The 72,089-nt window shown below is 36.5% G+C and overlaps 1 protein-coding gene across 3 annotated transcripts; it reads right to left on the bottom strand.

Annotated features, from left to right (window-relative positions):
- Positions 1 to 25,277: 25,277 nt before the first annotated feature.
- On the bottom strand, positions 25,278 to 61,064 carry dipk2ab (divergent protein kinase domain 2Ab). Of its 3 annotated transcripts, none has more exons than XM_051098483.1 (4): positions 60,620 to 61,064; positions 52,716 to 53,600; positions 36,628 to 36,931; positions 25,278 to 27,240 (listed from the first exon to the last, which is right to left on the bottom strand). In XM_051098483.1, the coding sequence occupies exons 2-4, from the start codon at positions 53,367 to 53,369 to the stop codon at positions 26,909 to 26,911; spliced, it is 1,290 nt and encodes a 429-aa protein (XP_050954440.1). In that variant the 5' UTR covers positions 53,370 to 53,600; positions 60,620 to 61,064; the 3' UTR covers positions 25,278 to 26,908. The 3 variants fall into 3 exon arrangements, with proteins under 3 accessions (XP_050954440.1, XP_050954441.1, XP_050954442.1); XM_051098484.1 differs by having other exon boundaries at positions 60,788 to 61,064; XM_051098485.1 differs by lacking the exon at positions 52,716 to 53,600.
- Between the last annotated feature and the right edge of the window lie 11,025 nt (positions 61,065 to 72,089).

Below are 72,089 nucleotides of genomic sequence, written 5' to 3'. Positions count from 1 at the left end.
CAAACAGTCCAAACAGATGAAAATGAATTTTATTACACTGGTTGTTAAACATGTCGAGACAGTTCAGAAATGAAATGTCTGGTGAGTGGAAATAAAAGGTTAATGTACTACTGGGTTTAAAATAAATAAATAAATAAATAAATAACAGCATGAGATAAAAACAAATTTGCTGAAGTGAAGTAACAACGGCATTTTAGCTTGCTTCTACAAGTCTTTGTACTCTTGTGTTTCACGGTACTCATGCCCGACTGCTCCGCATTACAACCTGTACCGGATGCGCTAATGAGCAAGTTTACTATAGCCAAGTTTCCAGTTTTCCATGTTTGTTTATGGACAAAGAGAATATGCGTAAAAAAAAATAAAAATAGCTGTCTCTGGCCTGATTCCATCCAACTTGCTTTTGCTTTTGGTGTGTGTGATGACGCCATTCCAAGACTGAGTTGTCACATAAGTTTTGGCGTAAAAAAAAATAATAATAAAAAAAAAAAAATAATAATAATAATAGTAATAACAATAATAATAATAATAATAAAAATAATAATTTCCTTTGAGCTGTTCCATACATCATTTCACATCTATTGCACAAATTACATAGGCTAGTATCCTGTTCTTCATCTTTATGAAACAAAACTTTATTATATAGGTTATTATTTAATTGTATAGACCTACATAAAATATTTTTTTTTCTTACAAGTATCATGAGGTTTATTTATTTATTCATTTCTGTACTTAGGCCTACACTGTAAAAAATAAAAAAAGACAATTTGTTGAGTCAGCTTAAAATAAATTGTTACTCTGCTGCCTTAAAATTTTAAGTTCAGTCAACTAAAATAAGTTTAGTCAACTTGAAATGTTAAGTTGTACTAAGTAACAACATAGATATTTGTGCTTGCTAAACTGAACAGATGGGTAACCCAGCTGCCTTAAAATGTTAAGTTGATTCAACTCAAATATCTAAGCTGTCACTTAGTATAATTTAACATTTCAAGTTGAATAAACTTTTTTTGAGTTGACTGAACTTAAAATTTTAAGGCAGCCAGGTTACAAATTATTTTAAGTTGAACAAATTGTTTTTTACAGTGTACAGACTACTATACACGAGAGCATCAAGCAATATTCATAATACAGTTTTATTATTTTTTCCGATTTTATTAGACCTTTATTAGACTGCACTGGAAATAGGAATGCTCATTACAGTTATTTTATTTCTCCTAACCGAAATTTGTTCGACAACTGGCAAGATTGTTAAATTACAATTAAATTATGTGACTGTGGCCCATTAAAAATACCTAAATCTGTTTTCCAGGGATTCATTTTATACAGGCAAAAAGCATGGGATAAGAGTGTGTGTGTGTGTGTGTGTGTGTGTGTGTGTGTGGTGGGGGGAGGGGGTTGACGGTAGAAAATATAAGCTAATAAGCCAAGACAAATAATGTAAAATTTTGTACTTTTTGTACAAAATGAATCAATTTTAACTTGCAATGTACTAAGGAAACATCAAATTAATATATGTATGTTTTTGAAAGGTAACTCATCTTTTTCTTACCATATAAAAAGTAATTTTAGATACAATTAAATATGATTTAAAGGAGAAATCCACTTCCAAAACAAAGATTCACATATAATGTACTCACCCCCTTGCCATCCAAGTTGTTCATGTCTTTCTTTCTTCAGTCGTAAAGAAATTATGTTTTTTGAGGGAAACATTTCAGCATTTCTGTCCACATAGTGGACTTCTATGGTACCCCGATTTTGAACTTCCAAAATGCAGTTTAAATGCAGCTTCAAACAATCCCAAATGCGTTTGTAAGCCGCAATCCCAGCAGAGAATAAAACGACCTTACCTAGCGTAACAATTGGTTATTTTCATAAAAATAGTTGATATACTTTTTGAATGTCAAGCACTCGTCTTGTCTTACTCTGCCTGGACTGTATTTGCCTGGTTCATGACAGAGAGGGTATGTCGAAAAACTCCCATCTGATGTTCTCCCTCAACTTCAAAAACGTTTTATATCGCTGTTTTACCTTTTTTGTTAAGGGTGTTGGATCTTCTTTGCATGTTCACAAAGACTGTGTCGGTACTTCTGTCACGATGTAGGATAATATTAAAATGATTTCTGAAGTTGAGGGAGAAAATACAATTGAAGTTTTCCGACATACCCTAACTGTCTTGAACCACAATACACAGAGCTCAGTGAGAGATGAAAATAACCAATCATTTCGCTAGATAAGACCCTTCTTCCTCGGCTGGAATCGTTTACAACCACATTTGGGATTGTTCAAACCCGCATTTAAACTGCATTTTGGAAGTTCAAAATCGGGGCACCATAGCAGTCCATTATATGGACAAAAATGCTGAAAAGTTTTCCTCAAAAAACAATTTCTTTAACACTGAAGAAAGAAAAACATGAACATCTTGGATGACAAGGGGGTGAGTACATTATATGTGAATCTTTTGGACGTGGACTTCTCCTTTAATGCGCTTTTGAACTACAAAGAAACGGTGCTTTAATGTGAGCCTATAGGCTAATTCTGTAATGCAACGCCACATTTATTTGCGTTAAAGCCCCTTTTCTCGACAAAAAATGTGTTTCCAAACAAATTTTTGGGACATTTGAACTATCGATATAGAATTGTTGCACTAAAGTTAAACGGAAAAAAAGATTTTGTCTACACATGAGAAAGTTTATCAATAAATGGCATTTCCATCAGCTATATTGGCAAATATTTTGAAGTGCTAAATATTTTTTTGTAAAAAAATCCTGGATGGAAACCTGGCTAGTAATTGAAAAGTCATACATGTGATTATGCAAAGGGTCTAAAAATTATCACTCAACAAGTTACACAAACTGTGAGTAAAAACAGTTGTCCAGTAATTGTCCAGTAACTGTTTTTTTATATTAATTCCAACAATAGCTGATAATACATAATCTGATAGACATAAAGGGACAGTTCACCCAAAAATGAAAATGTTGTCATCAATTATACACCCTCACGTCTTCCTGCAAGCAAAGGTATTCTCATAGCCTCATAACATTAAAGTTAAACCACTAATGTGAAAAGATCAAATCTGATTGAAAGATGGATACATTTCAGCAAATACTGATGTGATTACTTTAAATAAATTTGATTTAATAATCTGCAAATAATAATAGTAATAATAGACATAAACATAAAAAAAAAAAAAAATCTTTTTTTTTCTTCTTCTTTAGTAAGAATCTATGGTACTATATGTACTACAAGATTTAGGTTTTCAGTTCGGTAAAGTTTAAGCTTATTTTCTGTCTAGGACCACTGTTCCAGGCAGATGTGGAGCTGACAGCTGTTGGACAGATGATTGTGAAAAGTAATCCTTTCAAGCAGAAGGAACCTCTCAGGACGATATACTAGCTATAGCTCTGAAGTGTAAAGTTCACACTCTCTTACCACGTTCCTGAACTCCTGAACAGCCAGATGGAGAAAGTGTGATGGTGTTGATCTGAAGTGCAACTCTAAATACAGGTGTAAACAGGATCCAAAGTATCAATCACTCAAACTATCAAGTTTATAATTACATTGCATTTGCAATGTAAATAATTAATAATGTATCTCAAAGCCTCCTGGACATTATTGTTCCAGACCAATATGCAAGCTTAGTCTTGCAGATCTGTAACCTTTAATGGCAACTTACTAAAAACACCTACCTGTTTAATTGGCATACTATTTTACATACTTTGACCCTCTGGGCATCACTTACAATAGTAAGCATACTGATCTTATTTTGATCAGAGAATAATAATAATCTTCTCACACTCCTGCGCTTTTGATTCTTTTCTTTTGTACCATCCATTAGTGCTGTTAGGGGTAATTATCATGACTATATAAAAGGTTGAACTGATACCAGGACCTTTCTGAATGGCACTTCATCAAAGCCCGACCACACTGTAATAGAGCTCTCTTTTACAGACTTCACACACACCGCAGCTCTTTCTTTGACCCACCATGTAAGAGGATGCTTGTCTGAAGAATGTGGGTCAAGTGAGCACCACCCAGATGATACCATCAGGCTAAGTGGAGGTTAAGGTCTATTTCCTGTCCGGTCTTTAACTCAGATAGTAGATATCAGCTGTTAGAACAACAGAACTTGCATTTTCTTTGTGGTGTAAATATGTGAAAATTGCTGGGTAGAGGCATTGTAATCAGAGAAGAAAATGCACCTCAGGGACACGCCATGTTTGAAATAGCATACTACTGTAACACACACATCAGTTTTGCAGAATGCAGTATAAGTCAGTGGCACACCACAAATCTTGAGGCACTGTCACAAACCATGAGACAAGGTCCCACCCATATGTTATCACGTCACATGCAATTTGAATCTTGGTGCCTCAAAGAAAAAATAAAAATAAAAATTGTAAACATACTATATTTATTTCAGTTTGATACAGCATGTTCAGTATAAAAACTCTTTTAAATAAGCCAATATAACCACTATAAAATAGGCCCAGTTTTATAAATGATCATTGACAGTATGCAAATTTTCAGTAGTCCAAAGACACCCTGCTACATTTGACAAATGGAATGTTTTGAACATGGAATTCCACTCAGTTTGACCTCCTATTTCCAGTGTGGCATGGTTGTTACATATGATGTAGTTTCATTTATATATAATAAAACAAATTAAGTTGCATGCAGTAAATAATAAAAGAGTCAGTAAGTCCAAACAAAGCTAATGATGTGCATGTTTAATTCTGTTTTCATCCCATACAAAGACAAACCAAAATACCTAAGACCCAGACCTACAGACAAAGGAGAATATAAAATTGACAAGACTCAATCCCTCTAAGCTGTGATCCAGACCAAGACCTTTTAATGTAAAAACTAAAATGGAGAAATGCAGTTTTAATTACGACATTAAAATACCCAACAATCAAGTTACCTTATTTTCAGGTCTTTCTCCCTTAAAACAAAACAAACCAAAACTTAAATCCAAATCAAGATCCTAAAGCATTAGTTCACTTCCAGAATAAAAAATTCCTGATAATCACCTCACTTTCGTGTTATCTAAAATGTCTTACTTTCTTCAGTCAAAAAGAAGGAAAACATTCCCGGATTTTTCTCCATATAGTGGATTTCGATGGGAGCCAATGGGTTGAAGGTCCAAACTGCAGTTTCACTGCAGCTTCAAAGGGCTCTATACCAGTGGTTCTCAACCACATTCCTGGAGGTCCCCCAACACTGCAGGTTTTCCATGTCTCCTTAATCAAACACACCTGATTCAGATCGTTAGCTTATTAGTAGAGCCTCCAAGACCTGAAATAGGTGTGTCAGACAAAGGAGAAATGCAAAATGTGCAGTGTTGGGAGGCCTCCAGGAACATGGTTGGGAACCACTGCTCTACACAATTCCACAATTCCAGCTGAGGAAAAAAAAAAAAAAAACACTTTTTAACCACAAATGCTTATCTTGCACTAGCGCTGCGATGCACGTCTGCATCTTCATGCATTGTGTAAACGCATTGGAAAGGTCACACATGGCTAGTTCTTCGTCTGTGTACTCCGGTTCAAAAAGGTAGAGTAGGACGAAAAATTCCATCTCAGCTTCAGAATCGTCCAACATCACTGTTTTACTTTTATAAAGGGCGTTTGCTTCTTTGCACATTCACTTTGTAAACACTAGGTCATTACTTTTGGTTTTGTCATGCCTGACCTTTCCAACATGATTACATAATGCAGTGATTCTCAATCCAGGTCCTGGGGGTCCACTGCTCTGCACATTTTGCATGTCTCCCTCATTAGAAGAGAGATCCATGATCTGAACTAATGAACTGATGATCTCTATCAGGTGTGTTAAATAAGGGAGACATGACAGAAATGACATGAAAATGACTGATCGTTTCAATACATAAGACCCTTATTCTTCATCTGGGATTGTGTAGAGTCTTTTGAAGCTGCACTGAAACTGCAATTTGGACCTTCAACCCATTGGCTCCCATTGAAGTCCACTATATGGAGAAAAGTCCTAGAATGTTTTCCTCAAAAACATTAATTTCACTTCGACAGAGGAAAGAAAGACATGTTGGAGGACATGGAGGTGAGTAAATTAAGAATTTAAGGAATTACCTAAGGAAGTAATAACGTGAAAACCGTTAAAATATTAGTTCCAGACTAGAACATGGAAGGAAGAAAGAAACGGTCAAATTATACAGAGGATTTCTGGAGACCCAAACACAAAGACAAAAAGTAATGAGACCCAGACCATCTGTATCTATACATTATTTGTATTCCCTCAAGGGGTCTCAAGACCAAGATTGAAATTTTCCCCATAGTCAGTATGTCCTTCTCTCACCTTTGCAATGAGAGTCAAAAGACACATAACTGTGTAAGACAGCCCTTCAAAAACACAGGGCTACAATCAGTAAAAAACCTGCCCTGAGGGTAACATTCGGCTGCATGCTCTGGTGCTTAAAGTTGCCTCTCTGTGTTGCATTCCTGAACAAGCAGATGGGCTGCCGAAACCCTGTCCAACCCTTGTACTGACCCCTGTTCGCACTGACCTTCAGTGGAGGATTTAGGTAATCCAGCGAGTGGTTGGTTTCACTCATGACAGTGTGTGACCCACATTCACTGCCTGTAATCCTTTTGTTCCTAAGATCCTGATCTAATCCTTTGTGTCCATTTCTAGCGGGCATCATGTACACTTACACGTGTAACAAAGAATTGCAGGTTTAACTACTGTTAGCTAAAGACTTTTCAGCATATTTTGAATCATCAAAATCCCATTGTAGCGAGAACCCAGAGAGATGAGAGATTATCTCCATAAGCTTAAAGCATGACATTACAATGCAGCTCTACTTGAAGCTAAAAATATTTTTGTAAATGGACTCAAAAGGAACAGGAAGATCTGCAAGGCTTGGCAGCACTACACACAAAACAGTCTCAACAAATTTATGTCCCCCTTGCAACGTAGAAGCCACTCAGACAACAGTTTCATCTTAATATGTGTTGAGGAATTCAAACTCTGCTTTGTTGGCAACCAGGAGTGGTATAGCAGTTTCACATTTCCATCCGTCTTTCTGCTGCCAGAGAATCCCTTTGTGGCGTTAGTGTGGCACTGAACCTTTTAAATCATCCTTGTGATGGAAGGTGACAAAAGTTGAGAGAATGTGAGACGCTTCCTACCGTCTGCCTATCAGACATCCAGGCTACAATAGCAGGGGATGAAGTGGAAAGACACAGGAAGCTCAATCCCTGCAGAGTCAAGCAAGATGCATTTATGGAGCAATTTCAGACTTCACATCGTCATCACAACTCTTGATCTCAAGAGTAAGAATACAGTTTCTGTTCTCTCCGAGAGGTCTGTCGGCTAAACCTTGGACACGCACAATGTTTTGTTCAACTCTCAAAAAGCATCACACGTCCGAGCCGACAGCAGAGAAACAAGTCTCCTCTTGTGGTCAAACTCCAGGGCTCTTAATCGAACACTTTTGGAGGTGCTGAAGACATTTTAGCAGCGACCTCAAGTGCATATCTTCACTATGCACCACTAATGTACACTGGTGCAAGACTCCTAGGAGGACACCAAAGAGGGTGCTAGGCAGATGTGAAAAGCATCTAGCGTCCCTCTGGCAGGCATACCATTTGGGGTCATATCAGTGTAAATATAGCTCAGGAGGGGTGTGAGGATAGAAACTGTGTGGAGTTCAAGTGTGAAAAGGGGCCTTGGATGGGGTGCACATGGTGAATGCTGCACAAGGGCAAGTAAAGTGATGCATATGGGGCCAGGGGCCTCTGCTACATCTCTCCCCCGCTCCATGTCAGCACTTCATCGTCTGCACATGCTGTGCATACTCTCATTGTCAGTTCAGACCACTCTAGACTATAAGTAAGCCCTGCAGCAGTTAAAAAGAGAGAGAGAGAAACATATTGATCGTTACGATAATGGAGAATTGTCACACCATACCAGAAATCTGTCTTTTAAAGAAAGAGTCCAAATCAATTGATGTCAATGGATTTTCCCAAATGAAAGGACATGGTTTCTTGAAGAAACTGTGAAGGACACTATATAAAGATGATTTGATTTTGCTTTCCACCCAAGAACACCTCTTCTTTTTAACAGACAAGAGAAGGTGGCCCTTTCTCAAATGACACACTTAGGCCTTGTCCACACTAATGTGTTTTCATTTGAAAACACATATTTTTCCCTCCGTTTTGGTCTTCCGTCAACACTGAGACAGCGTTTTTTGTTTTTTGTTTTTTCAAGGAAAACAGAGCTTTTTGGACTTGAAAGCGGCCTTTGAAAACAATGACACATTTAGTCATGTGACACATATTTTACCAATAGAGAGGCTTGCTATGTTTAGACCAGTATTGGACCTGTTATGTGCTATTCACTTTCAAATTATTGCCACGGATGTGTTACTTTGCACACTCTTCATATCACAGTCCTGCAAAGAAGGCAGAAAATTTACTCACGATTGCTGTCTGCAGCAAAACATGAGGACAGTTGCGTTACAGATAAGGGCCCGTATTCACAAAACATCTTAAGGCTAAAAGTAGCCCATAACTTGCAGATTTAGGAGAAAATCTTTAAAATAATAGGCGTGTCAGTCCTAAATTTAGAAAGTGTTTGCTCTAAGAGTATTTCACAAAGCGTTTTAGCACTAAAACTAGCTCCTAAAGCTGTGAAACATTAGGAGTAGTGAAGAGGACTCCTAAGTCACTAAGACCAAATCCCAAACTATCCTAAAGTGGCTGTTGACGGCAATCTGCCTCTGAATGTGAACCTTTTAGAAACAATCTGCATTTATTTGCATACATGTTTTCCCACACAACTTTTTTTTGGTTTTGGAGGTTATCCCAACTCCAAATTTCCCTTTGATTATATCCTTGTTTTCATTAACAAGTTGGGCAAGAAGTAACAGCTGTTCTTGCACCCAGTTTGGTTTTCTTTTATGTTTGCATGTCTTACAATTAGCTATGATTATTATACGAGAAGCACACAAGCTAAACATATACTTATTTAATTCTATGAATAAATCTCTGACAGAGACCCGTCCCCTATCAGCCAATCACTGTGTGCATAGCAATGAGGTCAACTCCGCCCTTACTCTTAACTTAAGAGTTCTCTCTATTCTTTAGTAAAAGTTTGTCCCAGCAGCTTTGTGAAAAGGTTTTAACAGAAAACTCTTAGCTAAAAACTTTTACTGCTATTTAGAAGAACTCTTAGTGGTAAGATAAACTATTTTGTGAATACGGGCCCAGACATACAATCTGGAGTGAGTGCGCCCTGGGCGCATCAGTGAATGGTGAGATATTTCCTAAATAAAATGATCCTGCCAGAAGAATTGCATTAAAACTTATGTTTGTATCGTCTCAGTGATCTTTTTTGGGGCTGTACACCTGCACAGTAAAGCAAATTGAACTTTTTCGTAGTTGAAACATTTGAAAATGCTTGAAAATGCTAGTGTGGGCGTAGAGTGTTTTAAAACGAAAACGGTGTTTTCAAATGTATCCGGATCAATGTAGACATAGCCTAATGTGGACTTGTGGACTCATGGGTTGCATCCGAAACCGCATACATCTCAACTATATAGTTGGCTGAAAACAGTGTGTGATAAAAGAAATACAGTACTCATATACTGTGAATTGGAAATACTTCTTTTGTCATATAAGAGTAAGTAAAATGTACCTGTTTGATCTAGTAATTCTGGTGAAATCCTGAAGTGTGCATACAATGGACACTTTATTATCCCATGAGGCCCTGGGGGAAGATTTGTGAATGACATTGAACCGACACAACTGCTGCTGGTACTGTACGTCACATGATAATGACAACATGGGCAAATGTAGTATGTCCAATACTACACAAATTCATAGTATATAGAACATTTTTTTTTTTTTTTTTTTTTAGCAGTCGCTAAGTAATTACTTATTCACAATAAGTACTTACTCAAGACTGTATGCAATTTTGGTAGCAGACATCTTCACTAGTCCATGTCCAGGAACCTCATTTCAGTGACGTGGACTTCACAGCAGCCTAGTAGCCAACAGTCTCTGCAGTGTTACATCATCAAAGAAAAGATGATGCCAACCCTTCAGAGGACTTCAGATGATGCCAACCCTGAAAACATACAGCACTACCAAATTCTGCTACAAATTTATAGTGTTCTTTGTCTGTTTGATTACGTCATTAATTGATCTTTACCACACATCTCTACCATATGTACATCAAGCTACTACTACATATATAGTAAAAATGTCAATTTGGTGTAAAGCTGCTTTGCAACGATATGTATCGTGAAAAGCGCTATACAAATAAATTTGAATTGAATTGAATTGAATCAAAGTGAGAACTCCAAGGCGAAACGCAAGGGCTGAGGGTGGCATTTGGGATATTTGGAATTTGGGCCTGTTATCTTTAATGAATGCCTTATAAATCTTATCTTATAAATTGAATCACTCTAAAACATCATTAGGTGTAACCATCAAGTAAAAATCTATATGTTTTTCCTGCTCTCTGTCGTTCTTATTCCTAACAGTGTTCTTTCCGCTATACTTTTCCACAACCTGTAAACACAACACGGCTCACTGACTGGACAGTGCAGGTAATGAACCCCTTTGTGAACATATCTACCATAGATTAGCTCTGACACAGGATTTGGTTACCTGGATTTCCTTCATTGTTATTCTTCACATAAGTGTGCATTTCCTTCAGTGTGAGCACTGGATCATGCATTGTTTTTGGCTGGGAGTAAATACTCGGATAAGAGCACATGCTGAATAAACACTGTTTATTATAATGAAGCAGGGTGTCTGGTAATGTGCCTGGGGAGATAAGCGAGGGAACAAGAGATGGGGGAAGGGGGCAAGGGGGGCTCAAATCATCTGTCTATCCAAACCCCTCCGGTGTGGATGATAATGTGGGTTTAAGCTGCAGTGCGGGTGAGTAATGGAATTGCACTAGGGCCTGTGAACCCCTGCTGGGTAAGCTCCAGACCTCTCCCTGACAGCTAGCCGCAGCCGGAAATCCAGGATACGAGATGGACAAAATCATCTCAGAGGTGGGGAAAGTGAGGGGTAGCTAGGGTAACAAGCGCAATAGGAAATAATTAGCATGATGAAGCACCCAGTGTAAATGATAGAAAGTTCTTCTTTACAATGGGTTCTTTATTCACACTAATAGTGGATTTAAATTTGAATAGACTTGAGCATACTGAACTGCCCATCTGTCTACATTTACCACTTAATGCAGCACCTTAGAAATTGAACCTGACCGGCAGTGTTGACCTGGTTCTTCATTGGTGGCAAAAGCAGTCTTTCACATATGTTTGTTGTGCTTCTCATATGAAGGGCACTCAAGATACAACAGGGAGTCTGATGTTACATGAAGGCCTAGTCCACACATACATGGGTATTTTTATAAACAGTTTTCCCTCCTTCGTTTAAAAAAAAAATGTTGAAGCGCTGTCAAGAGCCAAACCTACAGGTGGCGATATAACCCTAGCCATAAAGCCATGTTGGCCAATCAGAAGCCTGAAGAAAGCACACACTCTGACATCACAAGCCAAAATCTCCAACAACACTGCAACCGGAGTTTCTTAAAAAAAAATCTTCACCCAAAAATTGCCAAACCGTACAGAAAACGCTGCAGTTTTGAAAATACCTGTGTTGTGTGGACAGGGCCTAAAATAGTGTCTGATGTTAGCATTTTGCTAAGATAATGAGCATTTATTCTCATACAAGGGTCATCAACATCTGTGACAAGACCATGAAGTGTTCGGCAATTTTTGTTTCATACCAAAGATAAAGTTTCATTGTCCCTGCCACATAAAAATTTAGGAAGTGTTAATGTATGAGTGTATGACTATGTACATCCATCTATTCATTCATCCAAACCACTTGTGCTATGTAGGGTTGCAGGGATGCTGGAGCCTATCCCAACATCTCAGGCCAAAGACAGGAAAACACCTTGGATAAATGGTAACCCTGCAAACAAGTCCCTGTGGGGCCTATGCTGGCTTTTTGCGGAAACAGTGGGCTAGGGCCAGCCCACACCAAAACTAAACAGGCCCAGTGTGGGCTTGCCCAGACTGAGCCCACAGCTTTGGGCTCACCGCAGGCTCTCTGTGAACAGCCCACACTAGCGGACTGCCCACATAAATCCCATGATGGCCCAGTGTGCGCCAGCCCGTTCGGGGCCCAGAGCAACTTTTATACCTGTGGGCCCAAGCAGGTTTGGTAGCCCTGTTATGCAACTAGGAGAATACTAACAACATTGACTGGCCATTCTTTAGCCACTCAATTGAACTGGAATGGCTCAAACCAAAAGAGACCTTTTCAGAACCTGGGATCCTTAAATTTGGTTCACAAGATCCACTTTCCTGCTGAGTTCAGCTCTAATCCTAATCAAACACATCTGCACATGCTAATCAATGTCTTCAGGATCATTAGAAAATCACAGGTGGGCGAGTTTGATCAAAGTTGGAGCTAAACTCTGCAGGAAAGTGCATCTCACAAGCCCGATTTGAGGACCCCTGATATGGGCCTATTTGCTTTTCAGAGGCTGATTGAAAATTCCCCTTTCAGCCAAGTCCTGATTCTGAAGTTGAAAGTGAGATAAAGGTGTTTTTGCGGAATTCAAGAGACAGAGTGGGTGGATGAAAGGATAATATAACATTTTTTGTCTCTTAGAAATACACAATTTAATAGTAGCTTGAATTAGGACGCAGATGTAGATTTATGTTCATTATCAAAATCAGTAATATCTGTAAAAATTGTAGCAACCTCATTTTTATATGATTTTTTTTTTTTTAAATTAGCCATTGCTCTTCCATAGTATCATCCATAGATCATAACAGTTAAAACCACAAATATAGCACCAAAATGTAATATGGTTCCTATAGGTATTTATATGAAAAACACCAGTCTAAATACATTCCCTATAAATGCAGACATGCTATAGCTCAATCACAAAAGAATAGTGTAATTATATTCCATTACTCCTTCAATACATTTAATACGTTTACATTAATAATATAATACAATTTGACACAAATATACCCACATGTGACACAATACCACTGTGCAGTTAGTGGTACTACAGTAATTCTATGGTAAATGATGGCGATTTGTATATTAAAAAGCCTTTTTACTGTATTGCTGTTTGTCAGCGCTGTTTCATCTGGCTATAAACCGAGTCAGTTGTGTTCTTCACTGAATTCATGGGCTTTACACTGGAGCTGACTGAGAATCATGAGCAAGTGAACGCATCTATTCTAGTAAGGCGCCGTGCCGCTGTTTGAACTTTGATCCGAGCGGATAAACTTTGACTAGCGCTCTTTTGTTCCGCCTTTGTTGCATAAATATTATATTGAACAGTTATCGAACGTTTGTTATCGTTTATCAAGGAAATTCATATTGTGCGATAATTATCATAATTGATTTATTGCCCAGCCCTACCTAGAAAAATATATAAAAAAAAATATGCTGTTTAAGTGTCTGTATGGAGTGTGGAAGCTGAATAGTAGTGCACTTACTGCATGAAGGATGGACACGCTGATGTGGTCACTTAAAATACTCCATCATTTTTGGTCATACAGATAAGAATAATACATCTTTTGAATCTGTAACTCTATGTTTATTTGTGTGCACTCTCAATAACAATAAAACATTGCGCTTTTGTAAAATAAAGCAAACAGGATGTGCTTTCTATCGTCTCAGTCTTTGTAAACTACGGCTGCATGATTATGACAAAAATCATAATTGTCAATTATTCCTTTGAAATTGCAATTGCGATTATTAATTATGATTATCACAGTTTAGACTGAATGATTTTTTGAATATCGTTATACCATTGTTTGAAGCAACTGCATACCACATTTTTATATATAGTTTCTTCTTTAAATATAAAAAGTAAAGATTTTAAAATTAAAACAATGAAGGAAAAAAAAAAAAAAAAAAAAAAAAAACTTAAGATAACCTGTAGTAAAAATGCACACACTCTCTCACACTCACACACTCACATATCTTAAGAAAGCAGAATAATGTAAGTGGATTTTTTATTTATTTATTTATTTACTTATTTTTTATAATTGTGTCTTTAAACGATTACATAATTGTGGCATCTGTAACTGTAATCACAATTAGAAATTTGATTCATTGTGCAGCCCGACTGTGAACTTGAGCATGAAACTAGCTCTAGAAACTATCTATAGAGAGTGAAATGTCTACTTTCAGTTGAACCAATTCAAACAGACAACAAATATTCTCAGATTATGTCATCTGTATGATACGTGCATACAGGCGCATCATTACTGCGTCTTCATCTCTTAAGCCAAAACGAAATAAAGCATTAGTTTATCAATAAATTATTAAAACGTCAATGCAGTCTTTTTGCTGTTTTTTCAAGACACATGTATAATTATTATATCTGTCAGTGCGCTGTGGCAAGCTTTTTTTGCGTTTGCTTGGACGCTTATTAGGCTATGTAGACTATTAAAGGCTCATTATTATGATTTATATGGTTTATTAATAAATGTGCGACTAATAGTCAACTAATGCCTAAAATGCATGACTACTAGTCGACCAGAAAAATCAATGTTTTGCCAATGAGCAAAGTCTCAGTGGCCCTGTGCTGGCAGCTTGCTGGGGGCCCTTAGGCTAGTCCTTACTGGGCCCCGTAAAGGGCCAGTGCAGGCTTGTTTGCAGGAAAGGATTAACCCACACTTCACATTCACACTTAAGGACAATTTAGTGCATCTAATGGAGGAAACTGAAGAAACCTACCCCAATATGAGGAGAACTCCACAAAAAATTGTTCCTGCCAGTACTCAAACCAGGGGATGTTTGCAATGCATTATGGGATTGCCTTATTAGAGAATTGTGTTGTGTGTGATTTTTTTATTATTTTTATTTAGTTTCTTTCTTCTTGTTTTTCCCTTTTCTTTTCTAAACTATAATAAAAACCCTATAGACCTACTTTCAAAGAGAAAGCCAAGCTAGAATATCCTAAAGCTCATTTGACTCATTTTGCCATTTGCCATTGACAAACACTTCTCAAATTTCCTTCGCAACAGGCAAATATAGTTTTGCCGCCTACCGTTTGGAAGTGTTTGAAAGCCAAAAAAAAAGGTTGCTTAGGTGAGCAGCTCGCTAGGTACAGTACTTTTATGTTCTGCTTTTAGAATTTGTATTCAGTCAGTGGTTTTAGTCTGAATTGAAGACCTCCATGTATCAAATACTTGGGATGCCATCATTAGCTTCACTTTGAAGATCGACATTAAATACATCTTTCATGCTTTGTTTGACCCTAACCTTTCAACAGGAAAGATTATTTACACAAGCAACCATTTTACCACCTGCTAGGAATGTCACCCCATCAACTACCGCATACCCTCTGCCAGAAAAGGAGACCCTATGCACTGCCAAACCACATACTCCGGAGATGGATTTAGACTAGAACCTCAGAGTAAATTCTTCCGACCAGCCCTGACAAACAGCACAACCTTTCCTGAATACACTGGCCAAAGTTATTTCCCAACAAATACACCCAGACTTCTCTAAAAACGCTTCCTCTCTAGCGCACACGCGCTCGCTCTCTTTCTCTGGCTCAGCCTGACAAGCACTAAATAGACTTTTTATCAAGTTAGCGGAGCAACGGTGAGCTGGGAACATTTCCTTTTGTCGCTGTTCATTTTTCTTTCCGTTCTGGCTCCATAATGGAAGCCAGGGAGGTTTCTCACTTTCTGGTCTAAATGAGATATCTGGGCCTTAACACAAGCCCTGCTTTCTGACAGGCAAAGCTGGAGTTATGTTCAGATTAAGATAACATATCCCAGAACCGTCCCAGCATGCTTCTTATTTAAAGTGCTTCTACCGATAAGCGAGAAAGACATGATTCAGAGGTGGTAGATTTGAGGTGCCCTGCCGTTATTCCTGGGGCGGGATCAAATGACAGGCGGAACATTTACAGGGGTGCAAATCATGTGGCCGTCAACACAGAACCAGACTTTTGACTGTAGCCAGAAAACCTGGTCCACTTTGGAGATTATTTTGGCCAAGAACCACCCACTTTGATGTGTGGTTTGGGGTGCTTCATTTCAAACAGTTGATCACATCATAATATGCCAGTATGGAAACAACAGATTCAAATAACACAGCACAGCAGTGTCAGGCAACACTAAAGACAATTGTAAAATGGACAGTCGTGCTAATGGCTATCTTGTTTGCTTTTCAATAGCTTCACTTCTCAAAGATCTTTGGCAAATCAACATTCTACATCAACTGCATTATAAATAGAATAAATTACATATACAAAGGACACTTTGAAGGGAGAACAATCATGACAGCTATGTTGTAGGATTATACTAAATCAAAGTCAAAAATAAATACTTCAAAGAGGCCTTTGGAATGAATAATTTCGTATGGTTCAACTCATGGACACTTCACTCCCAAGATTCCTTGCACTGCATTAGAACCTTTCAGTCTGGGCCATTTGACATAAATCTGCTCAAGGTTTGCCAAGTGTAACATAAATTAAACTTGCTGCACCTGCAAGCACACTCTGCTTCCATAAACAAAAAAAGTCCCTTGATCTTTGTGGTCTTACAAACTTTGTTTCTTCATCTTCTTATTCAGTTTAAACCTTTTAAGCAACTTTTTGTTTGTTTTTGTAATTGGCTGTGGCTGCATTTGTATACTGTAAATTAGTTTGAGCTGTTTGTCTAATAAAGAAGTTGAAAAATTCATTAAGTATTTTAATAATAATTTCTAGGTGAAAACACTGGTAGTGAGAATTTAATAAAAATATTATTTATAATTATTATTATTAAATATACACAGCATAACGTGACTTTTCATTTATTTATGACTAACTGAACATACACATTTGTTTATACACTTAAATATATATAGAAAATATATATATAAAAAAAAAAAAAAATAATTAATTAATAATATTCATTAAAAGAATAGCTCACCCATAAATGTGACCCTGGACCACAAATCCAGTCATAAGTAGCAAGGGTATATTTGTAGCAATAGCCAACAGTACATTGTATGGGTGAAAATTATAGATTTTTTGTTTATGACAAAATCATTAGGATATTAAATAAAGATCATGTTCCATGAAGATATTTTGTAAATTCCCTTCTGTAAATATATCAAAACTTCATTTTTGATTAGTAATATGCATTGCTAAGTACTTCATTTGGACAACTTTAAAGGTAAGTTTTAGTATTTTTATTTTTTATTTATTTATTTTCCCACCCTCAGATTCCAGAGTGTCAAATAGTTGTATCTCGGCCAAATATCCTCCTATCCTAACAAACCATTTAGCAAAGGAAATTTATTCATGATGTATAAATCTCAATGTCAAAAACTTAACTGCAGTGAATGGGTGCCATCAGAATAAATCCTATCAGTCCAAACAGGTGATAACAACATTGCAATCACACAAGTAATCTGCATGACTTAATAATGGATTTGCTTGTAAGAAGCAAAGTCAAATCCATAATAACGCTTATGGTTTGAAGTTAAAAACATCTTGAAAGATTGTCCATTACAAACACGCAGGTTTCCATTTCAAAACAAATTAATTAATGGCCTTGATTGGTGTGGATTACTTGTTGATTATTGTTGTTTTAATCAGCTATTTGGACTTCAAACGGGACCCATTCACATTTTTAGCACATTTTCATTAGATGAACTATTCCTTTGATTAAAATAATACAGTAACTTTGAATGCTTCATTTTTAAAATCTCAAAATGAAGATGTCAGGTTAAGTACAACCAATATTCATTGCCATCAACCATATCTCCTTTGACTTGTAAAAATAGACACTCTAAAAGATAGATATTTTCAACCGCAACACAATTTGTTGCACCAAAGCTTTCATTGTGGAACTGAACACTCCACTTGTAAACACGATTTCTAAAGCCTGTGAACCCCGACTACCAGAGGTTGCATAAAGCCAGCCAATCAGATATGAGCTTCCATATCAGAGACTATCCAGAAGCCGGGCTTTATTGTTGAAAAGCTTCCTACACAAGCTATGCAGTATTTCAATTCAACACAGCATCCGCAACGCTCTGCAATGTTAAAAACTGCCTGAATCAGACAATTTAGTGTGAGATCAGAGTTTTAAAAAAGTGATCAAGTATCACAGATCATATTCAAGGAATATAATTAGACACAAGAAGCTGTCTGAATGATTTTCTGAAATACCGTATTCATTCGCCTCATGGGAGACAGCAGGAGTTTTTAAGCTTCCTCTCCTCCTGTGCTCTATCGATAAAAGCACTCGGGCTCGAGTCGGTTCAGGCTCGTGTTTATTTCAACAAATGAGGATGGTACGGGCCCCTGGAGTCAGATTCATTTCCTGCAGTGCTCCCCTGTATGCTCACACTATTGGAATTATTCTGCTCCATAAAGCACTTTAAGAAGACAATGCGTGTTTGAGTGTCTGTTTTATGATGAATACCGCCAACAATGTGTTTGTCAAAACAGAGAGGCATAATTATAGACTGGCAGACGTGGAGACGGTTACAGTACATCCACATCGCTCCTTTTTTTTCCTCGCTCACACACAAACACATAATTTAGTCACTTAGCAGCTCCTCCCAGCACCTCCTATATGCATTGACTCAGAGATGTGTTTTGGCTCAAGGGATCAAGTAATTCTTTTAGCCAGTGAAACATCTTTGAACATACACACAACTTCTAAAATGGTGATTGCTATCAGAGGAGCTGCTGCCGTAGTAATGAAGCTGATCCTAATAGCTGTCAGACTCTCTTAGCTGCAGCACAGGGACTCATTTCAGTCCATATATGCTTCACATTAGCTAGAGTTTTTCATCCCCAACACAGCTGTCTGGATAGAAAAAGAGCATAACATTTGGATGTAAAACTGGGAAAGAAATATTTTAACTGAGAAAAGAAAAAAGAAATGGATGGAGTGTTGTTTACATGATTTGAGCTCATGTACATACTTATGGTTGAAAGTCAACCATCACTGCAGCCCTCCACCAGTCGGGGCTTTACGGCAGAGTGGCCCGACGGAAGCCTCTTCTCAGTGCAAGACACATGAAAGCCCGCATGGAGTTTGCTAAAAAACACCTGAAGGACTCCAAGATGGTGAGAAATAAGATTCTCTGATAGATAGAACTTTTTGGCCTTAATTCTAAGCGGTATGTGTGGAGAAAACCAGGCACTGCTCATCACCTGTCCAATACAGTCCCAACAGTGAAGCATGGTGGTGGCAGCATCATGCTGTGGGGGTGTTTTTCAGCTGCAGGGACAGGACGACTGGTTGCAATCGAGGGAAAGATGAATGCGGCCAAGTACAGGGATATCCTGGACGAAAACCTTCTCCAGAGTGCTCAGGACCTCAGACTGGGCTGAAGGTTTACCTTCCAACAAGACAATGACCCTAAGCACACAGCTAAAATAACGAAGGAGTGGCTTCACAACAACTCCGTGGCTGTTCTTGAATGGCCCAGCCAGAGCCCTGACTTAAACCCAATTGAGCATCTCTGGAGAGACCTAAAAATTGCTGTCCACCAACGTTTACCATCCAACCTGACAGAACTGGAGAGGATCTGCAAGGAGGAATGGCAGAGGATCCCCAAATCCAGGTGTGAAAAACTTGTTGCATCTTTCCCAAAAAGACTCATGGCTGTATTAGATCAAAAGGGTGCTTCTACTAAATACTGAGCAAAGGTTCTGAATACTTAGGACCATGTGATATTCAGTTTTTCTTTTTTAATAAATCTGCAAAAATGTCAACAATTCTGTGTTTTTCTGTCAATATGGGGTGCTGTGTGTACATTAATGAGGAAAAAAAAAATAACAAATGATTTTAGCAAATGGCTGCAATATAACAAAGAGTGAAAAATTGAAGGGGGTCTGAATACTTTCCGTACCCACTGTGTATATATATCTATATCTATATCTATATCTATATATATATATATAGATAGATAGATAGATAGATAGGTGTGGTTTATATTCTAATGTTAATACTGACAGCTCAATGAATATCTCAATGATTATTTTGTTTTTAGAATAATATTAAAACAGATATAATAGAAACAAATAGAATAGATTAATTGGAGTCTGAATATAATCTTTGGTATTTTACTCAATGAAATCGGCAATGGATAATTTACATCAGGTCTTAAAATTAACCTAAGGAAACTAGAACGCTGTGAACTATGAACAAATGTCCTAACTACACGTGACGCCATGCCGCGACACGCAATAAAAGGTATTCCATCTTAATCTGAAGCCGTTTCTCAATATGCGTTCTTGTCTGTACTTGTGTTCTTGTGGATATGTGAAACGTCATCAGTCGTCGCCCAAGTACTGATCCAATTCAAATTTCACATCTAGCCAAGTATAGTTAAAATCCCCAGATGTGGTCTGGCTCTGCCCCTTTTATCAAGGATGCATCAAGAGCAGACTTGTGTGAACTTGAGGCAGCCATGTATCCCAGAATGCATTTCGCACCAATCAGCGAGCGTTAATGGCGGAAGCGAAAACTGCATAATTTTCAAATATTACTGTTATTGTGTCATGAAATGTAGTTTTAAGAGTATTTCAGGTGAGAACGACATTGTTTAAAACTCAAATATGCGGTTTATTTCCAATGGCTGCATCTATTTGAAAATTTGTTTCGCCGATTTCGGAGATGTGAGTTCCAGACGAACAGAGAGAGCCTCACCACGGCTAGTCCTTCTGACGTTTGCCGCTGGTCCTGATGTCTCTGTAGTGGTTAATCAAGAGGTATAATTCATTTTGGGTAAATCTAACAGCTAATTTTTGGTCTCGTGAATCTATTATTTATTCCAGGGCATATCGTTTTGCCTGAGGACAAAGTTATGTTTCATAAATTATTTATTTATCAATCGTAATTCAACGCTGACTTTTTAGCATGCATTTGACTGAATTGTTTGCTTTTGTCTTCATTTCCGATTACATACGTCTCGTATACTTTATACTTATACTTTTATAATGGCTAATATTGTTTATTAAAACATTTAACAAAAAAAGGCAGAGTTGTGCTTGTCATGTTAAATTTTATTATACACAGAGTAAAGATGTATTATAGTGCACATATTGCCTAAATCACATATTAATATATACGTTTTTTTTTGTTTGTTTTTTTTTTTTTTTTTTTTTTTAATGAGTACGAAAAGAGGGATGTGGTTTATATTTTGAGAAAAACAAAAAGAGGCAGTGGTGTTTGATATCATTTTGTTTTATTGTAAAGCGTGTACGCGTTGCATGAACCACATTTTTGTTGCTATTAAATGCAATGTTTAAATATGAAATGTTATGTTTAAATGAAACAGAAAATAGGCAATGCTGTTTGATTTAATATTTCGTTTCACTGTAATGTTATGTACATTCCCTGAACTACATTTTTGCAGCTATTAATGTTTAAATGAAAACAAAAAGAGGCAGTGGTGGTTGATATCACTTTACTGTAAATACATACAGTAAAGATGACCGGAATATAAAAGGTGAGCTGACAGACGTTATCAAGTACGCTGCTGTTCCATTTGCAGAATTACAGGACTTGCGTCCTCCCGTCCTCAGGAGATCATACTCCCTAGTTAAACTTGCGAAGTCCAAACTACCAAGGGTCGCAAGTCTGAACTTTGCGTACTTGGTATTGAGAAACGGCCAGGGTTTGCACTTATATCACGATTTGGTCAGTTACCCAGATGTGCAGCCATATACTTGGATGTAAACAACAGCATGGATTGCAAAGTGAATGCACTACTGAATACGTTGCTCTGTTAATTTATGTTTTCTAAACCACAGGAAAAAAAAATGTGTGGAAGCTGCTAAATCATATAGAGAAGGACTTAGTAAGCAGAAAAAGGGCGCAATATTTTGACAAACTTAAGCTGATAGGTGGTTAAGACACATACGAACAGTATTAATTAAGATATAAGTCTAATATTTCACCTACCTGACCAGAAATTATAGGAACGGACACAAATGTTGTCAAGATTCTTGCCCTGGAAATCCCGGTTCATTTTGGCCAACCACAAACGTCTTTTGTTCCTCTGACAGTTTTTTGCACTCTTCCCCTTGATTTGTTATAACCTTTGGCAGTTTATAGTACTCCAAATGTTTTTCTGACCTATCAGTACAACCTAAAACATGACACTAATCGACCACTTTCAACAGAAATAATCAGCAAAATATGCGATTTTCATTCGTTTCAGTGGCATTGTTTACATTCCATGCCGCCAATATGGCGGATTGATGATGATTGATGATCATGGTAGAGGTGAAGACCTTGGCATCTCCCAAAAAAAAACAAGACCATCTTGTCCATTTCAAAATCTCTTCAGGGACTTTTTGTCAACTCTTTTATGAGTACTGTGAATTAGGACACACTACCCTTAACACAAACTGTTCTTTGCTACTATATAATAAGGAAGTTTGAGATTTTGGATGTAGCCAAGCTCTAATTGCATCACATTTAGGCAGTACACAGTGTAACATCAGCAGATGGTACCCTTAGAGAGGACCGTGCACACTTTCCATTTCAAATCTTAAAACATGCATTAAACAAGAAGTCCATGCATAAAATGAAGTTCCAAACATAGGTTCGGGAGGAGCCTAATCATTCAGTCCTGTCAATCATCATTACGAGCCTATATAAGCAGCTCTCATGGCACCGTCCCAGCGTCAGTTCTTCCGGCATCCTTCCACCTCCCCTTCTCCTCCTCTGTTTCTGTTATTCTCCCTCTAGGTAATATCACAATGGGGGGTTGAACTCTGCGCTCGACGCCTCGGGTTCGAGCCTCCATTAAGGACAGCAAGCCAAGTTTGTTTACCGTTGCCCATCAGGACTGGATGGGCAGGCGAACTTGTGAAGCAAAAAACTAGTGAGCCACCTACCTGGACAACATTTGAAGGCATCACAGAAGTGTTCCCAAAGTGCAGTGGCAATCCAAACAATAGGCAGAAACATTATCCTGCCTTAAACAATGACTTTGCTGCATTCAAAATGATATAGTTCAAGGCTATATAGTGTATTTAGTGAAGCACTCACTTACTACTGCGTTCTCTCCAGAGATGGGAAGTAACGAAGTGCACATACTTTGTTACTGTACTTAAGTAGATGTTTCTGGTATCAGTACTTTACTTCCATATTTATTTTTCTCACTACTTTTTACTTTTACTCTGTACTTTCTACTTCTTACATTTTCAAACCAGGATCATTACTTTAGTTTTAACCAGCATTTGGTGGACCACCATTCGATAACAAATCTCTTATAAATCATGGATCAGTTCTTGACTGGCAACGCGATTCGGCTGGCGCGCTCCTCGTCTCCACCAAATGGTTTTATCAGAGTAATAATTGCAAGTGACTCGAGAATGGAGTGGAAGCACCCGGGTGGATCATAGAGGCAAAACTACTGACCTGTTCAGGAATTCAAGTGCAGGTCAGGTTTCATCTGTAACAGGCTGCTAAGAGTTGCTAGCAGTTTAATGCTTAACTAAGACAAAACTACAGCAGTAGTACTCTAAACAAAACTAAACTTAAAATTACTATCATCACTCAAAATACTCTATGCTGATGGACATCATTATTATCTGCTGTAAAGGTACAGTAGTAATTTAGCAAACAAATGTTATAAAACATTGTTTTATAACACGTTCAGAGGGAGCTAGGGCAGATAATACAAACCTTACGAAAATTACAACCATGGTTACTTAAACCATGGTAACCACAAAGGAACCATGGTTTTGTTACACTAACCAAAGTCTAACCATGAGATGTGTAGTAAAACTATGGTTGTAGTTAAACTAAAACAGATTGTAATCAATCCGACAAAAGACAAACAAAAAAAAAAAAAAAACATGGTAACCTTACTTTTACTGTAATAAACCATGGTTAATTCTGGTAACAGAAAAATATGACTCTTAATAATGCATTAACATGATCAGTATTAGGATTTTTCTGTAAAAATATTGTCATGATGTAATCATTATTGTACTAATTTTGACATTTAGGTAATTTAGAAAATAATATTTTGTCAAATCTATAGTATTCAAGCCATTTTAAGAAAAAAAAAAAAAAAAAAACCTGGTCATAATATGATACTTTAAATTGAACTTAAATAAAACTGTCACTGTAAATAGAATGTAATGAGGTAGTTGTTTTGCAACAAGCTGGAGACAGTTCTGCTTATAACAGTAAATGGTGACAGTGACAGGTACAAGAAAATTAGTAAAAAAAAAAAAAAAAAAAAAAAATATAAAAAAAAAATTTTCCAAAAGGAAACGTGAGATGCAGAGAGATATCATGGAAAATGAAGAGACTGAAAAGGAAATGGGGAAATGAAGGTGCAGTTCAAGAGAGATGCCTTTTTCTTATTCTGCACAGCCCCAGCCTAAGGTTTTAAACATTTATTTGAAATGGCCATACAAAAAAAAAAAAAAGGGTTGTTCATGGTTTCAGAATTTTTTTTATATTGTATTAATGTGTCAATATAATGTGTGGTCCAGTTACCAGCATGACACTAAAACAGGTAGTAGTAATGGGTACTTTTTACTTAAGTACATGTCTGAGCCCATACTTCTTTGCTTTAACTTAAGTAAAAAAGTGTGGTCAGTTCTTCTACTTTTACCAGAGTATTTTTAAACATGAGTATCTGTACTTCTACTTGAGTGAAGGATGTGTACTTTTGCCCTCTCTGTTTCTTTCAGTATGCACGTGTATAGAAACAAAAACCAAGCCAGCTCACTATTGAACAGAGCTTAAATGTCCCTCATTTGACCCTCACATGAATGTGTCAGTAAAGACACTCACATCTGTTCCTAGATACATTAATCTCATATCAGTTTTCCTTATGTATTGTTACAGCTCATATTAGTGGCGATATTTAGTAACTACACTAGCGAGTAGATTGAGTTACCTTAATAAGTGCAGAAAAATGCCAGAATGATTGTGAGCAATAGTGCTTGTGTACAAACTATAAAATAAATGACTTTTAATGCAGTGACATGAAAAATAATTGAGACAACAGACACTGGAAGTATATATATATAGTCATTTATATATATTCATTTATTCATTGATATTTAAACAGACTAAAAAGTTGTAAATACAACTTCTGAATGAAAGGCACAGTAAAATCAGACACAGCTGATATAATACTCAACTGAAATAGAAGTACAGTACAAAAGCGGACAGTTGTTTATGCACGCAAAAAATCTCTCACGTGCCAACACCTAAAGAGAGGCCATCCGGTCACCGGTTTAGATTTGACAAGAGCAGAGGGATCTTCACGGATAATGGCTGATGGACACTTATTGCTTTGACTTTGACTGGCCAGAACCCAAACATGGAAATAAAAAGATTAAAATCTTAATTCATTTCATTCATTTGCACTGGCAGAAACATCAAGTAGAAAAGTGATTAGCTAGCTTTCAAAATCCAGGCTCAATGGAGTGATGCTGTCAGTCAAGCGCTAGCGTACTTCATTATCTAACGCATACTCATTAGCATACTGATCTAATTCATTGGTCCACCAAGTGCAAAATCAAACCAGGGAAGGGGAGGGGGGGGGGGGAACAGCAGGCTGATGGCTCAAAGTTAAATGATCTTAAGTGTTAGAGACGTTTAATTAAATTTTGATTAATTCAATTGCAGAGCTGTGAAATTGAAATGTTAAGATGGATTTTAAAGATAGAAAGTTCCATTTCAACCTGTGCGGATGCACGTTTGCACGTCGAGGAGCTTGATAGTGCCGCATCATGCCATGTGCCGGTACATTATTTATAGTTAACGGCCAATTAGAGACCTGGACCCCGCTCTGATTTAATAGCGCTACGTAATTTGGATTCATTGTGGCCGTCTCTCTGGACTTTGCTTGATTAATACAAACACAAATCTTCGTAACAAGTCTAACCACATTCATGAATCTGCTCCGGGGTGGTTTGACTATGCTCGTTTTTAGGCTCTGCCCTTTTCATTCAGAGGTTTGAGTTACACAGAACCAGACTCTTTGGTATATGCAAAGCAATTCCAACTCATTTCCCCTCTCCAATCTGCTCTAATTATGTACAGACTTCCACATCCTCTCTACCATCTCAAAATTATGCTTTACGCCAAACTCATTCTTCCTGGAATGTAAGTGAATCAATTAAGCACAAGACGTTCGCTGAAAAGTTTTGGACAGAGTTAAAGGGATAGTTTCCCAAAAAATGAAAATTCTGTCATTAATTACTCACCCAAACCCGTGAGACCTTTGCTCATTTTCAGAGCACAAATAAAGACATTTTTGATGAAGTTCGAAAGCTTTCCGACCCTGCATAGACAGCAACTACCACATTCAAGGCCCAGAAAGGTAGTAAGGACATTGTTAAAATAGTCCATGACATCGGTGGTGCAACCAAAGACTGACACGGAATAGTCATTATTTTGTTTGAGTGCTTGAATGTGGTAATGCGTTGCTGTTCATGCAGGGTCAAAATATCTTAATTTGTGTTCTGAAGGTCAAAGGTCTTACTGGTTTGGAACAACATAAGGGTGAGTAATTATTTTTTCTGTAAACTATCCCTTTAATGCTTGTGTACTACCACTCCCAGCTGCCTTTCGTAGCGTCGCAATTTTGCAGGTAAACCTCCAGCGGAAAACCAGAGGACGCTGACAATGGTGACGCAACCACTGCCTTTATCGCAAAACAAATCATTTAATAAAAGCAATGAACTCAAGACATTTCAATAATTTAAAAATCAACGCAAGCGAAACAAAATGTACACATAACGGATTGTAGTGAAGGACGATTGGTCTGAGATAAAGTCACAAAACGTTGTCAGACCTTCTAACGGGGATCCCCAAACCCTGAAGATGTCGTCGGACGTTGATGGGTGAACGTTGAGCGTATGTGGGCGGTCATTACCTAGCGGTACCACTTAGCTGGGTTAAGTACTCGCGCAGTTCTTTAGCTGCCTGGAAGCGGCCGTACCGCTTTTTAGGGTTGGCGCATTCGTCCAACAGGGCTTCAAGCTGGCCGTCTTTGGCTATGTGTGGCGGGGGGTCGTGAAGAAGTCCGCCGGAGCTGCCCCGCCACATAGCATATCGTGAAAGCAGATTCTGACAGATGGCGTAATAGTTGTGGTCCACTGTGACCCGTGAGCATAACATGTCTTTAGAGAAGGAGAGACAGGCCTCCTTGTCGCACTCCTCAAACTTGCTCTCGTACCAGATGTCGTAGTTCTCTGGCTTATCTGCAGGAAGATGACAGAAACAAGAGTAAATATGCAGTAGTTGATGAAAATGTACCATAGACAAACAGAATTTGCTCTTTCATGATTTGACTATGACAAGATTCAAAATGCATTTGAGTGAATGGCGTGATGCGTTTTTATTGTAAAACGAATACAAAAAATGCAATTAAAAAATGACTTGACACACCTCTTCTTGGACCAACGTTTGTAATCTCTAAATTAAATCATGTCATTTTGACATTTAAAAAACAGAACAGTCCTAATATCACAATGGAGGTTAAAAAAAATTAAATTAAATAAATTTTTTTTACTTTTTTTAAATTTTTCTTTTGGACTAGCTAATAGCAGCTAGTCTGCTATTAATTTGCTGCAGCATGACAAAAAAACAATATACACAATGTGGCAACATTCTGTCTTGCGTTGTTTTGTTTTTTTCACAATATATATATAATTAACTGTGTTTTAGGTTTGAAATTTCTTAAAACAAAAATTGGCCAGTATTTTTCATTTTTAAATGGAAAACATCATCTTTTTATAAATCATGTTTGGACACACTCATTCAGTCTGAGCACAGTGAAAATATCAGTCGATGGACCAAGAGAGCAATTTGTGACTTAGAAATAGCACAGAAGCAATCAGGTGGACATTTCTGAAGTACAGCATGTTCCTTCCTTAATAAAGGGACACAAATTGGCCTGTTTCTCTACCCAGAACACCGATCCATACAACCTTCATCTTCACACTTTTTTTTCCAGGACCTGGCAACCGCTGCAAATAAATAACAATCTCTATGATGGGGAACTCTTTGGAGTTGCATTAATGATCAAATTGATTAGAGTGAAACAACCCAGGAGATGCCAACCCCTAATCATGTCTGAGAAACTCGCTGCACTCCGGCCCCTGTCCTTCCTCAACTCCAATGACTCAATCTGTGTTTCCGGCGTCAGGCTCTGCCTCAGGCCCCCAGACCATCGCACAAACTCAATCATCGCTCAACGCAGATCTGCAGATGCTGAGAGCCAAGGTGAAGGAGATGTCATTTACTCTGGTAGATGTCTGTGTGACTGATGTGTGATCAGGCTCTGTCTTAGCTCTAATGCACAGATCTGTTACATACGTCTTTGCTGCAACATCAAGACATATGAGAGAAAGAAATGTGCAGATGCAGGTCTGTGTCTTTGCGCAAGTGCATACAGGTTTAATAACCATGAAAGACCAAGTTCTTAACGGCTTATTGTCATACATATAAAACTCAGTATTTGTTCAATATCTGTAGCATGCAGATAATTAGCTCAGATTTTTTTTCTGTTGATTTTTTTTTTTTCTCTTTGCATGAACACTCCTACATTTGAAGCCTAGCAAGCAGGCATGCGGCACCAAATTTATATTATACACAGATGTAGCCACAAGCAGCAATACTTAAAAGTTAAAGCATACAAAAAATGGACAATAATTATTACAATGTTCGCATATATTCTGCGGATGCTGAGGATGCAGTGCCTCGGGTTAATTTTATAGTGCTCCCTAGTACTGGAAGTTAATTAAATTTGCAATGCCCAGATGTGTCCAAGATTTTTTTTTTTCTTTCGGTCAGAGGCAAGTCTAGACGACACATTTTATGCAAACTGGACAAACTGTTATTCCCTCATTTTCATGCTGAGGACTAATGCGACAGCATAAAGTTTAAGTTTTACGTTTAATTTATTTTAATTTAATCATTTTATGTTTAACACAAACCACATTGAAAACTCAATTATATAGTCAGAATTGCAAAATATAACCTCACAAATCTAAGAAATTAAGTCAAGAATTGCAAAATATAAACTTGCAATTAAAAAGGGTAATTGCAACATTTCTTTCTTGCAATTGCAAGTTTAGAATTCTGGGGGGAAAAGTCAGAATTGCAAGATATAAACTAAATTCTGAGAAATAAAGTCAGAAATATATATATTTTTTTTTATTATTAACACAAACCACATTGAAATGGTCCATTCTCATTTGTTAATATTTATTAAAAATGTTTTATTAAGCTGTATTTTTTTAAGCTGTGTAAATTTTAAGATGTATAAGTTCCTTTTTTGTCATTTTTCTACATAAATGTCATTTTTCTACATTTTTTCTATATTGCAAAATATAGATATAAACTCACAACTACTAATTTTAAAGTCAGAATTGCAAAATTTAATTTTGCAATAATAATTTATTTTGTAAATTATATATATATTTTTTTTCTAAAAAAAAAATAAGTCAGGTATATTTATTTTATTTTATTGTAACACAAACCGCATTGAAACCGCATTTTTCTACATCAATGTTTACTTAATTGAAACATATATGAAACCTATATGCTAATATTTAATTGCATTATTTACTTAATTATTGATTATTGTAAAATTGAAAATTCAACAGATCACAAAGAAGACCATGTCAAAGATGTTGTCTACAGACACTGAGTTTTATTTAACCTCAATCATTTTTCAAAAAAAAAAAAAAAAAAAAAAAAAAAAAGCAAATTTTAGTCTATTGTGTCCCACATGTCAAAATATACTGTAAAGCTTAATCTATAGAAAATTTTACACTACTCTATTATATATTCAAGTGAATTCAGGTCCTCATCCTCTGAATGTCCTCCCTCTTTTCCCTTCTCTTTTGTGTCTTGTCTTTACAAACACATCATCCTAATCTGTGCTGTATTACATCTGGACAAGACATCCGCCCATTGCAAGGGTGGAAGGAAGCTACTTGATCATCTTTAGCAGGACGGAGAGACAAATGTGATTGTGAGCGTCAGTGGAGCGGAGCCGTGCTCCAGATCGAAATTCATTTTAGGTTGTGGCTTTCCCTGCGTCGTTGGTCTAGACAAACATTCTGTATCCAAGGCTTGTGCTGGGCTCTCTCCAAAGCACTGCAGATAATTTCATTACGGAGCTGCAGATCAATGTTGCTTTGTTCTCTTTAAATACTGCACTGGTGAACTTGCAGCCTAATTGACTGGCCTTTTGTACCATCAGTTGTTCATAACAAAGGGTCTTTTTGGTCCTAATCTATTTGCACAGTTGTCGAAATGTGTTTCTACGTCAAAATCTTGATGTAATGCAAAACTTCCTGTCAAGTCCGATTACAATGGCTGCTATTCATTAACCAACTGTACATACACACATGCATAAAATCAAGATTCATCAGTCAGCTTGCAATCAAACTGATTCAAAATTTGTATAAAACACAAGAACCAACAATAACCATACAAATATAAAGAACCAAATGTAAATAAATACATCAACAAATAATAAAACTACAGAAGGACGGACGAACGGGCGGATAAATATAAACTGGATGGATGGATGAATGGTTGAATAAATATAAATAAGAGATACATATAAATTCATATAAATGATGGATGGATGGATGGGTTAATAAATTCATATAAATTATGGATGCATTGATAATTATAAATGATGAATATATGGATAAAGAAATATAAATATTGGATGTATAGTGGGAATTAAATTAAATACACCAAACTATGGAAGCCCATTTTAGCTACCGAATAAAAAATAAAAAAGGGTAATTGCAACTTTTTGTTACAATTCTGACTTTTTTTCCCCTCACAATTGTCAGTTTACATCTTGCAATTCTGACGTTTTTCCTCAGAATTGTAATATATAAATTTGCATTAAAAAAGGGTAATTGCGACATCACAATTGCGAGTATATATCACAATCCTGAAAAAAAAAAAAAAAAAGTCAGAATAAATTTGCAATTGTGAACTATAAAGTCAGAATTGTGAGATAAAAAGTCAAAACTACCTTTTTTATTGCAAGTTTGTATATCAGAGTTCTGATTTCTTTTTTCTTTTTTTTTTTCTCAGAATTGTGAGATATAAACTCAGAATTGCAAGTTATAACATCCAGTCAGTTTTCTCTCGCAACTGCAAGTTTACATCACACAATTCTTAGAAAGAAAGTCAGAATTACGAGATATAAACTTGCAACTGTGAATTTTAAAGTCAGAATCGTGTGATATAAAAGTTAAAATTGCGGAATATAAACTCACAATTCTGAAAAATTAAGTTAGGATTGTATGATGAAAAAGTTTTTTTTTGGTTTTTCTCAGAATTGTGAGATATAAACTCTGAATAGCAAGTTATAATGTCCAATTCAGAGGGGGTATTTTCTGTCTTATATTTTCTCAGAATTGCAAGTTTATACATCTCACAATTCTGACTTAAAGGAGAAGTCCACTTTCAGAACAAAAATTTACAGGTAATGTACTCACTCCCTTGTTATTCAAGATGTTCATGTCTTTCTATCTTCTGTCGTAAAGAAATTGTTTTTGAGGAAAACATTTCAGGATTTGTCTCCATATAGCGGACTTCAATGGTGCCCCCAATCATATAACTTCAAATGCTTGTCTTATCTAGCTCTGTGTATTCCGGTTCAAGAAAGTTAGGGTATGTAAAACTCCCATCTCATTTTCTCCAACTTCAGAATCATCCTACATCACTGCAGAAGTACTGACTGAGAGAAAGACATGAACATCTTGGATAGCAAGTGAGTAAATTATCTGTAAATTTTTGTTCTGGAAGTGAACTTCTCCTGTAATAATTCGTAATTGCAAGTTTAAATCTCCCAACTCCGACTTTTTTCTTGCAATTGCAAGTTTATATCACAATTCTGAAAAAGTCAGAATTGTGAGACAAACTTGCAGTTGCGAATTTTAAAGTCAGAATTGTGTGATATAAACTCGCAACTGCAAATTATAAAGTCAGATCTGCGACATATAAACAAAATTCTGAGAAATGAAGTCTTGCAAGATATAAACGTAATAAAAAAAAGTGAAATTACAATTTTTTTATTTTCTCGCAATTGCGAGTTTATATCATACAATTCTAACTAACACTACCGTTCAAAAGTTTGGGGTCAGTACATTTTTATTGTTTCTTTTTTTTTTTTTTTAAGAAATTAATACTATTCACCAAGGATGTATTAAGTTAATAATTAAAAGTTTATTAAAAGTTAATAATAAATAATTTACATTGTTATAAAATATTTATATTTTGAATAAACACTGTACTTTTTAAACTTGTTATTCATGAAAGAAAAAAAAAAAAAAAAAAAAAAATCACAGGTTCCAAAAAATATTTGATATTATCCAACATTAATCATTCTTATAATAAATCTGCATATTAGAATGATTTCTGAAGGATTATGTGACACTTAAGACTGAAGTAACAGCTGATAAAAATTCAGCTTTTCAACACAGGAATAAATTATATTTTAAAGTATGTTAAAATAAAAAACATTATTTTATATTGTAAAAACATTTTGCAATATTACTGTTTTTTTTTCTATATTTTTAATCTAATAAATGCAGCCTTGATGAGCATAAAAGACTTCTTTAAAGACTATTACAAGTCTTATTGACCCCAAACTTTTGAACGGTAGTGTAATTCATAACTGCAAATTAATATCATGCAATTCTGAGGGAAAAAAGAAGTCAGAATTGTTTGATATAAACTTGCAATTGTGAGAAAAAAGAATTTTGAGATAAAGTCGCAACTAGCCTTTTTTATTGCAAGTTTGTATATCAGAATTCTGACTTTTTTCTCACAATTGCGAGTTCATATATCTCACAATTCTGGTGTAATAATTTGTAATTGCAAGTTTAAATCTCTCAACTCTACGTTTTCTCACAATTCAAAGTTTATGTCACACAATTTTAGGAAAGTCTGTTAAAATTGCGAGACAAAAAGTCGCAATTACATTTTTTTTATTTGTTTTATCAAGTGGCGGAAATGAAATTCCATACCAAAGTGCTAAACAAAATCAACAAACAAAACCATTTAAATGTACAAATAAATAAACAAAAATGAACATAACATTTGAACAAAGAAATAATTAAAACAAACCATACCATGGAACTTTAATAAAACTATGAATTAATTGGATTAATTAATTTTTTTTAAATTATGAAAATCATTATATCTTGACCTGGGATAGATTCTCCTTAAAAATTCAACAGATCTGTTGTTTGGAGTTTGTTTTTCGACTTCTTTTGAGAATAGCACTAGTGTCTGTAAAGATCTTTGATGATGAATGGCTGTACAGAAGATGGTGTGCAACAAGCCCTTACATGGAGATCATCTGGGTGTGTATTATGCTCCTCGCCCATAGTCCAGAATAATCCAAATTCATTAACAACTAGGTGTCTAACCAGTCTAAGAAATTAACATGCATACACACCTGTTGTGAATCCAGTGGACATTTAGCATGAGAATGCTTTTGACTCACATAATTATGAAACTTAAAGGTAATTATTTGTGAATGAAACCCAACATCCTTAAGCTTGCTTGTAAAAACAGTGTCTAGCTTTAGTATTCCTTCAAAGCTGAGCTAAAACAATTTAAATTCATCCTAGCGGAGCTGTTTGACTGGTAAAAGGGGACACCCTCCCCTCGAGGGCTCGCTCCCACTTCAATGACAGAGCTTCTTCTGTGAGGCTTTTGGCACTGTGACAAGTCGCCATTGAAGAAAGACCCGACTGGCGTCACTCTGTCCTCACGTGTAAGTCTCTCGCGCAACCGCCCGCACATAGACACATATTCTATCTGAGGCTTTCAGGAACAAACCTTGTTCTCTGAATAGTGTTCTATCTGATGTTGGGTATCTCCCCTGAGATTCTGGGCACAAAACACAAAGGTACAACACACAATGTCTCAGTACGCTGGTGACGCACTCGATTCTGATGTGCTGGGTGTGTATATAAAAAAAAAAACAAAAACAAAAAAAAACTCTCTGCAGCATTCAGAGTTCTGAAGTTGTTTATCAGGATATGTATGTATATATATATATATATATATATACACACTTTACTTTTATATAGTTTTACTTTTAATGTATTCATTCATGGGGTTTTACGACTTTAATGGATTGGACAGTGAATAAAATGGAAAGTAAATGGAGAAAGAGAGACAGAGGAGAGATGAGGTCAGGAAATGACACCGGAGTTCACACAAACACACCTGCTCCAGCACACATACTACTGCTGCATTAAAGCTTCTCTGAACATCATACCCTTATATTTATGCAGATGTACGTGGTTTGATCTTATAGAATATTAAGCCTTCAAAATTGTGATATGATGAAATTTTGCCAGAAGGAAGATACAATTTATTACATTGCTTTTATTTATTTATTTTATTTTTTAATATATATATATATATATATATATATATATATATATATATATATTATTTTTTTCATTTTTAAATTTAGTCAAAGTTTTACTAATTGCCTTTGTCATTTTCCTTTATTTATATTTAGATTTTTTAAAAACATTTTATTTTAGTTAATTTCCAAGACAACATCTCTCGTTTCTCATTTATTTTATTTTATTTTTCAATATTTTTTTTTTTTTTATTTTTCATTTTTAAATTTAGTCCAAGTTTTACTGGTAGTTTTAAGTTTTATTTAACAATAACACCAATGTTCCAAACCTGTATGTATGTATGTATGTATGTATGTATGTACGTATATTTTATTTTATAATGTGGAACACAAAAGGTGATATTTTGAAAATTGTCTGCTGTAGTTATTTTGGAATTGGAACCTACTGACTTCCTTTGTTAGCGCAAAAACTATTAAAGGAGTCCACTTCCAGAACAAAAATTTACAGATAATGTACTCACCCCCTTGTCATCCAAGATGTTCATGTCTTTCTTTCTTCAGTCGTAAACAAATTACATTTTACAAATAAAAATGTTTTTTTTGAGGAAAACATTTTTCTCCATATAATGGACTGTTATGGTGCCCTGAGTTTGAACTTCCAAAATGCAGTTTAAATGTGGCTACAAACGATCCTACATGCAGTTGTAAATGATCTCAGCTGAAGAAGAACGATCTTATCTAGCGAAACGATAGGTTATTTTATTAAAAAATTAAATTAAATTATTTTAAATCTCAAACACTCGTCTTGTCTTGCTCTGCCTGAGCTCTGTATATTCTGGTTCAAGACAGTTAGGGTATGCTGAAAAACTCCAATCATATTTTCTCCCTCAACTTCAGAAAACATTTCAAAAACATCCTACATCGCTGCAGAAGTACCAACCCAGTCTTTGCAAAGTGAACAAAAAAGGTAAAACAGCGATGTCGGACGATTTTGAAGTTGAGGGAGAACACGAGATGGGAATTTTTCGACATACTCTAACTGTCATGAACCGGGAAGAAAAAAAACAAAAAAAAACAAAAAAACAAAAAAACATAGTTCAGGCAGAGCAAGACAAGACGAGCGTTTGACATTAAAAAATATGTAAATTGTATTATTTTTATGAAAATATCCAATCGCTAGATAAGACCCTTCTTCCTCAGCTGGGATCGTTTACAACCACATTCGGGATCGTTTGAAGCCGCATTTAAACAACATTTTGGAAGTTCAAACTCGGGGAACCATAGCCAGTCCATTATATGGAGATAATTCCTGAAATGTTTTCCTTAAAAAACATTATATACGACTGAAGAAAGAAAAACAAGAACATCTTGGATGACAAGGGGGTGAGTACATTATCTGTAAATTGTTCTGGAAGTGGACTTCTCCTTTAACCCTTTGTGTGTGTGTGTTTGTGTGTGTGCGCGTGTTCTACAGAATAAAGCGAATCATACAGGTGAGTAAATGACATTTAATGATTTATTATTAATTTCTAATTTAATAATAGTTATCCATGTGCATGTGCCAAACATGTCTTAGTAGTAGGATTTAGTCTTCTGAAGTCATATGACTATATAAGGTTTATGAGAGAAGCACTACTACCTGGTTCATAAAAGCTAAAAAAAAAAAAAAAAAAAAAAAAAAAAAAAAAGAAAAAAGAAAAAAAGAAAAGGTTGTTTTGAGTCTCTTTTCAATCGGTTTCAAAGAATCGCTCAGAGGGTGCATTCCCCTAAACTTTTTTAGCCAACTATAGTCACACGTTCCTTCATTACCAACCAGAGGCTGTGCTAGACTTCAACACTGTCTGTCATTTTCATTTTTAATCATGATCATATGATCACATATTATTCATGCAATGGCAGTAAATTCACAATTTGATTCACCCTAATTCTTCTTTTTCTTTCTCTAAAATTAAACTGCTTTTATACATCTAGAAATTCTTCCAGCTCTTCATCAACTCACAAATTAACCTATGTAGTTAATTTGTGAACTCCATATTATGAAACTGTATTAATTCATATAACTACCATATTATGAATTAAATTTTTGGGTGAATGGTTGGTTTAACATCAGTTCAAATGAGCAAATTTGTGTGTATGCCGTTGTCACTATGGTAAATCAAACACTGTGAGTACAGACTGAGATTTACTGTACATGCAGGAAACAAGCAATCTATTTACTTACTCTGTTTGATCAACCTCTTGTCGGCCACCACAACATTCTCCGCATCCACCACAATGACCTTCCCGTCCCGCGGGCCCACGGCGAAGTTATCGAAGCTGACGTCCAGCAGATAGAGAGCAAAGTCGAAGTCATTGTTAGTAAGCTGCTCCGCGATGTCCATTAATTGCTTGGCCAGGTCTACTCTCTTTTCCCAGGGAGCATTGAAGAAACTCCACAGCTCCTCGCCCACGTAGTTCACCGCCACCATTCGCCCGCAAGCACCCAGGTACTTCGCAAATGGCCAGCCTTCGTCGGACGGGAAACTCTGCGAAGAGCACACAAGGGAACGATTTGGAGTTTATGTTCAATAAAAGTTAAAAGACCCTACTGAGCGAGTTTTGAAATTCCCATCGTACTCCTCCCCCAAACATCCAGTTGAAATGAAAACGTTTCTTCGGCCAAACTAAGTTGGCTACTCCATGTGAACTTCAAATACCTTCGTAGAATAACAGTAAATTGGACTACGGGGAATTGTGATTGGTTTCAACGCTGACGGTGGTGCTTCTGGTGTCCAGACGTCGAATTGAAATGTTTTGAGATGAAAGCTAACAGCTCTGGTAGGAGGGCTACTTCAAGAGGGGGAAAAGCACAACATCAATTGCATGCAAAACAGCAGGTTATTATTTTAATATGATGCTTGTTTTGTCTGACTCACATAGAGGCAGGAAATTTGTGGATGCTGGGGAGGCATCTGTCAGTTGTGACTTTACTTTGCTAGCCTCTTCAGATACACACAAATGAGGCAAGTAAAGCAGCTGCACCCCAGCAACTGGGTTGGTCTCTCAGGGCCTTGAGTGGGCACGTCTCATTACAGCTTCTCTGTCTATTCCATCTACCGCAGCGCGAAAGTGCGGAGTCAATTAGATATGAAAGAGCACAAATTAGAGCAAAATAAAAGGAAAAACCAAATACATTCACTGTCCTGGCCACACAATCTGGTTTATTCAATCAGAGTGCCACTCTATTTTAATGAGTCATTTTTGAAATGCACAAAACCTTCGTCTTGTTTTGCTCCGGGACCTTCCGGCTGATACTCAGCAATAATTTCACCTGCTTCATTTTTCCAAGCTACTCAAATGACTCACACGAGCTTCATTGATATTGACAGACAGCGCTGCGCAAGGGAAAAAGGCGTACTACTGCAATCGGATTCGCTTTTATTTCACAGTCAGAGAAATTTAATAGTCTAGTTTAATCTGCCTCAGAATCTGGTTAAAGTTTAATGCAGTCTCATTAATATTTCACCATACACATATTATTTAAAAACATACAATCAGTAAAAGGACACAGAATAAAACAGCTTCAGTTCAGAGCTTTTTGTTACACACTCTTAAACTGGTAATGTAGAAAGGGAGAACACAAGATGTACATTTAGAGTAGCATGGGGCTAAACTATTTATGCTATTAGTTTTACTGTATTGTTTTACTTTGTAGTAGACATTCCTGCAGTCAGCATGCCAATTGCACGCTCCCTCAAAAGTTGCGACATCTGTGGCATTGTGCTGTGTGATAAATCTGCACATTTTAGAGTGGCCTTTTATTGTGGCCAGCCTAAGGCACACCTGTGCAATAATCATGCTGTCTAATCAGCATCTTGATATGCCACACCTGTGAGATGGATGGATTATCTCGGCAAAGGAGAATTGCTCACTAACACAGATTTCGACAGATTTGTGAACAATATTTGAGAGAAATAGGCCTTTTGTGTACATAGAAAAAGTCTTAGATCTTTGAGTTCAGCTCATGAAAAATGGGGGCAAAAACAAAAGTTTTGCGTTTAGAATTTTGGTCAGTGTAAATTCAAATACTTGAAACAGAAAAAAATAAGCCTCATGTTATTCAACTCAATCAAAAATTCTGCAAAATCACAGCCAATCAGACCACCTTCAATACTGCTCGTTGTGTAGAGGTTTTTCTTCACAAAATGGCAAAAGTGCTAAACATTCATAATTATTTGTCACTTGAATATACTCAACATAATGCAGTCATGACAACACTGTAGCTCAATACTGTACGACCAGTCTTCTGACCCACAAACACATTATAGTGCACTCACACTGTGTTCACAATAACAATGTGACTGTCCCTCATCACCTCTTTGGTGAAAACCCCCGTCCTCATCTTCCTCTCCATCTGTCTTTCTATCAATGGTGTACATGCAGAAGCTAGACGGCTTTGATGTTGCACTAAGCCTTTGACTTTTTAGCCGCAGCCTCTAAGAAGGGACAGATGAGATAAGACTCCAACTATGAGGCCACGCTCCAGTTAGGCCAACAAAATCCAGGCGGTAAACAAAACACACACTCCGTCTAATCAGCGCTAAACCGTGCCAACAATTTCTCCAAATCCAATTTGTTCCAAAGCACTATAAAATGGAGTGTGCAATAACAACAATATTAGCCCACTCTGATATTAGTAATTAGCGTGAGGCAAAGCGGAAGCGGGAATGAAGTCTGTGAGTAAGGCGGTCAATACTCTATAAGAGGACTGGGTCAATCAGCAGCCTCACAGTGCTGCTCACTCCCAGCACACTTCCTGTGTGGGTTTGATCAGAGGCTCTCCAGAAAGAAGGGGGAGAAATCCATGGAGAGGGGAGGAATACACCTCGCAAACCTCAAAGAGAGGGATTTGAATGGAGAAACAGCAGGCCAATCGCTTTTGTGTTGGGCTTTGTTGAAGTCTTTCTCTATTAATGAGGGTTAAGGGTGGCCTTTAGCTAAGAACGGAGGCCCGGAGGCTGTTCGGCATCACTTTTACAGCCACTTTTAAGTAGTTCATACAGAAGCAGCTGTCAGTCTGGGACTCAAAGATGGCAGACTAGGGCTAGTTGACAGAATTGTCAAAATAGTTAATAGTGAATAAGTGTTATATATATATATATATATATATATATATATATATATATATATATATATATATATATATATATATATATATATATACACACACATATATATACACACACATATATATACACATATATATACACATATATATATATATATATATATACACATATATATATATATATATACACACTACCGTTCAAAAGTTTGGGGTTTATTGTTTATTGTTTCTTTTTTTTTTTAGAAATTAATACTTTTATTCACCAATGATGTATTAAGTTAATAATTAAAAGTTTATTAAAAGTTAATAATAAATAATTTACATTGTTATAAAATATTTATATTCTGAATAAACACTGTACTTTTTAAACTTGTTATTAATGAAAGAATCCTGAAAAAAAAAAAAAAAAAAAAAAAAAATCACAGGTTCCAAAAAATATTTGGCAGCACAACTGTTGATATTATCCAACATTGATCATTCTAATAATAAAAACTTTTGAATGGTAGTGTATGTATATATATATATATATATATATATATATATATATAGAAAGTAGGACCATGTAATTAATTTAGTGCTTTAAATTAACCTTCATTAATTGCAGTAATATTATCTAATAGTTTGCAAATCATGGGTAAGTACTTTATTAGTTTATACTTTTAAGTTGTTTAAACTAATTTACTGTTTATCCTGAAAAAAAAAAATATCTGTTAGAATTATGTTATAAATAAAATCAAATTTTAACTAATTTTAAACTTTGCCACTGTTATAATATATAGTATTCAAGAGAGAACAAATATGTGCATCTAAAAAACATGCATTCACAAAATATTCATCATGAGTAAATTCTGAATCCACCCACTACTGGGTGATTTTATAGTCTCCTTAAATGTCTACACAACAAACATTTCAATAATTGGCAAATAATTTAGTAAAAAAAAAAGTATTTAAGCATGTTTTAGTCCATGGAGATCTGACAAATGCTCTGCTTATTTGAAGTTCCCCCAGTGCACTTAAAACTCTAATCCAGTATCCAGGAGTTATTAACGTTACCGATGAGGCGTTGAAGTGGCAAAATAAATTGGAAACTAGGGTCTCATTTAACGTTGACTAAATTCTAATATTAATAAATAGAAGTGCTTGGGTGGAAATCTTTCCCTTTATCTTTTTTTATGAGAGAGAGAGAGAGAGAGAGAGGGGGGGGGGGGGTTAATTGGTGGCATTAAGAACTGCTGAGGGAGCACAACTCCACCTGATTCAGTGCCCACTCAAAATGATCAGTGGAAAATTTCCATTCTTATCCACACAATAACATGCAGCTTTCTTCCTCAGCAGTAATTTGTTTAAAGGAGCCAAATTCTGCATTCGTCTTTTTTTTCCCTGAAATTCACTTAAATGTTTAGCCAAGGTTTCTCATCAAAATACACTGTAAATGACTTTTTCCATTACCCTTACCTGATATGTATCCTTGAAAATAGTCAGGTTATTTTTGCTACTTTTACTATAACATATCAATACGCAAATGATCTCTGTTGTGACTGCTAAATCACACTCACAGAGATACAGATTTAATGAAGAAATAAGTGCAATAGCTTGGCGTGCACTACAGCAGCTCACATTGATGTTTCTGACCTGGAGTAAATTAGACCATCTATTGGCCTATTCAGATTAAACTCATTTCCTCCGAGGAGACTTTGTATGTGAATCTCCTTATTAGTAGCAGCTAATAATTCCTTTTATGTCCAAAATGTTATACATACTACTGAATTGATCCCAACAGTATTGTTTTATTTAAATGGGTTTTGAAATGTGCAACTCAAGAGAACAATTACTAAATATTGTAAAACCAACAGAATTCTCAATCCCATCTGACTCTGCTTTTGAAATTACAGAACTGTAACCACAATGACATTTGGAATATAGCTACATATAACTAATAATAACATAATAAGGTATTAAGTATTTGTGACTTATGTGAATAATTTATTTTGGGTAAATGTCATACCTACGTAATGAATCATGTAAATGGTAAACCATGAGGATGAACATAAGGAAGAGAAAATGGGGCAGAAACCGAGTGCCCAGCAGATCTCTAGAGAATCTCACCCTGCTGAAAATGAAACAGCCTCAGACAAATGGCTTTCCTCCAGAGGAGAGGATGAAAAGAGTAAACCTGCAGTTTTTACAATGTCATGCCCTTCCAAACAGCATCTTACACGAGAGCAGCTCTGTTGTGTGCTTGTGTTTGTAGGAGAGGATCTTTGGGTCAGATAACAATTTGGTGAGACTACTGTTCATCAAAACGATTTCTGCAATCTGATCCCACACATGTAAAGATGAAAAAGAAAATGTGTGTGAATTTGGTTTCGTTGAAAAGTTTTGTCAGAGAACTCCAATGTGTGCTAACACAGAGATGGTTCACCTGAATATAATTTTTTGTTTGTTTGTTTATTTGTTTGTTTTTTAGCTGTAACATAATTTGTGGCATTTAATGTGCTACAGAATTGTATTTCCACACACTATAAAAAAAAAAAAAAAAAAAAAAAAAAAAAAGTTGAGTCAACTTAAAATAATTTGTTAGTCTGCTGCCTTAAAATTTTAAGTTCAGTCAACTCAAATGAGTTCAGTCAACTTGAAATGTTAAGTTGTACATATCTAAAGGACAATTTAGATATTTGAGCTGCCTAAACTTAAAGGCTGTGTTTGTTACCCGGCTGCCTGAAATTGTAAGTTGAATCAACTCAAACATCTAAGTTGTCACTAGATACAAAACATTTCAAGTTGACTAAACCTTTTTTGAGTTGACTGAACTTAAAATTTTAAGGCAGCGGGGTAACAAATTATTTTAAGTTGACTCAACACATCGTGTAGTGTGTAGTGCGTAACATTTGTTTTCATTTTGCAAAAAGGTTTGTCCTGGCATTATTTTAATTAAATATTTGTTGAAGTTTAAATATATTTACTATATTTTATTGAAATCCTACATGTAGCAAACATTGTACCATTTACATTATAATTATTTTGTGACTATGTTTTACTTAATTATAGACTTTTTGATATTTAAATCTTTATCAAATATATCATAGTCTATATTAGAGGAGAACACTGGACAGCATGTAAAAGAACTTTTCTTGTTTCCGAATAAAATACAGAAAATAATTGAATTACCCAAATTGTATTTTTTATATTATTAGCACATTAGTAAACATGTTGCTAAAAAATGAACCGATTTCCAGTGGGGTTAGTAAAAAATAACCTTATTTTTGAGCCTAGTTTTTCTTCTTAAAGGATAAATGACATGACAAACTAGTATTTTTAAATGCAAGTACATTTTCTAAATATATATAAATAATCATTATGTTGGAATTTGATTTTGTCAATAATATATTTTCATTAATACTTTATGAAAGACAGTATTAGCAGAACACATGATTATTTTTAATATAGTTTAATTAAGAATCGTGACTCAATCCACCATTTCTTATGGAACTCTAATTATGATATTCTATGTGTAATAAACTTTGTTTAACAAGGGGAATTGCTGGGCCGCTAGGTGTAGAATCCTACAAAATATTATTGGCTTTCATGAGAGATGCTGGTATCTTTAAATTAGTCATATGGTTAGAGAGTGTGTACTGAAGATCGAGTTTGCCCTATGATACGTGACTAACATGCCTTTTAATTATTCTGTATGAAATGCAAATACAGGTAAAAATGTCAAAGGTGAAATTGGCTGGAAATACGTGCTTATGTTTAATTTAACAGCATAGCACGAACATCATTAAGGAGATGTTCTTGTTAGTGCTTCATCTTGTCCTGTACTGGATCAGTCACAGAATTTATTTGTTCGCCCAGTAAAATTTCCATTACAAACTTGTTGCTGTCGTCATGTTTGTCTTGTAATGCTGCTGTTCTGTCAACCAACACCTGCTTACCCAATAAGCAACTCTAATGATACAGTTTCGCAATTTTGTTATTCTAGTTTAAATATCTTGCTGTGTCAGCCAAAGTTCTTTTTTAAAACACTTATTTTAAAACATCTGTGCCAATAGCATATTCTCTGAAAACCCTCTGAAAACAGGTGCACAATATATTGATACCGTAGCACAGCAGCATTCAGTCCATATAAGCTTTGCAAACCCAAGGCATTTGAGAGAATGAACTCATGGACAGACTAAATATTAACATTACCATAAATTCTCTTGTCATCTGAGGTGTAACATAAGGTGTGCAATAGAGTCAACAGTCACTAGCGCGTGCAGCAGCAGCAGCAACAACAACAGGCTCCCCCGGATCCTAACGCCCATCCAAAATAGTTTTATTTATTTAGGGTGTGCTGTAGGCTAGACTAGGGCTGTCAAACTATTAATTCACTACTATATGTGTGTGCACTGTATATATTTATTATGTATATATAAATACACACACATACGTGTGTATATATATATAATGTTTTTAGACATCTGCGTCTGCAGCCGTTCTGCGCTCATGAAGCCACCCGAGAGTGCCTCACCTCGGCCAGATCTTCTTGAATTTTACCTCTGGCTCCAATGTGTCTGTAGTGGTTAAACATCAGATGTAATTTGTTTCGGGTAAATTTAACGGAGAGTCTTAGTCTCATTATTCTATTATTTGTTCCAGAGAAGATAGTTTTGGCAAAATCTCATGTAAATTCAATGCTGTATATCATAGCACTGCGTTTGTCATTTTGACTGAATTGCCTAGCAACTTTTTTGATGGCTGTTTTTGCTGTTGTTTATTAAATATTATTATTTCAATAAATAATATTTTATATAAACAATATTTTATATAAATAATATATTTAATAATAGTGTTTAGCATTGAGAAACGCTGCATTGTTCTGCCATTAGATAGCAACAAGACACTGTTTTTTATGAGTGAGTCAGCAGTTAAGACTTTTACATTGAAAAGTTTTAATGCCTATAAGCGGAATTTATTTTTAGTTTCAAAAACAGCTTGACACAGCAAACAAATGCACTGAGCAGAAAAAAAAACCCTTAACAGATGAAAGGATATTAACGTTACGACAAAGATAACGCTTTCCTCAGCAGACATTAAAACTAATGTTTATTGTGGATACAAGACTAATCTGAAGAATGAATGAGATGCAGGTAATCACACTCGCCCAGTCCATCTCTCTCTCTCTCTCTCTCTCATAACACTCTACACAATACAGTGAGCTTTTACTGCAGTAATACAATAAGCTTTCAAAGAAGCAACTCAACATTTCTTTGTTACTAGTTCAGGGCTCAACGCTAAGGATTTTTTTAGTGGTTCAAATTTTTAATTGCCCGGTCGAAAGTTTCACAGGCTCTGCCACAAGAAAAAAAAAAAAAAAAAAAAAAATGAATAGTTGTTGTCATCATTGTTTTTGACTCTAGTTATCTTTTATTTTAATAAATAAGCTTAAGCTTAAATGACACCAACATTTTACATACCAATTAAATTGTACAATACTCGGGTTCCAATTTCGATACCACACCTAAACCTACTAGACTAACTAAAGTTCAAGCATTATTTGTTTGTTCAAAAATTATTTTATTATTATTAATATTTTATTACAAATGAAAAGATGCTTTAGGGAAAAACAGCAGATGGATTGAATGAACACAAACTCTGCCAGCAGGTGGCGCTTATGGAATAACAGTGATATTACGTTTCTTTGGTTACAGCTGTAAACAAATCAGTGCCATGCTTATGAACACTACTTTGAAGTTGACAAATGAAAAGAAAACGCCATGTAAGCTTTTCTTAAAACAGTTCCCCTCAGAGATACATTTATATAAACCCCCGTTTCAATATTTAGGATAATATAACAGTGATCTTGCTCTGCCTGCTAGAGTATTTTTCCTCTTTGCGTTCATCTTCAGCATCTCTGGCCTCTGTTAATGGATTTTTAAAAAGTTCGTAATACTTTTACACACATGACATTTTGAAAAATTACTGCATGCGGTTTCGTGTGCAAGCCCGGAACAGAGATTGGTTGAAATATGTCCAGTCGATCGGCGCATCTCTACTCCACTGTATAAATTAAGTTCTCTGTGATCGCTTAAAATTTTTAATTAACAAGGCTTAAAAACACCTGCAAATGATAAACTTTCGTGACGATGCGGCAATGGCCCAATTGGGCCAGTGACACATACGTCTAATGTGCCGAGCGTCTCTCACGCTGGCCCCAGGCCATCAGGCACTCCTTATTGTTGAGCCCTGTAGTTCTAAAGTGACGTTTTGCAATTCGTAATGGAGGCTTGGGCTCAGCTGTTAAACTGTCAGACTTTGATTTGAATCCATGGCGGAAGCAAGTAGTTCTGCACAAATGAGAGCTTTTAAAGACACTCCATTGTTATTATGTTTATGTATCTACACACTTGTGCCGTCGAACTGTTGTATAAACGCAATATCACACTCATAGATGTGAAATATGGCTGTATATCGGCATGCCGTGATGATCTGTGGCCTCGTGCCTACAGCTGAATCATATTATTATTACTATTATTACTATTAATGGAATTTATATAGTGATTTGTCAGTAGTATCAGTCAGAATTATAATAATTTTAAATACAGCCAGATCCACAAGTCGAAGACTGTCATGGGATTCAGTTCTCAACACAATTGTTTTTGAGCCAAATATGTATTTAGAGCAGCAAGAAAAAGACATTAGCTGAGTATCCGATAGATAAAAAAAAAATAAATAAACAAATAAATAAATAAACAAATTTAAAAAAACAAAACAAAGGGAACTCATCTTTTATAGAACATCTATTATAATATAATGAAAGTTTAATGATATTTACATTGTGTATACATGTTTTGCTAGCAATTACTTATAATAGCCATCAATGCAGAATTATGCCAGCAGAAGTGCAGTTCGCTCCATCTTTCAGTCTAGGGTAGGGTGGGGGATGAGTTTTAGAATTCGGGATCTCGTAACCTTGGCATCAAGATGTTTGTGTTAACCCAAATAGATGTTAGCTGCAGCCCTAAACTGAAGCTTAAATAGTCTCATTACAGACAACAGTAATTAGCAGTCACTCCTTCCAGTGTTTCCCATGTAACCGTCACTAACCGCCTTTCTCATGTAAAACGCTCTGCCAGGGTGTGGTGTAATTCTCCACATTTTCTCCATTCGTCAATTCCTGGGATCTGCAACAAACATGTCAGGACAAGCATCCAGCACCGATCCAGATGAAGAGCGAGTGACGAAATGCTACAGTAAGTGCGAAAAAAAAAAAATGTGAAAGAAAATATCCTCTCACCGGTTGTGAAACATATTACACAGTCTGATAAGCCAATTTAAAGGGCTGTTGAGGAAGAACTAAACGTAAGTTGTTTTGTTCTTCACATTAAACGACTGCCCTTTTCCCTCAAACCCCGTCGTTGACCTGCGCTCTGCCACGCAGGCGTGGAAGCAGAACAGCCCCCGTCTGGCATTTTGCTTGGCCATTAAATTTTAAAACAGAGTCAGTCTACAGAGAGAACTCGTCCCTGCGGGGTGCCGTGCTTATTCTACAGCCTGGCAGATTTTTCTCCAACCCTTCCCCCAAAATCTCCTCTCTGCATCCCATCCCAGATTACAGACCACCAATCCACCAGCTGAGGACAAGAACAATTGAAGAGAAGAAGAGATAAACTACTGAAGGTTTTGCTCTGTATACAAGCACAGGCAACTAAGGTTTGGTTGTTCCTTTTTGATAGATAGATAGATAGATAGATAGATAGATAGATAGATAGATAGATAGATAGATAGATAAATAAATAAGGGAAAGTCTTTAAAGGCATGGTTCACCCAAAAATAAAAATTATATAATTATTTATTTACTTACCTCAAGTTGTCAAACAAATGAATTTCCTTCAGTTGAGGAACACAAAAGATGCAATTTTGAAGAATTTTGGTAACCAAACGGTTAACGGTTTTCAGTCCAATAAAAAAAAAAAAAAAACACTTTTGCAATGCAGTGTTTCCTCTAAAACTTTATCTTCTATATAGCGCCAGATCACAACAGAAGTCATTTAAGGTTACCTTTTGCTATAGAACAAGTCTACACCCTGTTCTTTTATTAAACAAACAAAATAGTCTTATGTTATTTATCTTATTTGCACAACGGCATGTCATTTCTGTCTCTACATGGACACACGTCTACAATTTCTCCTCCGCGGAAATGGATGGGATCGCGGAGTCCATAAAAACGGATTTACTCTATGGTACGGAATTAAACCGAATATTAACACAATTTTTCTTCCATGCATTGATTTTAACAGAAAACCATTTGTTTGGCAACAAATAAAAGGGTTTAATCATCCTTTAATTAAAATAAATAAATGTTTAATGCCCCCATTTGATTATCAGAAAAAAAAAAAAAAAAAAAAAAAAAAAAAAGAATTTCTGAAAAACAGAAAACGATTGTAAGGCCCTACTGTTCAAAATGTTGAAACTGAGAAGCCTAATTCCAGAGTAAAACGTAAGTCAGAGCTGTTTCAGCTGAAAGAACCTTGCACTGACCAATCTGAAAATATATCAGTGCCTTTGTTTTGTCTCAAGATGAACACCAGTATTTTTTTTTTTTTCTAAGGCATGTTTATAAAAATTACTTAAATGTCTTAATTGCACTATGGCCTAATCCTGGTTTAGTCTAATCCCTGTCTGTGAAACCAGGCCATAATCACATTGTAAATGATTTGCTCATGAAGGTAAATTATTTGAGTTGCTCATGAAGGTTTTTTTTTTTTTTTTGTGTGTGTGTAAAACGGCTGAGGTGGTAAGCAGATGTCTGTTTCTTGTTGTGTAGTTGGACCACCATACACTAGACAGACCACATCTCCATTTTGAAGGTGTGAGTTTTATTAGCTGACAGGATTACAACAGTGTGGGAGGCACCAGTGACCAAAAACACTTGTCATTCATTTTCTAAAAGGGCATCAACCTTGAACCAAAACAACCACCAAACTTGAGGGGAAAAAAGAAAAAAAAAAAAAAGATTTAGAAGCAAACAAAGTACTTAGAAAATACAAAACTGTGTGCTTACGAAAGCTGACTCATCCCATAAAGCAGCACACATGACACACTGTGCACATGATGTTCTTGAGGTAATTACAGTAGATTTATTTGTTGTTTTGAGCATAAACCTCACTTATTTTAGTCTTTCCTAAAGGAGTAAGAAAATAAATTTAATGCAAGTTATATTCTCTGAAAATAAGTCTTAATATCTAATGCAATTTTGCCTTGTGTAAATGTAAACCTTATTCACAGTGTTTAAATTAGCTAGCGTTACTTACCTAGCCTGGAAAAACTCATAAAAATGGCAGTTGAGAAAGTAGACTTGGAGTTTGTACAGACACATATATCAATGTTTAAAAACGGTTAAGGAATACACTACGCATTCAGCAGACAATGTGCAAATGCAGTGGTTTAAACATCATCTGCTAACTGGCAAATGACTGGCTGTGTTTGAAAACCTTTCATGCTGTTTTTATTTAATGCTCTTACTTTACCAAAATCCTGCCCTCATTTGACTCCACAATCCAGGGGGAGCTTTCAGAAGTACTGTTTTGCCATTTTTTTCTCCAGCTGAACTCACAAACTATGTCAGGTGCAGGGAGGAGTGTCTCGACAAGCAACCATTCTGGAGGCGAGCACTGCACCCTTGACTGCGTTAACCCCACAGGCCTGTCATGTCCTGTTGTCAAGCTGGCTGAGCAGGCAGAGCCTATGCTAACGCGGGGGCTGTTAACAAAGTACCATGCTCCTGGCTAAATTTGAGCAAGGTCACCTAAATCAGCCTCTACATCTATCGCACATGACCTCATGCATCACGGCTTCACAGACAGAAGATAAAATGCAGAGAACGCCGGCTCATGAAAGTGTGAATTAATAACAGTCTCTGCAAAGAATGTGGGTCACAGAATCTCAACCTACTCGAGAAATCAGCAGAGAACAAAGCATAATGCTGCTTTAAAGGTTAAAATCTGGCTGGTTGAAAGAGGAAAATTTTATAGTTTATGCGAAGGGTGTAAAATAAACAAAGGTTGGCTTCAGCATATTTTCATGGCAGGACTGTTGGCCCTTTTAAAACAAAGCCTTTACATATCGCACGCGATTCATTATTTCTGGCCATCGTATTGCTTTCTAAAAATATTTATTCCTTTGGGACGAATTGCCATCCACGTGACTCGCAGCACCATGATTTCAGCGGACAGAAAAGGGGAGCGTGTTGTGGGCCAACCTTACAACAGCGCCGAGGATTGGTTTCCACTGACAAAAACAGGCCGGTTTCTCACACAGCTGAGAGGAAGGGCCGCTTTCCTGCCAGGAACCTCACAGTAGATTGGAAACTGAAGCAGCGGTGAATGGCGTCATGGTATTTTACAAAAATACAGAGCAAAAGAAGTGGGAGTGAGAAGTTTTATGAGAGAAAACAAGTTCTGCTTGAATTCATTCTCAGAAAATGAGGTGATTATGGATTGCTTAATTACAGTACCAAACAAAGAAAAAGAAAGACGTACCAAAAATCACTATAAATATCTCGTGGCCACGACACAATATCACGTTCCCACGAGTTTACATGTCGTGGCCACGACAAACTTAAGTGAACCAATCAGGTCCCCTCCCGGTCACCGTAATTATATACATATATATATATATATATATATATATATATATATTTGTATGTATGTATGTATGTATGTATGTATGTATGTATATATATATATATATATATATATATATATATATATATATATATGTATGTATGCATGTATGTATGTATATGTATACACACACACGCACACAATTAATTCTAACAATTAAGTTCTTAATTAAAATTAAAAATAATTTGCTTATAATTTCTGCACGAGAGACTTCTTGTTGTTTCCAATTAAAGGAAATATATCGGTATCGCCATTGGTTATCAGCCAAAATGAGTTGAAAAATATCAGCAAATCCAACATTGTGCATCCCTACTATAGACTATTATACATTAACTGTGCAGGTATGCAAATAAATTTGTCAGAAAAATGGCAGAAGCTCACCTGCTTAAAATTAATGTACTGTAGCCTTCCTATTACCAAGCAACTTTTGCTTAAAACTAGTAGTCTAGCACAACAAAAACTTACATTTCTGTTTGTTATAAACTGCATTTAAACAAGCTTTACAACCAAGTGAGGTAATAATAAAACACTCTCTCTTAAAGAGTCTAATTTATCATACAGTACGTAGTGCTGTGAAATCACAGAGACTAGTTTCTAATTTTATTCATTGTATGTAGTGCTGTTTAAAGCTAGCACACTAATTGAAAATCTTCTTGTGCCAGGTAAATACATTTAATATCGCTCACATAAATAGTTGCAGTGTAGTAGATCCTTTTCATTAGTAGCATTTAAATATTTTTTTTTTGTGAATGGCTGTGACAATTGACACGAAGAAGAAGAAATTGTTGAATCAAGTCTTTTTTTTTTTTTTTTACTCTTCTTTGTAGCTTCATAACATTACAGTTGAACCACTGATGTCACATGCACTATTTTAACAATGTCCTTACTACCTTTCAGGGCCGTTTGAACGTTTCAGTTGTGTTGCCATCTATGCAGGGTCAGAAAGCTCTCGGATTTTATCAAAAATATCTTAATTTGTGTTATGAAAGTGAAGGAAGGTTTTACGTGTTTGGAACAACATGGGGGTGAATAATTAGCTAATGACAGAATTTTCATTTTTGAGTAAATTGACCCTTTAAAGTAGCTTACTCATTACTCCATGTATATGGATGAATGATTAAATATGTTAATTATGATCTGATATCATCATTGTACTACCACAGTAGTTTCTACCATCACAAGGTTCTACTTGAAACAGCAATGAATGTCTAACTAAAAGAGCATCTTCTCCGAACTGGTAAACACTCAGCATAGATGCAATCAATTCTTTATGAGTTGGTACACAACCACTCATTTCCTTCTACTCCTGAAATATGACAGTGTTTCTTCTGTAAGGAACAGCCAAAGGCACTAAGCCACCCTTCAGGGTCTCCCAGAAGCTCCTCTGGTGCTCGGAGAGTTCAGGTTATCCAGACAACTCCCAGGGGGAATGGGGTTTCCCATGCCAATGGTTCACAAGTTCAGCACTGAATGAACTATTTATGAGCACTGGAAAACATGCAGGAACAGCTCAAATAGAATAATGATTGATGGAATTACAGATAGACGGAAGGAGAAGAGGTCCTGGAAGTGGACCAGAGGACTGGATAATAAATCATAGGGTGCTTTGAGCTGATATGTAATGGTATTACAAATTAAAGAGAAGCACTGCAGAAAAAGCAACAAAGAGTGAGAAACAAATAGAGAGACAAAGGAGGAGGACGCCGAATGACAGGGACCACACACAACTAATCAGATTTTATAGATTGGGCTGATCTCCCCTTTGTTTAGCAAATGCCAGGACCTTGTGATAGATTAGAGGTCAGCAAGACACCAAATGTCTTCACAGGGTTTGTGTTCCTTTGTTGTTCTGGGCATTTACCAGCTGCAGTCAATGACAAGTGAAATTGAAATCGATCGTCCAATTGTAAAACAGTATTGAAAACTGGTCAGACAGTGGCCCTTATTATCATCACCACGTCAACATGGTAAGTAGCACGGTACATCAGGAGAAAATTCACTGATATGAAGGCCAAAACAGTACAGTGATCGTGAGATACGTTATTACTGTGCTGATAGGAAGCCAGCTTATTCTACCAGGCAGCCTTTGCGATTAAGGCGATAAGCACAGTTTAAGAAATAAAATCATAATGACCATTACGTTTTTAAATAATTGAAAATTCTTTAAAATATGCATTAAGGCAAGACAAATCCATCAGCTTTGGTCTATAAGGCTGCAATTAAACACTTCCCAATTGAGGTCCTTCAAGATTACAGGGGCAGGACTTCAAACTCGAGAATTGTGGCTTACAAACTACGCAGCCAGAAATGGAAACAGAGAGGCAGGGAAAGTAGCACACCCTATAATTTACAGCGGCATTTTTTTAGCCTATTTGCAGCCCACCAAACTGACAGGTTCTATTCCACTGGCAGAATTATCAAGGGCAATTCAAGGGCATATGTTATGATCTGGCTTTTATAACACAGACAATATATTACAGGCCCAGGAAGTCTGTCAGTGAAAGATGGGTTAGTAGACAACATGAAAAAGCCTACCTGAAGCACTAAGGGCTCTGGGTTGAAAGCCAAGGTCATCAGCAGCTGCATCCTTTCTGTGTCCTTAAGGTTCTTGAGGAGAAAGCTTCCAGAGTCCTTTGTCTCAGCATACCTCCTGACTATTCTGTCCAGCAGTCTTTGGGACGGACAATGAACTAGGTCTGACCAGCCTTCCACGACGTCCGGGGTTAGGAGTCTGACGTCCCCATTAAGTCGGGCAAACTCAGTCTTGTACATGGCCTGGATAAGATCGCAACGAGGTCGACCCGTTGCCCGCTTGCAAATCTTCTGGTCAATATCAGTAAGCTCTTGGTTGGAACCCAAACGCTTGAGTACAATCCTCCGTGTACCCTCACGAGGCTCCCCGTACTGGGCGAAGAAAACGTTTTTCACATTGAAGACATCCAGGAAGCGAAGGCGACCCCATGTCTCGAAGGATATTTGTCCATTCATGAACTTGCGACACCAACTGGTGCCAAAGCAGGCTGGGCACTTGTTGAGGTTGATGAACCTTCGGTCGGTGAGTTCGTTCTTTTGGAAAGAGGCGAAGAGGTTGTGCGTGTTCATCAGCAAGATGACAAACAGCCCAATGACAAAAAGAAGCTTCAGACACCGGTACAAACGGCCAAGCTTGAGTGGGAGGAAGCGCAGCATGTTCGTGCACTAGCCAGGCAGGGCAGGGGTAAAGGGTAAAGGGGGAAAGGGCAACGAGTAGTGTCAGGGACAGGACTCAATGGATCTCCATCACTAGTGCCGACTCATCGCCTGGAGTTTCCACAAGGGTAAAAAACTAGCAGAGTCCCCCCTTGCAAGTGCTCGTCGGGCTAAGACATTCTCATAGGCATTGCTCTGGAGTGCACAGTGGCGATGCACATAAAAGCTGGCCTGCAAAGAAGCACACAAAAAGAACAAACATTATAGTAAGTTGCATTTTACCGGTGCTACAGCATGGAACAAAGAACATGCCAATTTCCTATTACGGACAACTTCACACTATTTGAACAGCTACTTTCCATTTCTCCCAACCTGAAATTTCTCTGTTCCCAGGGTTTAAACCTCTAAGCAAAACCAAGATTGTGTGTTGTTTTGAAACGTTTAACAAATTGGAAATGTTCAGGTCATTTGAGCGAACGCATTGCTTTCCGAACTGTAGCGAGATGGATTTCTGCCAGACCAATAAACGGCGAGACACTCTGTACCAGACTGTGCTGGCTCATATTTCCCCTCAGAATAGCTCCTAACAACTACAGATAAGAAAAGTGAACAAACATTAAGAAATACATCGAAGTACGTTACAGAAACAGTTTACCATATTGCTTGTCAACATTACAAGCAAATGATCTGTGATTGTTTCCATCACCTGCAAATCAAGTGAGACTCTTTCTACTTTCAAACTGCGGCACTCCTCTGTGTATTACCTGAAGAGTCGTGCTGAGCGTAGTTTAACCTTTGATCAGAGTTGCCCTGGTAAGTTTTAATCTCTCTTTGAAGATTCCTCTTTGAAAAAGCCTGGTGTCACAAAGTGGGGAGGTGAAACAGCACTGTACAGAGCACCGTGTGAATATATCTGACGCAGAGGTGTCACTCATGAAGCACATCAACAGTCATGCAAATAAGGCATTTGAAGCGGGCATCCACAAGTGGTGCTCTCCTAATATGCTCAGTCACTTTCAGACTATGGTAAAACAGGCTATTACCACCCAAGTACAGTTTCCATGCAGAAAATCAGACCGTTAGCACCAAATTCTTTATATGGCCGCTTACCATGCAAATGGGCCATTTTCAATTAAAGCTCATTACACCATGCCTATTAAAAGCAATGGCTTTCGAGGGCTGTGCTCATTAGTAGACGAGTCGGTGTGATTAGCGAGCATGTTGACGAATTTCTGTGCATTTTAATTGACCTAGTAAGATCAGTGTTGCTGGGGGATGGAAGAGAGAATCCAACTCAGAAATCAGGCCTGCAACGCCCTTATTAGACAGTGGCGTTTCATGGCAAATCTCACTAAACAATGTCCTGGTTATATTTCAAAATCAAAATAGATTCAAAATCAATTATTTTTGGAATATTTAAGGACTATTATGAGTTGCTTTTCTGAAAACTGACAATTAAGAACAGTTTCCCTACAAATTCTCACTGCCCAGATGTTGAACTTTTCTGCAATTCTCATTAGATTCTCATTAAAAGTTAATGTAACACTAATCAATGCAAAAGTTCTACCGCCAATGTAAAACATCTTAATGGTCCTAAAAATAGGCTTAATTTTCAGGGAGCAAAGCGTTTTATTTTTCATTTACATATACATTACATGTTGATTATTTGACATGCACAGTTTTCTTTCCTGCACTTAGTGGGACATATTAAACCCAACAGACTTTACTACATCATCGCCATAAACAAGAGTGCAGTCTCATGTTTTCAACATGTACCATGGGCAAGAACATTGGGTGGATATAACTGCAGTCCACTGTAAGAAAAAGCTGTCGGAGAAGACTGATTTACTGTATAAATATAATAGCAATTAAGGTTTAAACACCTGGGAAATAACTCATTTGGAATGCAGCAAAAGGAAGAGGGCTAACACAGATCTCGATAAGAAGATTGTGCATACCGCCTATTACAGAGGACGAGATTTACTGAACGTTCATAAAACAACTGAACACGATATGATCTCTGCGTGCCATTTAACAGAATGACATCCCCGGTTTTTCACTCACTGAGCAGAGACAAAGATAAACTGTGCACATTTCTCTTCAGGAAAAATGAGGCAGTCAAGGAAAGCCTTGGTCTACGTGATGCACTGCCGTTGGTTTGAGTACAGATTGGCAGAGTGAAAGCAAACAAGCTTCACTGCACGCGCTGCCTGCTTCACACCGCACCAGATTAAGGAGTTCTTGCTCCAGCAGTCAGGTCCGTGTCCACCCACAGTCACGGAAACTCAATCATAATATTTCAGGACGCAGGGGCCTCTTTTAAATGAATGACATGTTGAAAGGTTTGGTAGGGAAAACGAAAGCATTTTGCAAAGGTTCCTGCTGATTCTTTCACTTTGACATTTATAGGGCTCATTTCAGACTTCAGTAGGATAAGCCTGTGGGGGTATGATTCAGATCAGGACTCACACACACTGAAAAATAACAAGAGAATTAGATTTTACTTTTCTCAAACATCCTTACAAGCCTTCCAAATGGTTTAAGTCACTCCGGTAAATGATCAGCTTCTCCGATTTCAAGCTGAAGGCCACTAAAAGCCTTTAACAGACTAGAACAATAATCCCGAACTATGGGTTCTTCTGCAGTTCCATAGGAAGTTTTATCCTGCTTTGTTAAACCCATAAAACAGAATGTACACATTTCAAAATTAATAAATCTATTTTAAATAATCATTTTTTTGCAGTTAAGTCATATAGATTAGTGTGACATCTGAACTGACCCTGTTTACTTTCTTAAAGGAGAAGTTCACTTCCAGCACAACAATTTACAGATAATTTACTCACCCTCGTCATCCAAGATGTTCACATCTTTCTTTCTTCCATCGTAAAAAAAAAATGCTTTTTGAGGAAAACATTTAAAGATTTTTCTCCATATACTGTGTCCCCCAATTTTGAACGTCTAAAATGCAGTTTAAATGCAGCTTCAAAGGGCTCTAAACGATCCCAGCCGAGGATGAAGGGTCTTATCTAGCGGAGAAAAAAAACAAAAAAACAAAAAGACAACATATATTTTTTATATACTTATTAACCTCAAACACTCACCTTGTCTCATCTGCCTGAACCAGTTCATGACAGTTAGGGTATGTCGAAAAACTCCCATCTCATTTTTAACTCCAACTTCAAAAAAAGTTTTTTTTGTGTTTGATCTTTGCATGTTCAGTTTGTAAACACTGGGTCGGTATGTCTGCAGCGATGTAGGGTCATTTAAAAGTTTTCTCAACATACCCTAACTGTGATGAACCATAAAAAAAAAAAAAAAGTTCAGGCAGATGAGACAAGACGACCGTTTGAGATTAGAAAGTATATAAATTGTCATTGTTTTTTTTTTTTTAAGAAAATAATCGATTGTTTCACTAGATAAGACCATTCTTCCTTGACTGGGATCGTTTAGAGCCCTTTGAAGCTGCATTTTAACTGCATTTTGGACGTTCAAAATTGGGGGCACCATCAAAGTCCAGTATATGGAGAAAAATCCTGAAATCTTTTCCTCCAAAAACTATTTCTTTTTGACTGAAGAAAGAAAGAAAGAAAAAGAAAAAAAAAAGAAAGAAAGAAAGAAAAAGAAAGAAAAAGAAAGAAAGAGAAAGACACGAACATCTTGGATGACAAAGGGATGAGTACATTTTCTATCAATTTTTGTTCTGGAAGTGAACTTCTCCTTTAATCATTATATGTTATTCCAAACGAATGTGTTGGACTCTTTTTACAATCCCACTGACTATCCATGGATAAAGTGGCTTCTCAGCCCTACATTTTTTTTTCCCCTCACTGAAATCCATCAAATTACTTAAGTAAATTGAATTATACATGGGAAAATCACATTTCCACAGTTACAAATGGCAGCTTACATTGACTTTTAAGCAAGACAAAAAAACACGATAGAACTTTATCCATATATCCTACACTGAACAGAGGTAGATCACAATGCTAAATTATTTTGAATAACTATAGTTTCTGGTTTGGTGTTAATAAAGCTAGTTTTGTGCCTTACTAACAGATCTATGAATGTATACAAGACAAATACAATTTGGGAAACACTAATGCAGAAAACCAGATTGGCCCATTCACAAACAGACAAATTTACTAACTTCACTGATGAAATGTTTTCATTTCCAACAACTTCATCCTGCCCACAGGCCTCTGTTTTGAATTACCACACCATTACTCATAAACTATCTCCTCCCTCTCACCCACCGTTCAGGCAGTGAAGAAAAGTAGGAAACTCAGGCCTGAGGGCCAATGATTGCCACTTAACACCAAAAAGCAGCTCAGAATGTGCCAAAACAAAGGTTGCACATCTTAGAACAGTCAGCACAGATGAACAAACTGGTTCTGAGGAGGAACTCTGAGTATGGAGAAGTGATAATGAGCCAGCACTGGATTTTGCTCCCAACATTTTGAATGATTGCATTTATTTAGCCCTTGAAGTCAGTGTAAAAACATAATTGCCTATTTACATCTCTAATTCACATCTCTGGTTCTGTGAATGATTCATCACTTCATATCATTCCAAATAAAATCAATGCATCTTTTCAGAATCAAAATGTGGTCATTTGAAACTTTTGTAGCTGATGTCATAATTCCGTCTTACTTTTTAAAACCTTCCTTTACAACAACTTAGACCCATTAAGGTATGAAATGCCCTCTTTTTTACAATCCAATTAATTAGTCCTGCCCTACTTTTTCCTGAATATATCTCAGGTTCAAACTCAGGACAGAAACATATGATTGTGCAAAACTGATTGCAAACTGCATGATGAACAAGTTTCCTAAATACTAGTGCCACAATATTTCCTTGTTTTGCAAGTCAAGACAAGCAATACGTTAGTGTTAAAACAGATGTTTGAAGACATACAACACATGATGTAACATGTCACTGAGTTGGTCAATGAACCATTTCACATATTTTATTTCAATGAAACAGTTAGAATTTTGATTAAATGTTTCACACACAAAAATCCTGACTGAAGTTGCTCTGCAGTTTTTTAGCAAAAGATGTGTAGATAATTATTGTTGTTTATTAATAAAAATCACAATGAATCGGAAGTAGTGGCATATCTTTTCTTCTGTATTGTGACATGCATCCAAGAGTAACAAATTATTGAAAAAGAAAGGGTGGGACTTGTTTCTAACTGTCAGTTATTGATTAGATTTCCGAGATGCTGGCATAGCACTCAAAAATGCTGGCCGATGTGAATGTGTGCTTGCAGACAATAGTGGGACTAAATTAAATTAAATTAAATTGGATGAATCGTTCACAAGAAGATCAATAACATGCATTCAGAACATTTTAATTTAATGCTAATTATAAGCATTTGGAATGTACTTGGTAACACTGATTGTTTAGCTGAAATGATGAATCCTCTGGCTGAAGAGGAAAAACAAACAAATTTATATTGAATATCACCAAAAGGCTAAAGATAAGAACGTAACATTTTTTTTACCGGGCTCTAATTCTTCACATTGGAGTCTAAGTTTGAGTAGATTTTGTTAACTTTATTCCCATTACATTAAGCATTTCACAATGGCCTTGTCATTAGCTTTGCACATGCTGAGCTGCAGGCGCCCGGGTGAAGAACTGCAGTTGCCAAGGTTATCGACTGCAGGAGTCAATAATGTTTGATCACAAAAACAGTCATCCACAACTGAGCCGCCTCAGTCCAGCAACCTGCACAGACAATGATGAATGGAAACAAATTTTCTTTCACACAGTAACAAATAAAAACACTCTAAATTACTGATTAACCACATTCCCATTCAAAGTTGACACCTGAATCCTAAACTCAATGATGTGGTTACGACGCCTCTATAGCTTCTCTAAAAGCTTTCGATTGTGGTATTTTAAAACGACTCCCGGAGAAATAACACAAACCCCCAATGTATGAAAGTTATTTAGGCAAATGAGTGTATTGTATAGAGACAATCGAACAAATGCTCCAGTTAAATCCGACACAATGTTTGCCTTGTGTTCACGATTACTATGCACCCAGACACTCTTTCTGTCAGCTGCCAACATGATGTCTTAACTTCATTAGGAGGATGCATGAAAACTCACATTTACAAACTTCACAGTCTAGATTATCTTGACAAAAGCAGAGTTGTCAGAAAAGCTTTCATGTCTTGTTTTTCATACTACTGGGGATTGTGCAACACGCATATCTTGAAAAATAAGGCTTAATAAAATGTCAACACTTGATAGTGAGTTTGATGTTGTGAGCTGCGGTTTATCATACAGGTGTGGCTTTCTCACTTTCACTCTGCATCCTGACAAATGAATGATCAAGTTACAGCACATATTTGCAGACGGAGGTGGCAAACAGGCAAACTGTATGGTCTATTTTTTAAATTAAAATCAAAGCAAATGGTGTTATTAGAAAAATAACAATTCGTGGATAACATACTAGATAAGATACAGCATGCTAAACAGCATTTTAAGCAGTATTTTGTTTATTATTTTCAAGATTGCTCTTAAAAAGGAATCAATCACTTCGTAGCACCAATTAAAACTAACTAGAAAAGATGAAAGAAATAAAGACCAGTTACAGCAACTAAGCCACCTTCATATATTTAACCTAAAAATCTTCATAGTCTTTTAAAAGGATAAACACACAGTTACCCATACATCTGAAAAGTCTCAGCTTGATCAATAAGTGTATGGGTGTTAATGCTTACTAAATCACATTATAATCCAGAGATCTTTCAGACTGCTCTGAGGTCAGCAGCTGAATCATATCATGTTATTTCAAGTGTCAGATCAGTGCCAAGAAATCTGAAACCTTCTTCATGATCTCCTGAGCTGTGCTGTTTCAGAATACAAGATGAGAGCAAGACATGATACATCAGTTAGTCTGTTATAACTTGTCTTCTCAGCTAGACTAAGTTTTACACATACCACTCACACATATATGTAATTTCACGTAATGTATTTTCATTCCACACGTTTTATTGAGACTGAACTGTTCTAAACGACATGTACTCACAATACAGATACTAAAATAATCTAAATGTAAGAAATTCCCGAGTCTTTTCCTCAGAAACGTCGAGGTTTTCAATGAATAGTAAACACCGTGTTTAAAAACAGTTTATGTATCATTTACATTCACTACAACTAAGAAACGACCTCCAAACGTGGACTGGCTGGACGACAGACGTATCAACAGGACAGTGAAGAAAAAAAAGCTGCCAACAAACCTGAGAGTTTCTTCAGTCAGTCTTGCAGGAGTCTCTGGATCGGTTACTCTAAATCATTGTTCAGGCTGGAGCGTTCGCGCTGCTGTTACTCTGTAGCGCGTCAGACGCTCCGAAAAAAGAAACATGAGAAACATTGTATCCCAGACGCTCAGCGGCTCACATACTCACATCAGACAAACTCAGATGCTCTTTCCATTTAGAGATCAGCCAGTTAGCAACCTAGCCAGAGACATAAACACTGGCCAAGCATCTAATTCTCAAGCTCGTATATGAATCAGTCGTTTATATGTGCAAGACTTCTGGAGCAGGACTCTCTCGTTCCTATCCCGATCTATCGAGAGCAGGAGTTTGATCGAGCGCGGTCTCCACACACACTGCTGCTGATCTCCAGCACTAACAACGGACCACAGCGACCGACTCTTTCCAACACCGAGCAGTCTGTATTTACGACGTCCTTCATCGCTTTGCGTTATTGGTTTGAGGGCGTTGTCATGGCGCCCGCTCCCGCCTCCCGTTACGCGCAGCACTGTCCTCGTTTTCCGTGATGGGTGAATATTGCTTTGCTCTAGGGACTTAAAAATGATTAAAACTATATATAATATAAAGCACAAAAACATAAATAATCATATTAAATAAATATTTTAATCAACGTGAAGATACATTTGTTATTTTTTTATTTATTTTTCCCAAGAAAGAAAGAACAAAAGAAAGAAAAAAGCACCTCTTGGGTGTATTGAAGGATACGGATGACATTAATTAAATAAAAGAGACTTCATGTCATCTGGGTGATCATGGCCTCCATGTTTTTTTTGAGATTGCGAAGAAACGAGAGCTTCTGTTGGCAAACCGCCTAACCGAGTGGCACTTCTAAGTCGTGCCCTGAAATCCGTTTTCTCACAAATGATGTCTGTAAAAGCATGTGGCCATATTCCTTAAGGACGTCTTGCGGGCCAAAGCCTGGAGAGCCAGTGGCTAATCTGGACTCGTTCCCAAAAACACACAATCATCTGCTGAAACAGGGGGAAAGGAGAATAACCTGCACTGAATTATTAATGATATTACAAGCAACAAGCATATTTGGTTCCTGCATAACGCAGTTGGACCCACTTAAACTTAAAAGCATATTTAGACAAATATTTTTGCCTGAAATTACACTCTGGAATAACAGGAACACATACTGTTAATATACTTTTAATAAGTCCCCAATAAATGTCCATTTAGTGAAAAAATGCTTACCTTTGGAATGCAAGTAGGCATAATGAAATATCTTTGTATATAAAATACTGATGGTGGTTCCGCTGTAATGAAGATTTATGCTGAAATTATCATAAACGACAGAAACATAATTACAGCAACAAGGTTTTGAAAAGCCAACCAAAGGAAATCCTTCTACAAGTACTGATGAAGGAAAATGTTTGCATGTGCTGCCACCTAGTGGATCATGAATAAAAAATGATTTTTCTTAGAATTTTATGTAGGCTTACATCTATCTACGTTGTATAAAAACGCTGACAATATTTTAGTTATCTATGCATAGTTATCGATCACTAAAATGTGCTTCGATGTCATTTCTATTGAAACGTCATGCCTTATGAAATTACACATTTGCAATGATTCCATTTTAAATGTAGAAAACATTTAAAATAAATGAAATTTAAAATTAACACTACACCTAAATTCTAATCAATTATTATAAATTATAATAATAATTCTTCACATGTGATTTAGTATGTAATGATTTAGGTTTTTTTTTTTTTTTTTTTTTTTTTAATTAAAGTCAATCATCTGAAAGTACTTTTTTTTATATTTATTTATTTGCTTTGATTTAAAGTTAACTACAAAGTGCACTTTTTTGGAGGAGGTAAAATAGTTATGGCGGAAACAACACCAGAACTGATCTTTCAATCAAATAATTGAAATCCTGTTTTACATAATGAATACTGAATTGTTTACACTTATTTCACTATATTTAGGTGCCATAGTTTGAAAAATGCAGTAATTATTTAATGTTTTTTTTTTTTTTTTTTTTTCGTATTTAAGATAGAAAGCCTGGGTTTAAGAAAAGGGTTAAACAATAAAATAAAATGTATTTGACATAAAATGCAAATCATAAAATACAAATCAAGTTCAAATGTGACCGAAATGGAAAAAAAAAAAAAAAAAAAAAAAAAAAAAAAAATAGCTGAAACCTGTTTTTAATAAAATTCACCCCTGGGGCATAAAAGTGAAAACAAACTCAAACATGACTGTAAGGAAAATTGTCTTCCTTTCTATCATAAAATAAATACACCCATCCATTTCACCAATCAGAACAGACTAATTCCACATCATCTTCACGTTCTTCAATAAAAATGTAAATGTTTTCCATTTAGAGCCCTTTAGAATCCAGCAGTTTTACAGTCGTGATGTAAGCTCATTCTCACAGCTTAAGGTGCATTGCTCACTTCCCTTCCACTGGCCTCTCTAACAAGGGCTGAGTGTTCAGGTCAGCTGGTTCAAAGCGCTCTCAAAGACAGCACCAATTACTCTGAACGAATGCTTAGCCCCAGTAAGCACGCTTCATTTAAGCTTTTATTGTTGGAGACTGAGGATGAACAATGAACTTGGCGTATTCTAAATGACAGCATTAAAATATTCATTAATCGTCTGCTTTTCTCTCATGTCTTATTTTCTGATGGGGAAATGCTTGTTGAAGTGGGGGGTTCAGTTAGGTGTGCTTTTTTTCCGGCTCAAGTCTTAAAGTCATTAGGCCTCAAGACAGGAAGAGAGGGATTTTATTGCACCATCAACCCCACTGCATTCAGTTGTTTTGCAGTGTAAAATATTTGGTAACTGATTCAATTTACCTCTGCCTGATTTGAAAGGGCAATTAAACAAACCTAAATTTCTAAACCGGTGAAACAAATGTATCATATACTGCTCAAAAGTATTGAAGAATCTTCAACTCTGCTCTTTTTCCCACTTTTTTCTTTTTTTTTTTTTTTTCTTGGTACAAAATGTTACTGTACTGTATTGTACTATAGGGTTATGGTTATAGTCACGTTTAGGGTTTGGTTTAAAATTAGTTGTATGTAATTATTCATAATTTACTGTTATTATTAAATGAAAGGTTTTAGTAAGGGGACTGTAAAATAACTTGTTACCAAAAAGGTATTATATTTTAAATTGATTTTAAATGTACTTTGCTTTTTAATTTTACCTAACATGCTGGTTTGTTTGATTTAAGACAACTATTGTTTAAAAAATTGTGTATTGCTGGCTTAAAATGGGCTGAAAATTAAAATCACACACAGAGTTATAGAGGCAACACCAATAATCAAAAGATGAACATTTACTATTAAACAAGAACACCCATGGACAAAAATACAGTATAAGATGAACTGAATTTATTTGGGTGAATACAGCACAGTTTACAATATTACATACATTAAAACTTGTTTAGCAGGCATTTTTGAATTTAAAAAATGTCACATTTAAAATTAGCATTTTAATTTTAGTGTATTCAACCGTTCTCTGTAATCAGATTTTTTTACTGAAATAGTACTAGTTCTCATGCCGGTGTGTTGACAAAATCTAGGGCGGGCATGGGCTGCTGTTCACCGGGGGAACTATGAACCTTAGACTGCTGCCTTGCGTTTCACTCGTAGCTGAGAGATGCCATGACTGACTCCATAACCTGCCCATAAACAAACAGTACTGAGATCAAAGAACATATTTTAACATCAAATTAAATTAAATTCAGTATTATAACGAATGAAATCAGTTTATGGAAGGCAAAGGGCATTTCCATCATGTGAAATTCATGTGACGCAGCTGATATCTCGTCCTTGTATGTTGTGGTGCATAAATAATATAATTTACAGCACAGTAAAGACTTTATAAATTAAATAAAATGTATACAAACCTTTATTTCGCTGAAGTGCACCAAATCGGCAAAAAGCCTGTGCACTGACTACTCTGAGTTGTTTCATCGGAGACAGGCTCAACCCAGCAGTTGGATAGAAAAAATAACCCAATAAAAAACCCCAACAAGCTGAACACAGCATTTAGATTAAAAAATAACCCAGCATTTTTTAGAGTGTAGTAGAAAACCTTTAAAAAGCTTAGAAAAGCTTTACGTTATTTTAAAAAATCCACATCGTTTTATACATATTTTGAAATATGGGGGGCACCATTATTTTGATGACGTCAAATTGTTGCACTCGGTGAGCTGCTGGCGCTACCTGTTGCTATTTTTACCGCAACACAACTTGAAACACACAACTCCAAAAATAAAATACTGATACGATGACCACAGCTACTGAAAGGACTTACAGGTGGCGGTGGATAAAAGAAAAGGAAAACCAAATGCTGTACCATCAACTTTTCTGCACGTGAAGTCTAAACTCCCTGGATATTGAGTGAAATCTGTGCTGAAAAACTCCTTAAGTGGCTGTGGCGTCATGACAAGTGTTGGCATGTTTACATCCTGCCAGGATGGCTTCTAGCATTTCTTTTCTCTGCTATTTGTAAGCTCTTTCAGTATCTGTGGTCTACTAAAAGCCTCAAAGCTCAAGTGTAGAGAACAAAAAGAAAGTTTTATTCATCCACAGGCATCCTCCCATTCTTTTCTTTTCTTTCAATACAATAAAATACAATATTTATTTATAAAGCACATTTAAAAACAACCGGAGTTGACCAAAGTGCTGTAGATAATAGAATAAGAAAAACTCAGAGATCAAATTAGCAAAACAAGAGTTTCAATAGAATAGAAACAATAGAATTTTAAAATTAATTCTATATTTGATGGGTAGCCAGTGCAGCGCAGATAAAATAGGAGTTACCGACTCATACTTGCGGGTGCCAGAGAGCAATCTAGCAGCTGTGTTTTGCAATAGCTGTGACGAGAGAGAGAAGACTGAGAAACACCATAATAAAATGAGTTACAATAATCTAAACGAACTGTTACAAAGGCATGAATCACTGTTTGAAAGTTATTCTGCGATAAGAAAGGTTTCACTTTAGAAAGTTGACTAGGATGAAAAAAAGCATGAGTTTACTACAGCACTGATCTGTTTATCAAACTTTAAGTTTTGATCAAACAGAACGGCCAGATTTCTATAGCACACTGAGTTTCATATGAGGCCAGAGAACCACAGTCAACATCTAACACACAATTTTCTTTTTCCCCAAATAGGATTATTTCAGTTTTATTTTCGTTTACATTTAGAAAATTGCTTTAGCGCCAAAGCTTTAGTTCTTCTAAACAGGCCAACAGTGGTTGTAAGCCATTTTTATCATTATGCTTTAAAGGAAAATAGATCTGAGTGTCGTCAGCGTATAAATGAAAGGATACTTTATGTTTATTAAAAATGGAAGCCAGAGGGAGCATGTACAAAGTGAGCAATGCCGGCCCAAGGATTGATCCCTGTGAAACTCCACAATTAGGGGTATTTTAGAGGAGGTCTGATTACCAACACGAACACTAAAACACCTGTTGGTCAGATAAGAACGAAACCACTGTAAGACTGTGCCACGAAGGCCCACAGATGTCTCTAAATGTGTCAACAGGACCTCGTGATCAACCAAATCAAAAGCAGCACTCAGATCTAATAAAATCCTAAAAGTCATGGATTTACCAGAATCAGTTTCTGTGAAAATATCACTTGAGACTCTCAAAAGGGCAGATTCAGTACTGCGTAAAGCTTTGAAGCCAGATTGAAACATCTCATGAACAGAATTAACAGTCAAGTAAGATTGTAGTTGAGTCAATACAACTTTCTCGAGGATCTCTGAGATAAAGGTTAGATTAGAAATAGGACAAAAATTGGAAAAAGAAAAAAGGTCCAGATTTTTTTTTTTTTTTTTTTTTTTTTTTTTTTTTAAGATATGGCGTCACTACAGCACATTTGAGACTGTTAGGGAAGGAACCAGTAGACAAACATTTGTTGATAATCAATAACAGACCAGGACCTACTGTGTCCATGATTTGTCTAAAGAAATGAGGTGGAATCTGTCCTGAGGACAGATAGTTAGTTTTAGATGACCAACAATTTCATTACATGAGATCAAATCAATAGGCTTAAACTCAAACCAGGTAGAAAAACATAATGGTACATCATGCAGAATGTATACTGAACTTGACAGCTGTGATCTTAATGTTGTGATTTTCTCAAAAAAAAAAAAAAAAAAAAAAAAAACTTTCCAAAATTGTTACAGAGAGAAATAAAGGGCTCTAGGATTGAATGCACAGAAGGATTTAAAACAGAATTAATAGTAGAAAAGAGAACTTGAAGTTTGTGACAATTATTTGTAATGCGTTCAGACAAATATTTGCATTGTTGTAGGAGTTCCTCATAACTTCATAAGAAACCTGCAATCTGTCCTTCTTCCATTTGCATTCAGCCTGTTGACAAGTCCGTCTCAAAGTACACATAGTTTCAGTGTGCCATGGCACAGGTACAGGCTTATGATTTTTATACTTCAAGGGAGGCAATACTGCTCATAATGTCGGCACAGGTAGAATTAAAAAGGTGTGCATCAGCATCCAGATTAAGCAGAGTAGAGCGATGGATTTCTGAGGATTCGGCCCATAAGAGGGACTGTACAAAATTTGCCTGTGATCAGAAAAGGAAGCACTACTGATTTCAGTGTTTGAAATAGAAAAACCATGGGTTAATATCAAATCAAGGGTATGTCCATGGATGTGTGTTGGACCTCAATCATATTTAAAAATTCTGCAGAGTATTGTTTTGAAGGACAGCAAATGTGAATGTTAAAATCACCCAAAGGCAGTATTTTTTCATGCCTGGTAACTAAATCCCCCAGTAACACAGCAAGTTCACTTAAAAAAGTCCTTATTATGGTAAGGAGAACGGTATATTAGAGCAATTGTAATGGGGTTTACTAATTGTAAAAGTTGCACCTCAAAGCTGTTGTATGAGCCAGTAGATAGAGAGAGACAGTGAAAAGTATCTTTAAAAAGTGGCAAGGCCACCACCACGGCCCAACATACAAGGGGAATTAAAAAATTACAATGGAAATGACTTGCCGGGCTTAGACCAAGTCTCCTTGATACACAGAAAATCCAGTGCTTGCGAAGTAAAAAAGATAATTTAAGATGAAAGTTTTATTTACCAGTGACCGAGCATTAATGAGAGCGATCTTCAGCTGCGATGTAGTTTTCTCCAGCTGTGTTTCACGGCACACCGGACGGAGGTTTTGAAGGTTCGCACCGCCACGGCGAGGACGAGAGAAAATCCAAGCAGGCGTAGAGAAGAACCCGGGGAAAATAGGGCACAGACATCGATATGGACCATCCAGTGGACACTGACCAACAGTGAATTGATGCACGGACTCAGTTCTCCGCGGGAGGGAAGCATGTTGTGGATAACAGATCTGAAGCAGGGCCATTCTGCACCGAACAGTGATGCCCCGCGCTTGCCGTGCCTTCTCTGGCGTCTCTGGCAAGGTAGGTCTACGTGAATCCGACTCGGGTACTCATAAGAAAGAGATGAAGGTGGAAGGCCAGAACGCAGTTCACAAACATTATATGTAGGCAGAGCATCAGTGACTGTACTGTGAATGTCAAGTAATATCAAATGGTCATAGACAAATGTAGCATTGCAGTTTTAAGAGGTCATCGGATGCCAAGTTGATATGATTCTTTAGGGTCTTAATGAAAAGTCTACAATATACTTTGGTTAAAAATTCTCAATGGTAGTGTAAAACAACACCCTTTCTACCTTGCCAAAATCAGCTCTGCAAAAAATCATCCTGTTCTGATCGAGGTTGCTTTAAATGTTAATGAGCTCTGCTCGCCCCGCCCTTCTCTTCTCTCTGTGGAGTGACGAGCCTGTTTACTTTAGCCGCATTTAGCCGCGTTTAGCCGCTAAACTTGCTAAATAGCATGTTATTAGGTAGGGTGATTGCAAAGATTCATAAAAAAAAAAGAAAACTTATAATCACTTCTACTGTAAGTGAAAAGCTGGATCATGCATTCCATTCACAAACAAAAGTAATCCACTGCATCTTTAGCGACTCAGATGTCGGGAGTAAATGACGACCACTATGTTCATTATTACATCTAACAACACAAAACATCCATTGCTCAATCTGACACATTCTTGTCTAACTTACATCCCTGCTCCGGCATTGAAACAATGGAGGTTGGACTGTTACAGCTGATGTAACACTGATAGGCATCTGAGAATGGCTCGATTTGAGAAAGGGGATATTATTTTTACAGATTAATTAAAAACTACTGCATGGATTTTTATCATTATAGGGTAGATGTGTACATACACTGCCAACACACATTAATGTTCAAACAACATGTAAAAGTGAACTTTGCATCCGATGACCCCTTTAAAACTGAAAGAGACATAAACAAAAACAGAGCGCATGCAAAACACAACGGCAGGGAGGACCACAGACGGCATGCCAGGAACATTAGCACCATCTTGGAAAAATATAAAATAAAAATAGTCCATCCTATCACTAGGAAAGCAGTGAAGACTTACATCACATCTCTTGTTGCCCTTCAACTGTAAATTACAATCAAAAGTTTAACAACATGTTATCATATCAGTATTTTATTTTACGAGTTGTGTATTCGGAGTTGGGTTGTGGCAAAAAAAGCAACAGTAGTGTCAGTAAGTCACTGAGTGCAACCATTTGACATCACCGTAATACTCAATATTATAATATTGACAATATTCAATATTATCATTATTATTATTTTATTTTTCATTTTTTAATTCAGTACAATTAATCACACTTATTTTCACCTGGGAACCAATAGTATTTTGGCTTCAGTGACAACAGTGCATTTACCTCCTATGAAAAAAACAACAACCATGTGTTTGGAATAACATGAACATGAGTACAGAACTGAATTTTTATTAACAAACAGACTATTCCTTTAGGAACGATTGTGTTTGTTGTTTATTGGTCATTGGAATGGTTTATGTTGGGCTCTGTGCCATATGGATCACAGTAATTGTGAAAAGTAATTTGTGTCCAATTGAATAACGTTTGCGTGCTAATATTATCCATTTACGATTCTGGCAGCTGTTGTCTCTTTAGAGGCGGCTGACTGCACACAGCCCAGAAGGAAATGGGATGCTGCATGTCCAGATTAGCTTTTCTCCCCACAGGGTGATCCCTAACCCCTAATCAGACAGCCCACTCACGCCTGCTTTGCCAGTTTCATTTAACCACACTAAATTATTTCTCTGTGTAATAATTTCTAGCAAAATGCAATGGGCTTTGAGCAAGGCTGGATTTTGCTTGTGCCAGGATCCACACACTCTAAGAAACAATGTTAACTGCACTAATGCGGATAAACTTTCTTGATGTTTCATGTTCAGTAGTGGACAGTGAAGTTGGAAAGTCATTTAAACCTGATCCAGAAAAATGTAAAACAAAGGAACATGACATAAAATTGATAAGGAACAATTGATAGTCTGTACTATTTAGGAAATATGTGCCAACAATTATGTTCTCCTTTGTACTCCTTTGTACAGATTGTCTGATTTTATTTCTTGCATTGAAGCACAATATTCTCATTGGATCATTCACAAATCATTAAGTTTAATTAATGTCCAAAGATAATAAAAAAATAATTATACTACTACTAATAAATAAATAAATAATATAATAATCATGCTTTTTGTGTTTTGTTTTGTTTTTCAGTGCAACTTTTCACTCGAATTTGAATGTGGCACAATTGTTTTCAACACTGATAATAATGAGAAATGTTTCTTCACCCTAAAAATCCCTTAAAAAGAGGATCAAATTTGCCATATAATTCAAATTATGCATTGCATTGTGCATATCAGCATATTAGAATGATTTCTGAAGGATCATGTGACTGAAGTAATGGCTGCTGAAAAGTCAGCTTTGCATCACAGTAGTAAATTAGAGGTGCATCTCAGTAAATTAGAACGTCGTGGAAAAGTTCATTTATTTCAGTAATTCAACTCAAATTGTGAAACTTGTGTATTAAATTCAATGCACACAGACTGAAGTCTTTGGTTCTTTTAATTGTGATAATTTGTCTCACGTTTAACAAAAACCCACCAATTCACTATCTCAACAAATTAGAATATGGTGACATGCCAATCAGCTAATCAACTCAAAACACCTGCAAAGGTTCCTGAGCCTTCAAAAAATGGTCTCTCAGTCTGGTTCACTAGGCTACACAATCATGGGGAAGACTGCTGATCTGACAGTTGTCTAGAAGACAATCATTGACACCCTTCACAAGGAGGGTAAGCCACAAACATTCTTTGCCAAAGAAGCTGGCTGTTCACAGAGTGCTGTATCCAAGCATGTTAACAGAAAGTTGAGTGGAAGGAAAAAGTGTGGAAGAAAAAGATGCACAACCAACCGAGAGAACTGCAGCCTTGAGAGGCTCTTGTGAAGTCACTCCTGAACCACAGACAACGTCAGAGGCGTCTTACCTGGCCTAAGGAGAAGAAGAAATGGACTGTTGCCCAGTGGTCCAAAGTCCTCTTTTCAGATGAGAGCGAGTTTTGTATTTCATTTGGTAACCAAGTTCCTAGAGTCTGGAGGAAGGGTGGAGAAGCTCATAGCCCAAGTTGCTTTAAGTCCAGTGTTACATTTCCACAGTCTGTGATGATTTGGGGTGGAATGTCATCTGCTGGTGTTGGTCCACTGTGTTTTTTAAAAACCAAAGTCACTGCACCCGTTTACCAAAATTTTTTAGAGCACTTCATGCTTCCTTCTGCTGACCAGCTTTTTAAAGATCCTGATTTCATTTTCCAGCAGGATTTGGCATCTGCCCACACTGCCAAAAGCATCAAAAGTTGGTTAAATGACCATGGTGTTGGTGTACTTGACTGGCCAGCAAACTCACCAGACCTGAACCCCATAGAGAATCTATGGGGTGTTGTCAAGAGGAAAATGAGAAACAAGAGACCAAAAAATGCAGATGAGCTGAAGGCCACTGTCAAAGAAACCTGGGCTTCCATACCACCTCAGCAGTGCCACAGACTGATCACACCCATGCCATGCCGAATTGAGGCAGTAATTAAAGCAAAAGGAGCCCCTTCCAAGTATTGAGTACATATACAGTAAATGAACATACTTTCCAGAATGTCAACAATTCATTAAAAAGGTTTTTTTTTTTTTTTTTATTGGTCTTATGAAGTATTGTACTTCACTGAGAGAGAGCCAAAATTATCACAATTAAAATAACCAAAGACTTAAACTACTTCAGTCTGTGTGGATTGAATTTATTTAATACACGAGTTTCACAATTTGAGCTGAATTACTGAAATAATTACTGATGCACCTGTATGTATATATATATATGTAATTAGTGTAACCAACTGACTTATTTTTCATACTATTTTATAACAAACAATAGACATTTATTTATACCCTACAATGCATTCTTTCTTATATAATTTCTGCATTAGAAATAAAGACTATATCTGATCTGAGGACAGGTACTGTAGACGTG

Source organism: Labeo rohita, chromosome 24 (genome assembly GCF_022985175.1).
Source record: "Labeo rohita strain BAU-BD-2019 chromosome 24, IGBB_LRoh.1.0, whole genome shotgun sequence".
NCBI classification, from domain to species: Eukaryota; Metazoa; Chordata; class Actinopteri; order Cypriniformes; family Cyprinidae; genus Labeo; species Labeo rohita.
This window is presented reverse-complemented; position numbering and strand designations above follow the sequence as displayed.

Coding starts and splice junctions, on each gene's coding strand:
- dipk2ab (XM_051098483.1), bottom strand. CDS start 53,369: ATGCTGCGCTTCCTCCCACTCAAGCTTGGCCGTTTGTACCGGTGTCTG. Junction 36,932..52,715: donor CAGAGCCCTTAGTGCTTCAG/GTAGGCTTTTTC, acceptor TGCTCTTCGCAG/AGTTTCCCGTCCGACGAAGG. Junction 27,241..36,627: donor CAAGAGGTTGATCAAACAGA/GTAAGTAAATAG, acceptor ATCTTCCTGCAG/ATAAGCCAGAGAACTACGAC.